We start from the raw sequence: 72,089 nt of genomic DNA, 5'->3' as shown, positions 1-72,089 counted from the left end.
CAATGACAGCATGGAAATCAAATGAGGAGATGGACAGGTGAGAAAGGACTATGAGAGAAAACATAGTCGGACGAAGAAAGAGCAGCTGGAGTAGCAGTGTTCTCTTGGGTGATCCATGTCTCCATCAGGGCCAAACAGTCAAGGGACTGAAGGGCAGCATAGGCTGAAATGAATTCAGCGTTCTTGACTGCAGATTGGCAGTTACAAATGCTGCCAGAGACCCTGAATTCCACATGGGTTGTGCATGCAGGGAACATTAAATTAGAAGGGTTGCAGCAAAGGGGTGAGCATCTGTAATGCCTACAGGGAGAGGTGTGAACAGGTATATAAAACACAAACATAGATGACAAAGGGGGGTGGCAGGGTAGCTTAGGGGTGAGTGTTGGACTAGTAACCGAAAGGTTGCAAGTTCAAATCCCCGAGCTGACAAGGTACAAATCTGTCGTTCTGCCCCTGAACAGGAAGTTAACCCACCATTGAAAATAAGAATTTGTTCTTAACTGACTTGCCTAGTTAAATAAAGGTTAAAAAAAGCTACAAAAGTTCAATATTAGATAATATTAGATAATCTGTGAATAACTAGGTAAAATACGTGAAGATCCTTCCTTGAATAACTCGGCAGAACCATCTTTATTTCTTAAAGCTCTTTTCTCATCTCTTCCTTGATCTCCTCGAATTTTCTCATTGTCACTATCTTCATTTCAGAAAATGCTCCTCCCATTTTCTTTCTTTCTCTCTGGAGATCTGACTTCTTCGGGTTTTCCATTATTAACATTATTCACCTAGCAGAGTTGGTCGTGAAGCTGCTCCATCTCTACGTCAATGCTGATGGAGAACTGGTCCAGGACTTGTTCTTTTAACTCTACAAGTTCCAACTCTAACGTAAGATAAACTGGTTGAGAGAAGGGAGCTACCAATGCTACCATGTTGCAGGTATGGGTATGCTAGTAAGGTTAGTTTGCCTCTCAGCAAGCTAGCATAGTTAGCCTTGCAGCGTGGGCTAACCATGTCTCAATAGCTATCCATGAAGCTAGCTAACAATGGAGACTGACAAAATAGAAAATAAATTTTTACCTTTACCTTTTACCTTTCCAGTCAAAAACCTTCTGAAGACCTACACTCGGCAGCGATGTCCTTCACGGTTCACTTGTAAGCAGTTAAGCAGGAAACAGTCAATCTGAAGAGAGCTAGAGAGTAATGCTCTTTGTGAGGAAGAGAAGCGAGAATAACCATAGGGTGGGAGAGTGGCAACCTTGAAGCAAGGTGAGGGGTTCACCTCATTCGGCACTCTACCTGTCTGTCTCCAACAAATGCTTTAGATAGTTCCTTCCGAGAGTAGGTGATCCTAGCGAATCTCCAATTGAAGGAGAACTGCTGTTAATCATGTCCATTGTTTATTTCTGTACTGCTCTGTTTGAAGGAGAGAAAGGTGTGATCACATAGTTTATAAACCCAGAGTCCCAACATCTCGATACATTCAGGAATGCTTTGCGAAGCAGACTTGGCAGATCAGACTAGGGTTTGGGGTTGAGAAGTCAATGAGAGATGTGAAAGAAAAAAAATCCTTAGTTTATAATTTTGGGGATTTTTAAAGGCACAACCTAGATTCAAACCAATGTTTTAAGTAGCTGAACATGTCATTACTTATTGCATTTTTTTGTACTTTTACCTATTTTTCTCCCCAATTGGTAGTTCACATCGCTGCATCTCCCCTACAGACTCGGGAGAGGCGAAAGTCAAGAGCCATGCGTCCTCTGAAACTTAACCAGTGTCGTGACGTGACTATCATTAAAGTGATGACATGCTATTTAACAAATAATTCGCTGTTTAGTTATTAATTCACTCATTAGTAACCTGGGGCACCACGCAAAACGTTTGTTTAACCTCTTTCAGTTAGGGGGCACTATTTTTTATAAAAATAACATTCCCAAAGTAAGTGGCCTATTTCTCAGGCCCATATGCTAGAATATGCATATAACTGACAGATTAGGATAGAAAACACTCTAAAGTTTCCAAAACGGTCAAAATATTGTCTGTGAGTATAACAGAACTGATATTGCAGATGAAAACCTGAGGGAAATCAAACCAGGAAGGGGCTTCTATTTTGAAAGCTCCATGTTCCATAGCCTGCCTTCACTCCATTTAAAGGGATATCAACCAGATTCCTTTTCCTATCGCTTCCTCTGCTTTGTCAACAGTCTTTATACATAGTTTCGGCTTTTATTTTGAAAAATAAGCGAGAAAGATAACATCACGTCGCATGAGACAGTGCCGGTTGGTATTTTGGTATTTTGGTATTTTTGGATTTAAAAATAATCTTTATGGAACAAAAGGAACATTTATTGTGTAACTGGGAGTCTCGTGATTGAAAACATCCGAAGATCATCAAAGGTAAGCGATTAATTTGATTGCTTTTCTGATTTTCATGACCAAGCTACTTTGATGCTAGGTGTTCATAATGTTTTGTCTAGTGATCGATAAACTTACACAAACGCTTGGATTGCTTTCGCTGTAAAGCATATTTTCAAAATCGGACACGACGGGTGGATTAACAAAGAGCTAAACTGTGTTTTGCTATATTGCACTTGTGATTTCATGAATATAAATATTTTTTTTAATTTTATTTGAATGTGGAGCAATTCAGCGGTTGTTGATGACAATTATCCCGGTAACGGGATGGTAGCATCAAGAAGTTAATGAGCTACCGTTTCCCAAATTAACTCAATAATATATTAGAATATCTCAATTTCATAACAGTCAATCATTTCCTCATATCAGTCTCATTCTGAACGTTGCATAATCCGTAAATCTGCACAAACTCGGGTCTCACTAATCATTCCGTACCACACAATTTGAATTGATTATTTATTGACAAACAAGCTAAATGATAACATAAGACACACACACACAAATAGCCTAGGTTATTAATTAGAACTTAATACAAGACAACAGGTCCCTAGCAGACCAACACAATATGACAGGTGTTACACAAGATGGAGATTTAAAAAGAGAGAGAGATAGAAAGAGAAACAACACTTGGATACATTTGTAAACTACTCTTAGTTTCGCCCTAATACCTTGTCCCGAACTGCCGCTCCTATAGGTAAGAAGTGTAATGCATGTATTTATGTGTTGAAGGTCTTCGTTGGTTATCTCTGTTGGGTATCTCTGTTGGGCTCAAGTTCCGCTTAGTGGGAGAGGTTTGACCAATGCCTTGTTCTTTGGATGGCCGTCTCCTTCGTTCTCAGGTGTAAGTCTCTGATTGTCCACAAGATGTCACAATGTCCTTTCTCTTAGTTGTCTGTTTCCTTGCACTCGTTCTGTGAGAGTGGTTAAAGGTTTCTAATTGCGTGATTAACTGAATCAAGCAATTATTAACTCATTAACCTGGGGCACCATGGGAAAATTAGATTTATTGAGTTTCTATTTCCCAAATTAACTCAAAGAATATCAGAATATCGATTTTACATCAGCCGCTAATTAATCAGTTACCTCTACAGTCTCGTTCTGAACGTCGCATAATCCAGGAATCTGCACGGACCCGGGTCTCACCAATGAGTTCGTACCACACCAATCTTAGTTGACTATTTATTTACTAGAAAGCTAAATTGATGATAAAAGATATACACAAAAACACATTCTAGGCTATTGATTAGAACTTAGTATAACGGGCCAACACACTATGGCGCGTGTTACCCAAAATGGGAATTTAACAGCATTGTTAAATTCTACCTTCACTGGTACCTGGTCGATTTGAGCTTGTGTTAACAGTGACCACCGGTGGTGATTAATCACCAGTAATTATTTTTAAATAATTCAGGTTATGCTGTACGATATCTAACCAGTCTCAACTTATTGGATATCATTTGCTCATTACATTTAATACATACATTAAATTGCTACACTACCTTTCCAGATTGATTATTGGAATAATATGCAAACTAATGTGTTCTAACCAATGAGACATAGTTAAACTTTTCAACGTTAACTTAGAGTTAGCAACTCTTTCAGGTGAATTAATGTTAAAATTCCCAAATAACCTTTACAGGTTAGATTTATCATTAAAATCGATTTAATCAATTAACTCTGTTTTTGCAAGTTCAGTAATAACCAACTCACATTACTGACCCAGTCTTGATGATTCATTGACATTTACAAACTGAGTTAAATTAACTGATCGTCTTTGGTCTGCAGCTTTTGGAATAGAGCATTATTGCTTTGAGTGGTTTCATTCACAACCGTTTGCAGGGCATCAAGTTGCTCGCCCCGGTTTCTAGCTAGCTCGTCAGATTCATCTAGTTTTGCGTGGACTTCATCGTATTTAGTTTTGGCTAAAACGAGTTGTCCTTTAGAATACGGACTTGGTCAAAAGTTTGTTCGCGTTCTTTGTTACAGTTCCTCGGCTAGCAGTAGCTTATCCTTTTTGGCTTTCGATGAGAGCTCCCTGGTTCTCTCCACCTGTGCCTTGAACTCCCAAACTTCCTGCTCGTGCCTCTGCTGGGCACTGAGGTACTGGTGCACTGTCCAGCTCTGCTGGTGGGCATAGTTGAGGGCTTTACCAGGCCTCCGCCTGATGGTCTATTTTGAAGAGCATCTGTCGCAATGTCTGCATCTTTCTCACTTATGGCATCAAAATCTAACATGCCAGCCCCTCGGCATAGTTAGGATTTGCATCGTTGCTGAGGTCAGCGATCAATCTTTCCGTGGGTGAAGGTCCATTGATTAGAGGGGAAATGGGTGGAAACTCATTTGATGGATTGCTCATTGTTATGATTATCAGTTATTTCAATTTACGTAATGTTTGGGTTTTTGAGTTGGAGGCTGCAAACACGATTTAACCTCTAGTGACTGCCCATCCCGCATGAGGGAGCGTAATCATCGACTGACACTAATTAGCATAACGCTACAGACATAAATATTCCTATTCATGAAAATCACAAATGAAATATATTGAGACACAGTTTAGCCTTTTGTTAATCACCCTGTCATCTCAGATTTTCAAAATATGCTTTACAGCCAAAGCTAGACAAGCATTTGTATAAGTTTATCGATAGCCTAGCATAGCATTTCGTCCAGCTAGCAGCAGGTAACTTGGTCACGGAAATCAGAAAAGCAATCAAATTAAATAGTTTACCTTTGATGAGCTTCGGATGTTTTCACTCACGAGACTCCCAGTTAGATAGCCAATGTTCCTTTTTTCCAAAAATATTATTTTTGTAGGCGAAATAGCTTCGTTTGTTCTTCACGTTTGGCTGAGAAATCGCCCGGAAACGCCAAAAAATATTCCAAATTAGCTCCATAATATCGACAGAAACATGGCAAACGTTGTTTATAATCAATCCTCAAGGTGTTTTTCAAATATCTATTCGATAATATATTCACCGGGACAATTGGTTTTTCAGTAGGACCAATTGGAATAATGGCTACCTCTGTATTTTAAGCGAGAATCACTCTGGGAGCCATCAGGTGACCAGTTGCGCAATGTAGCCGCTTACGGGTATTCTTCAACATAAATGCGTAAAACTACGTCACAATGCTGTAGACACCTTGGGGAATACGGAGAAAAAGTAATCTGGTTGATAGCCCATTCACTGCTCAATAGGGACGCATTGGAACGCAGCGCTTTCAAAACATGAGGCACTTCCGGATTGGATTTTTCTCAGGCTTTCGCCTGCAATATCAGTTCAGTTATACTCACAGACAATATTTTTACAGTTTTGGAAACTTTAGAGTGTTTTCTATCCCAAGCTGTCAATTATATGCATATTCTAGCATCTTGTCCTGACAAAATATCCCGTTTACTACGGGAACGTTATTTTTCCAAAAATGTAAATACTGCCCCCTAGTCACAAAAGGTTAAAACCTCTCTGGGATAGGGGGGACGCAAATGTCCCACTTGGCCAATTGCCAAGGAAAATGCAGAGCGCCAGATTGAAATAAAATGCTATAAAATTCAAACTTTCATTAAATCACACATGCAAGATACTCAATAAAAGCTACACTCGTTGTGAATCCAGCCAACATGTCAGATTTCAAAAAGGTTTCAAAAGCACAAGAAGCTATTATCTGATGATAGCACAGCAGTAAATAAAGAGAGAAATTATATTTCAACCCTGCAGGCGCTACACAAAACGCAGAAATAAAATATAAATCATGCCTTACCTTTGACGAGCTTCTTTTGTTGGCACTCCAATATGTCCCATAAACATCACAAATGGTCCTGTTGTTCGATTAATTCTGTCCATATATATACAAAATGTCCATTTATTTGGTGCGTTTGATCCAGAAAAAAACAGCTTCCAATTTGCGCAACGTCACTATAACATATCTCAAAAGTTACCTGTAAACTTTGCCAAAACATTTTAAACTACTTTTGTAATACAACTTTAGGTATTTTTAAACGTTAATAATCGATCAAATTGAAGACGGGTCTATCTGTTTTCAATACAGTACAACAACAAACTGACGCTACTTTTCTAGTCTTGTCCAACTCTCAACAGTGTTACACTCTTTCAAGATGGCCGTACTTCTTCATTTCACAAAGGAATAACCTCAACCATTTTCCAAAGACTGGTGACATCCAGTGGAAGCGGTAGGAACTGCAAACAAGTGCCTAAGAAATCCAGTTCCCCAATGGAAACTCATTGAATAGACAGTGACCTCAAAAAAAAAATCTGAATGGTTAGTCCTCTGGATTTTTCCTGCTACATAAGTTCTGTTATACTTCAGAGTGTTTTCTATCCAAATCTACTAATAATATGCATATCTTATATTCTTGGCATGAGTAGCAGGAAGTTGAAATTGGGCACGCTATTTATCCAAAAGTGAAAATGCTGCCCTCTATCCCAAAGAGGTTTTATTGAACACAATGACCAAGTTGGAGGACAAAACAGCAGAACTCATTGAAGTTGCTGATTTAATGAAGGATGAGAAAAACCAGGTGAGAAAGTTGGAAAATGTGAGCTCTAAACAAAAGGAGGACATCGCTTCACTGGATCTCTCACTCCACACTCAAGACCTCTCACGGCAAACCTTGACAGATAAGTATGAGGCCAATCGGAGCAAGGGCGACACATACGTGTCTAAAATAAACACCCTCAACTCCCAGGTGGACTCTGCGATGCAGCAGAACACCACCCTTAGGTATCATCTGGAGGAACACCAGAACAGTCACGCTATCGCGGGACAATCAAACCAAGCAACCTAGCTCACATCCGGAGCTCAGAGACCGAGGGAATGTAGATGACAGGAGATTTCAGCCTCTTTCTCTTGTCCATTCGGCCCACAGTGAATTGGGGCCTCCTCGCCAACACAACCACAGCTTGACTTTTCCTCTTGGCCTTTTGGCCGACAATTCCCCACGGGAGAGTGCAGATGCTCCCAGCGCATTGGGCGGGGATCGCCTTGACAAAACTGTCAAAAACTTCTGCCTCTTTGACCCCGTTCCATGAAAGCCAAACGACACAGACATTCTTAGCAGACATAGAGGATGCCTTGGATGGCTACCCAACCGCTACGAATGCAGACAGGCTCTACCTTTTGAAGCGAACGTCCAACAGACACGTGACAAGGTTCATCCGTCTACAAGAGCAACACGTGCAAAATGACTATGCTACACTTGCCACAGTTTTGAAAATAGAATTGGCTAACAATATCAGACAAGCTCGAAATGAACACCCACAAGCCTACTGTCACCGGCTTCGTTCAGCTTACTTTGGCATGCTCACTGAAACCGGAATGGAAGATCTATTACCATTTAAACAACTGTTCCTGTCAAACATGTCTCCCAACTTCATTAACTACTTGGGCCCTACTGCCCACGTTGGGTTGCAAATCTCGACCCTCCGAGAACTTGCAAGCACCGCTTTTGAAGCATCAAAAGCAAGCCAGGCTAAGAGCCCGGACACCTCGACTTTCGAGCTTAGGCGGGAACCATCACTCAAATTGGAAGGTGCTGCATCGGGGACATGTGCGGTGAAAGATGACGATCAAAGGGGGTCAACCACCGCCATAACAATAGCTACAATGAACATCCCCAATCTAACAGGTCCTGTAGAGATCAACCTAACCGATATGCCCCTGCGCATAACTCTCACAAAATCGTCAGGACCTAAGGGTAACAAGTGTAACAAGGGCAACAAAGTGTTCAACAATGATCTAAACGCTAACCAAAATTATATAGAAGCTCTGGTAAGAGATGTACTGCATCGTAAAAAATCTGAGAAAGAGGACAAGGATAAGTCATCATGACTAGGCGTAGAATCGTTGGAAACCAAGTCCGCCGAAACTCATGCAATTCGAGAGGACGCAAACATTTCCATGACCTCCGCCCCCACTTAAATCCCTGTCCAAGAACCGCTCGACCATAAGAGACTACATTTACCAGGTGCTCCGTCTGGTGTCCCCCATTGCAATTATTGCGTAATCTCCAGCTGCGTGTATTTTACCATTTGCTTCAGAGGAGAAACCAAACTGCCACAAATGACTTATCATCGAATAGATATGTGAAAAACACCTTGAGGATTGATTCTAAACAACGTTTGCCATGTTTCTGTCGATATTATGGAGTTAATTTGGAAAAAAGTTTGGCGTTGTAATGACTGAATTTTCTGGGGTTTTTCTTAGCCAAACGTGATGAACAAAACGGAGCGATTTCTCCTACACAAATAATCTTTTTGGAAAAACTGAACATTTACTATCTAACTGAGAGTCTCCTCATTGAAAACCTCCAAAGTTCTTCAAAGGTAAATTATTTTATTTGAATGCTTTTCTTGTTTTTGTGAAAATGTTGCCTGCTGAATGCTAGGCTTAATGCTATGCTAGCTATCAATACTCTTACACAAATGCTTGTGTAGCTATGGTTGAAAAGCATATTTTGAAAATCTGAGATGACAGTGTTGTTAACAAAAGGCTAAGCTTGTGAGCCAATATATTTATTTCATTTCATTTGCGATTTTCATGAATAGTTAACGCAACGTAATGATGGTAATGAGCTTGAGGCTATAATTACGCTCCCGGATACGGGATTGCTCAACGCAACAGGTTGAACTCAACTTCGAAAGCATGTCACTGATCCACCCCGTGTATGTGACTAGCATTTTCCAAATCAGCAGGGAGTGGGCCCTACTGCTTCCATGGGCAGAGTACGCCCAGAAATGGTTACGTCAATCCTCCACCAGGCTCTCCCTTCCAGTGTGTCCTGGGTTTTCAGCCAGCCCTGCCTCCGTGAACCCCGGGCTAGACCGAAGCTCCTGCGGTGGAGAACTGTGGAGCAATGCTCATGTGAGATTCCAGCGCTGTCACGTCTACTCCCGCTCCTCCCCTCCGGTGTTTGATGTCCACTGGTCCTGGCAACCATCATTATGCACACCTGCACCTACTCATGGACTCCATGACCTCCCCTTTATCTGGCACTCCCTTAGGTTAATTGCCCAGGCAGTATTATTTCTGTGTTTCATGTCAAGATGCTACTCCTATGTTGTATCGGTCCATGTTCTTTGTTGTATTAAACTTATCACCAGCTTCCCAACTCCCAGTGTCTGTTACAACTCTCAATTTTTTCAAGCATAGTGGTGGCTCAAATAAAAATGTATTGGTCACATACACATGGTTAGCAGATGTTAATGTGAGTGTAGCAAAATGCTTCTGCGTCGTGTTATGGTTTGCTTGTTATAGTTAAGGACTGGGGAGTTTAGGATAAAAATAAAAAGCGGAATGGAGCTAAGCACAGGCAAAATTCAAGAGGAAAACCTGGTTCAGTCTGCTTTCCACTAGTCACTGGGAGATGAATTCACCTTTCAAATCAAATCAGATTTTATTGGTCACATACACATGTTTAGCAGATTTTATTTTGGATGTAGTGAAATGCTTGTGTTCCTAACGCCAACTGTGCAGCAATATCTAACAATACACACATGTAAATGCATGTGTATAAATGTTAGGATGAGCAATGTCCGAAATATATACAGTTTAAGTCGGAAGTTTACATACACTTAGGTTGGAGTCATTAAATCGTTTTTCAACCTCTCCACAAATTTCTTGTTAACAAACTATAGTTTTGGCAAGTTGGTTAGGACATCTTGTGCACGACACAAGTATTTTTCCAACAATTGTTTGCAGACAGATTATTTCACTGTATCACAATTTCAGTGGGTCAGAAGTTTACATACACTAAGTTGACTGTGCCTTTAAACAGCTTGGAAAATTCCAGAAAATTATGTCATGGAGGTGTACCTGTGGATATATTTCAAAGCCTACCTTCAAACACAGTGTCTCTTTGCTTGACATCATGGGAAAATCAAAAGAAATCAGTCAAGACCTCAGGAAAGAATTTGTTGACCTCCACAAGTCTGGTTCATCCTTGGGAGGAATTTCCAAACGCCTGAAGGTACTACGTTCATCTGTACAAACAATACTACGCAAGTATGAACACTATGGGACCACGCAGTTGTCATACCGCTCAGGAAGGAGACACGTTTTGTCTCCAGGAGATTAACATACTTAGGTGCGAAAAGTGTAAATCAATCCCAGAACAACAGCAAAGGACCTTGTGAAGATGCAGGAGGAAACAGGTACAAAAGTATCTATACCCACAGCAAAACTAGTCGACATAACCCGAAAGGCCGCTCAGCAAGGAAGAAGCCACTGCTCAAAAACCGCCATTGAAAAGACAGACTACGGTTTGCAATTTCACATGGGGACAAAGAATATTGGAGAAATGTCCTCCGGTCTGATGAAACGGTCTGATGAAACAAAAATAGAACTGTTGAAGAACACCCTTCCAATCATGAAGCACGGGGGTGGCAGCATCATGTTGTGGGGGTGCTTTGCTGCAGGAGGGACTGGTGCACTTCACAAAACAGATGGCAACATGAGGACAGAACATTTGGTGGATATACGGAAGCAACATCTGAAGACATCAGTCAGGAAATTAAAGCTTGGTTGCAAATGGGTCTTCCAAATGGAAAATGATCCCAAGCACACTTCCAAAGTTGTGGCAAAATGACTTAAGGACAACAAAGTCAAGGTATTGGAGTGGCCATCACAAAGCCCTGACCTCAATCCCATAAAGAAAATGTGTGGGCAGAACTGAAAAAGTGTGTGCGATCAAGGAGGCCTACAAACCTGACTCAGTTACATCAGCTCTGTTAGGAGGGATGAGCCAAAATTCATATAACTTATTGTGTGGAAGCTTGTGGAAGGCTACCCGAAACGTTTGACCTAAGTTAAACATTTTAAAGGTAATGCTACCAAATACTAATTGAGTGTATGTAAACTTCTGACCCACTGGGAATGTGATGCAGGAAATAAAACCTGAAATATATAATTCTCTCTACTATTATTCTGACATTTCACATTCTTAAAATAAAGTGGTGATCCTAACTGACCTAAAACAGGGAATATTTACTAGGATTAAATGTCAGGAATTGTGAAAACTGAGTTTAAATGTATTTGGCTAAGGTGTATGTAAACTTCCGACCTTAACTGTATATACTCTGACATTGCTCGTCATAACATTTTATATATTTCTTAGTTACATTCTTTTACATTTAGATGTGTGTCTTGTTGTGAATTATTAGATATTACTGCACTGTTGGAGCAAGGAACACAATGCTAGAATACAGCATATGAAATGAGTAACAGCCCACCAAGAAGACAGTGAATGTTCCTGAGTGGCTGAGTTAGTTTTGACTAACTTAAAAATGTATGGACATACTTAAAGTGTTTGCAATGACGTTAGCAATGATCAACAACTAATTTGACAGAATTTAGAAAATAATAATGAGCAAATGTTGCACAATCCAGGTATGGAAAGCTCTTACCGACTTAGCAGAAAGACTCACAGCTGTAATCACTCTCAAAGGTGCTTCTACAAAGTATTGACTCAGGGGTGTGAATACGGAAGAGAGCGCTCGGTCTTCTCGTTCAAGTGAAGGGCTTGTTGAGGTAATTTGTGGTAAAACAAGCTTGTTTTCTGGCTTCTTATGGGGTACAAGTTATATTATTTGAGAATAAACAGGATCAATGGATATTTATCATTCATGTATGTCCAAAAATGGATGAAGCAACTAAGGATTCTAGCTTAAACATATTGTGACAGCCCTGAATTTTTCTGAACCATCTCAGTGCTTTTCCTTCCAATAGGGCGCTTCCCCTTTAATTTCCATTTAAATAGCCAGCATCAGCTGCGTAAAAGTGGGGTTGTGATGGAGACGGGAATGTGTTCAACCCTCAGTTCAGATGCTTCTCTCTTCCGTTTGTTTTGTTGCCTTTAAAAGTGTGCTTTGTAGCCTAATAGCAAGTGTACCCAGGATCAAATCCATTCTTTGCGTCCGTGGACTACACCTACACCTCTCAGTTGTTTTTTTGTGGCCTTTCTCAGCTGGAGATCTGTTGGTGGATTGGATTGTCTGACTGACCGACTACAACCTTTTTTTTATACGGTATTTAATTTAATTTGTTTTGGTGTGATGTATACCGTGATGATTTATGTAGTTAGTTGTGAGGACGTATTAAGATTTTGATACGCTTTATAGTTGTGTGGTAAAATAATTGTTATTTTGATACACTGGTATGAACGGACAAACATTGCGTGACTAAGGTCACTTGAGTTCCCTGAACTTCTTTACCGGGCTGGACTCTTTTTAGGCCCGAGGTACAGGACATTTCTGGAGGAACCAGAGCTCATTATTTGTTATGTGTTTGTGATTTATGTTGATAATTCAACCCCCACAAAATAATAGTTGTTTTTGAAGTTCTTTCCAATGTTTTAAGGCTTTATGAAATTGTATTTCCATCCTGACTTTTACATGAGTCCTTTGTATAGGTGTAGACTTGAGGACCAGATGGGAGTCATTCCCTCCCAAACCAAAAGGAGAGGTGCCTCTCAAAAATCCTCTTTCGCTTCTGCTCAGCTGTTTGCTGCCTGCCATTGTTGCCATTCATCATCCTTGAGCTGTTTCTTCAACTTGATTGGAGTCCACCTGTGGTAAATTTAATTGATTGTACATGATTTGGAAAGGGACACACCTGTCTATATAAGATCCCACAGTTGACCGTGCATGTCAGAGCCAAAACCAAGCCATGAGGTCGAAGGAATTGTCGAGCGCCAAGACAGGATCCTAGAGCTGGTAGCGCAACCAAGCCTGTACCCTACCTGCCCTAAGCTCTCTCCTGGCCCCTTACCCTAAGTCTGAATTTGTCCTGCTAGATGACCTAAACTGGGACATGCTTAAACCACCTGACCAAGTCCTAAAGTGATGGGACTCCCTAAATCTTTCTCTCAGCACATATCAAAGCTAGAGGCTAAAGTTAAATCTAGACTTGGTTTCCTCTATCTTAATCGCTCCTGTTTCACCCCAGCTGACAAACTAACCCTGATTCAGATGACCATCGTACCCATGCTAGATTACGGAGACAAAATTAATAGATCGGCAGGTAAGGGTGCTCTCGAGCGGCTAGATGTTCTTTACCATTTGGCATCAGATTTGCCACTAATGTCCCTTATAGGAAACATCACTGCACTCCATCCTCCTCTGTCAACTGGTCATCTCTGTATACCCGTCGCAAGACCCACTGGTTGATGCTCATTTATAAAACCCTCTTAGGCATCACTCCCCCCTATCTGAGAGATATACTGCAGCCCTCATCCTCCACATTCAAAGCCCGTTGTGCCAGTCACATTCTGTTAAATGTGTTGATGTTGGCTGATAACACCCAGCAACAGTCAACAAAGAGTTATTTGAAATTCAATGTGTAAACCCAGCAAATCAAATTGTTTGGGGACCGACTTGATGGAGACAACCGAGCACTGAAGGTGTTCCTTGGTAAAGATTGCCACTCCACCACCTTTGGAAGATCTGTCTTGCCGAAAGAAAGTTAGCACCAGAAAGTTTAACATCAGTGTTCAAAACACTCTTTCTTAACCAGGTCTCAGTAATGACCAACACATCTGGATTGGAGCTGTGAACCTACACTTTCAATATATCAATTTTAGGTAATAGGCGCCTAGTGTTAACGTGCAGAAAACCCAGGCTTTTACGAGAGCATAAAAATCAGTGAAGCACATATCAGAGCACAAATCAAAATTGAGGCTAGCAACAGTAGATGCACATTTCCAGATATAATCAGCAGTAATACAATCAGAGCACGGCAGAGGACAGGGAAAGCTCTGCAGTGTTGATTTATAACATTTTAATGTGAATTAGATGGCAACAAGATCATATTGTACAGCAATTTCATGGTCAAATTGCTGCAAAGAAATCACTACTAAAGGACACCAATAAGAAGAGACTTGCTTTGGCCAAGAAACATGACATTTGGTCTGAGTCCAAATTTGAGATTTTTGTTTCCAACCGCCGAGTCTTTGTGTGACGCAGAGTAGGTGAAAGGATGATCTCCGCACGTGTGGTTCCCACTGTGAAACATGGAGGAGATGGTGTGATAGTGTGGGGGTGCGTTGTTGGTGACACTGTCTGGTTTATTTAAAATCCAAGGCACACTTATTTACCATTTACTTATTTACCTTATTTACACTTACTTACCATCATGGCTACCACAGCACTCTGCAGTGATATGCCATCCCATCTGGTTTGTGCTTAGTGGGACTATCTTTTTTTTTCAACAGGACAATGACCCAACACACCTCCAGGCTGTGTAAGGACAATTTGACCAAGATGGGGAGTGATGGAGTGCTGCATCAGATGACCTGGCCTCCACAATCACCCAACCTCAAATGGTTTGGGATGAGTTGGACCGCCGAGTGAAGGAAAGGGAGCCAACAAGTGCTCAGCATATGTGGGAACTCCTTCAAGACTGTTGGAAAATCATTCCTCATGAAGCTGGTTGAGATAATTCCAAGAGTATACAAAACTATCATCAATGCAAAGGGTGGCTACTTTAAAGAATCTCAAATATATAATATATTTTGATTTGTTTAACACTTTTTTTGGTTACTACATGATTCCATATGTGTTATTTCATAGTTTTGATGTCTTCACTATTATTCTACTATGTAGAACATATTAAAATAAAGAAAAACTCTTGAATGAGTAGGCCTGTCCAAACTTCTGACAGGTACTGTATATATAAAGAAATCTTGCATATCTTAATTTATTTCCACAATTAATGAATAATACACATTATAATGTAGGCTGTTCATAGGAAACATTGTTACCTATTAGCTGCAATGGCATTACAAAAATACAAGCAATTATTATTTGTGCAAACAATTATTGATCCTAACATAGCAACAGATGTGGGATACACACACACAAACTCAAGAGAAGACTTGATATGCGAATGCAAATACAGTCGTAGCTGTTTGAGAAGGCATGCAACAATTTTGCATGAATGGGGAGATTTGATTAACCAATGCCAAGTCCTATCTGATGGAGCTCAGATACACCCCCCTACCCTGAAACACACATGCTGGTCCCCCGCTGTGACCATTTTCCCAAGCATCTCTGTGCAGTAAGACCTTTTAATTATTTTATGCCAGCTGTCCCCAACAACCGTCCACAGCACATTCGCTACCAGGCCGCATGGAAATGATTTTTTTCTTATTTTTCCCTGTAAAATAAAAGAATAATTATATACAATTAATGGCTATTTGTGCAGTAATAACATTGAACTTGGTGCACTCTAATATCTCTGTCACGCCCACAACAATTTACAGATTTTGAACTTGAGTAATGCGCGCTGCGAGTTCATCACGGTCTGCATGAGCTGTGTTGCCCGCCAACTTTGTACCAGCTAGCTCTGTTAGCTAACATGAATAAAAACAAACAAATGTCGCTGGAGAGCTTCTTCAGAAAGGGTAAGGGAGATAAGAGGCCCAACGACAATGTCGATAATGCAGAGACAGCAAAGCCCGAGACTGAAAAAAAAAGCCTCATTCAATAGAAAATATGTATCCCACTGATTCAGCGACATGGTGAGTTGCAATGTTGTCATTATATGATCATTAGAGAAAAATATGCACTTCATGCTTTTATAATATCATCAAGTTAGACCTACTGAAACAAAAATGTTATTACTAAGCGGCTATACTAAACTTATAGGCCTAATTGATATTCTGGTCGTACCGGTCCCGGTATGTGGTGCAAAAAAGGTTGGGAACTGCTATTTTTGCCACCAGGGCCACAATAATGTGCCCCCTCTCTGATTATCCGAGTGTGACGTAAGAGCTGAGGTAAGAGCTGCATGTAAGAGCTGAGGCCTCTGAAAAATGTAAGTGGCCATTGTGGTGTTAAAATCCTGATATTAGGGTTTAGTAGTTATACAAACGGTGAAGGTGGGGTAGATTTTCTTTTTTTAGAAGTGTTAATTTTGTGAGTTTTTCTTCAATGGACATTACCTGATTGACATATCTTGGGTAGTGGGTATTCACTGTCCTGCTTTTTTAGTCTCTGACTCCGATGAGGTCCTCTGATTATTAAGTTTCAGGAAGGTCTAAATTACAAGTGGTTTACAATGGTAGATCCAAATGCTGAATACCACTCTCCTGCTGTGACATGTAAACTAATTAGGAAGCATGTGTGCTTAACCAACAGACAGAATTGTGTACACACAAACATGTACCTCTGTGTGTGTGTGTGTGTGTGTGTGTGTGTGTGTGTGTGTGTGTGTGTGTGTGTGTGTGTGTGTGTGTGTGTGTGTGTGTGTGTGTGTGTGTGTGTGTGTTTGGTGTGGGTGTTATCGCTGATGGGACAGGAAGAAAGCTCATTATGTTTCTTGGCCCAAAACTCTGAGGAGATTTTGTCGAATCAGCACAAAGCAGGGAGGCTCTTATGGAGGCACCTGCTTGTTATCTTTCAATTAAAATTCAAAACTCCGCAAACAAAAGGAGTGACACTCTGTGGACACGATGAGTCCTCGCCGTCCTCCGGCTTAGGTTACATCACAGCAAAGAGGGACTCCCTATGCCTCATTTCTCTACTCTCCCCCTCTCTTCTCCTCCTCCCCCCGCACTCATGGTGTGATGGGTTTCCCAGCCCTAGTCTTGATCTGCGGATGCACATGTTATCATTGTGACTCCCCTGGACGTTGGGTCCAGACTAAATATTTTTGCAGAAAGCATGTGGCAGGTCTTATAGGCCTCTGACCGGCTCTCAGGATTAAGGACAGAGGTTATGGCCTGGGGTTGTGAAGTGGTTCAGCTTTGACCTTCAGGCTCACAAAGTTTGACAACGTGAGGTTTTGATGCAATTCATTGGGTGGGGGAAGAAAACATTCTAATATCATCCTAACACCCAAACCACTTGTATATTATGATTTCTATAGGCATAGACATGAGTTTATCCGTGTCTTACTCTGGTACAATTTCATAGATTATCGAATCTCTCAAATACATAATAAAAGGAGCAACAGACTTATAACCATGGCAGAAACTAAAAGGGGAGAAGAGACCTGGATAAAGAACAGGTCTGAGACTGTTAGACAAGACATCTAAGATGGGACAATATGTGCCCACACACTTTGGGGTCAAGGCTCAAATTCCTTGTCAAAGACATATAGAAAGTTACTTTTCATCGATTCCCTCAGCAAGTGTAACATCTAATCGTATAGTGGATTAAGCATATATGAGACGTGGCAATAATGTCAATAAAATAGTGTGGTTACAGAGAGCAGTGAGTTTGAAATAGACATGAGAGAGGAGAGCGGGAGCAAGCGAGAACAAGATTGACTTCTTGTAAGTAATTATTCCCACAAACATTAGTGAAAATATGTTCTTGTCTGCTGTAAAATCATATTAGTTCACTGATAAATGATGGGTCAAATTACTCCATAGTGTCCTCTACAGGTTAACAGTATGAGTGCAATGAACCGAGGGTGAAATACATTAGCACCTGTGACTTGCCGGTCAAACCATAATCATCCCATAGAAGAGTAAATAACACTTCACTTTTTGGGGGATTCTATTTAGGTGACAAGTAATATAGCCTCTTCTGACCAAATTCACATGTAGCCACCACAGACACAAGCACATACAATGACAACTCCCCTTCACAGAAAATATTAAGGAAAATCTGAGGGAAAGCAGACATGTCAAGAATATGTATATTAGAATGAATGCAATATGCTGTGGTGCCAGATACACCCTTGTTATATCGATTACATATCCTATAGGATATATCTAAACCCATGCTAGATGGGAAATCTGTGTGTGAGTGTTTGTAAATGGTATGCATGTGGAGTATTTCCAGTCGCCTCACCCTTTGCTCATTAAACATTAGTCACAAAACCTTTCTATGCTCTACAATAGTCATTTGAATGCCAGTCATACTTTGAATAACTGTACCTTTCCATGGTTGGAAATGTACTCTTAAGTCTATTTGTTCTGTCTCCACAAATCTAAATATAATATTTTGTATTTACAAATTCTAATTCTGTGTTTGACTATTCTCTAAAAGGTTACTTTTAAAACACGAATAACTTATCCATGTAGGGGAAATAAACTGTGTTGTTTTAATCAACACCTTGCTTTGTGTATGGGTATGTGAATCATAGATGGGGAGTGCTGGGCTGGACAGAGTTTTCTATACTCTCATTAAATCGATATTGAAACTCCTTTAGAAGCCTCAGTAAGCTAATCAACACAACAAGGTCCTCAGCCCTGGGGCTGTCCTCGCTATGGATCCCGACTCATGTGAGAAAGAAAGGAGAAAAGATAACAAAGAATGAGGTGAGGGAAGTTGGAGATGCCAGAAACCATGGAAACTATGTGGAGTGCCTCCACTAAAGCAGTGTTTGAGACAGAGAGCAGTGACCCATCGCTGTGATGGCGGAATTCTGGTACAATGTTATAGTGAATGGGGAACATGCATGCTTCTACTGGGGCACAAAGGGATGTAGTTGGTGCAGGGGAGATGGGATTTAGAGGAAATGGATATTCTGTCTCTGTGCGTATTTTGAGATTGAGTGTGTCTTAGAGAATGTGTGTTTTGAGGGGCAATATTAGTGAGATGTGGGACGATGTGTGTGAACTGAAGCGAGAGAGGGTGGAGGTTCTCGCTCTATCCCTCTCTCTCTTTGTGTGTGTGTGTGTGTGTGTGTGTGTGTGTGTGTGTGTGTGTGTGTGTGTGTGTGTGTGTGTGTGACTCATGCAAGACTCATGCAGTCCCACTATTAAAGTTCGACTAACTTTCTAATAAGGACAATTTCTTGCAACTTTCAGCACCTAGAAAGTGCTATGATAATGAGGCTATGGAATGAGCCCTTTTATGATTCTTGAACTCTGCATCATGTGTGTCATTTAACAAAAGCAAACACTATACAGCCCAGGCCATTACAAGTCCCTCTCCACTCTTTCATACCTGAATATTCTCACCTACTGTACTCTGTATTCTTTTAGAGATCCAGGCATCTCGAATGTCCAATATAGGATATAATCTCTGTTTAACTGATGAACTAAAAATATGTGTGCACCACCACCTCCAAGCGATGGAAGTTAACTTTAGGTGCAAAAGCGATTCCTGCACTAGTCCTGGCCTAGCCTGATTCTAATTGGGTATTTTCACATTATTTATGGTAACTGTCCCAATTGCCAATACTTATAACATACAAAAACCTTTGGTTGCAAAATAAAAAGTATGTAAATTATAATATTTCCACAAAATGGTAAAGGCTATCACAAAACTATTATTTGCAGCTTTTGAATGATTCATTGTAGCCAGAAAGGCAAAAAGAGACCATGAAAGGCACCAACAACACAACTAACTATTGGACATTTAATACTTACCTTTTTAAACGTGTCATGTATTATATTTTGCGTCAAAGTTGTGACTTAAACACTCACCAAATCGCACAATGTGAACATCACTGTTAGATATTTTATGGGAGCGCGCCCACCACCCTTTGCCTGCCAATCAGTACCGCCCACATTGGTGATCTAGCCAATGAGCGCAAGCGTCATCATACTGTAGACACGTCCGATTGCTAAAGGCAATAGCTCATGATCATAGAACAGTAAACGCGCTTACACGAGCGAGAAACGGAGGTGAATGACAAGATCTCCCTATTCTGCGCCTGGACGTCCAAACCTTGAAGAGAAACAAAGTCATAGTAAAATACATTTTAAAAATCAAGACAAGGAAAGGGAGACCGTTTCAGTGCGTTTCAAGGAGGAATGCTAACGGATCACTTTGCACCGGCAAACGCTCACACTACTCTGATCAATTTGTAATAATTCAGCCGCCGCTTTCACACGGTGAAGGCAATGCGTAAAGTTGCATTCAGAAGTTGGTGAAAGTTGTCATCCTGGTGAGCAGATAATAGGACGGAGATGTTCAGTCCATTATGGGGTTTCTAATGTGGATGTAGAATACAAATCTTGGAAGAGTCTCCGGATGACCGACGCATTTTGGATGTTACCTTTCTTTGGGGCTATTCTCTGAGATTCCTTAGAGGCGGTTGCAATACAACACAATAAAAAAGGATTCCTCTCAGGTGGCACATCTGCCATGTTTGGATGGATTAGATTTTTACTATAACCAAGATTATCAAGAAATTGTTGATTTTTTTTGTGGTTTTTCTTTATTATTGTGTCTGATCGAAACGACAACTGAAATTTTAGTACAACTGTCCAACTCACCTTCGGAATTACAATCATGAACATTGGCAGTTTTGTCCAATTATTATTCGCAGCGCTTCTTCAGCTTCATTTGTATGCAGTTAAGGTGAGAATTATATTTAAATCGGAGGGGATCAGATGCGTCCGATGAATTAGGAATATAATGCTGTTCATGTTTCATTAATGAGGTGATCGCCCTTGTCGCTCAATCTCGTCACTTGCTGCTAGATCTGTAGGTCACTTATAATGTATTCACTTTCTGTGAATCATAGGCCTAAAGAGGTTTATGTCACTGTTGAATTGTTAATGACGTTTGACATACATTTTGGTATTTTTAGGGGAAAGTGTCATAGGCCTATCCAATTAACGCTGTATTTTCTATTATTATTAGGCTATTATTTGTATTACTATTATAACTTTTGAAAATGCACAATTGGCATTAATGTCAACAAAATAGTAGGCTAGGCTAAATCGGAATTTTGAGTGACGTGAAATGAGTTGCATCATTACACTAGCATAATCCAAAATCACGACAATGTGTTGTCGTGATTTAATTCAATTGGATTCCTATTGAATAAAATCACGACAACATAATGTCACTATTCCTACTGGGCACACACTGGTTGGACCAACGTTCTTTCAATTGAACCAACGTGGAATAGAGGTTGAATTGATGTGTGTGTCCAGATTCCAATATTTGCAATGTATTTGCTCTAGTTTGTAGACTAGTCTACTGTAATGAAAAGCAAAGTCCAGACGACCTGTCTCTTGAGAGCGCAAGGATAGGGCAAACCTGTTGGCCCCTAACCGAATAGCCTAGTTGGTCGCAGAGGGTATAAAGTGTCAACATGTATTTCACTCCGTACTCAAGGCTAATAATAGCCCGTTTCTATTAAACTTAGGCCTTGTTTATTAAAACATTCGCTCAAATGTTTATGATAATCAGTACAACCAGTAAACGCTAACAATGGGCAACCCACCTCACTGTCTTTCATCTATAAAATTAAATCGGCTTCTTTCTCACGCAATATTGAAGAGCTGTTGCGACAGTCTACGTCAGGTGATAACGTGACTGAAGCGCTGCTGTGATGCCATTTTCTCTCTGCACTTGCCCATAGGCGGGAAAATATTCAATGAAGTATGCTAGCTGTCATCATAAAGGGGAATGTATTGGAGTCTTGCTGTATAATAAGCTAATGCCATACATTGATGCATGGCTTAATGATTGTGCATGCAATTACATTATGGAAATCATATATACATAATTCAGGGAGGCAAAACTGCATTGCCTTTTTAAAACGTGATGCATAGCCTACCATAGAAAAAATATGCATGACATAAGATAAAACGTTAAACTTGCTCTAATGGCTTACATGTTTGCATTTTTACAGACAGCCCACATACCCAAGAACGGGGAGAAGAATAAAAATGACGGTAAGTGCCGAATGTACAAATGTATTACAAGTGCAATATTGTAGAAGTTTATTCAGTGTTTACCTTTATTGGGGGATTTGGTGTGTGTATAGCCACCTAGTGGACATATTCTGAATCTGGATTTTCCCAGAGCAGACTTTCAAGTTTAGGCCTTCAATGAAAATTCGTTTTTGACAAATTGGCTGTTGCACATGGCTTTTGCACATGGCTATTGTCATAACAAAATCTTTACATTGTGTCAATGCTCCCTCTCTATCCGTGAGAGGATATGAGTATCATATAGGACCCCATGGTACTATATTGAAGTCTTTAGTGGTGAGTCCCTGAGTGAAAGGCTTTACTTGGGACTTTGGAATTACCATAAAAGTGTGTCTGATCCAAATAGTCTTCTATATGTTAACAGACAAGGCCACTGCATGAATTCACGTTTTATTTAGGCTTTTTCTTCCTCCTCTTGTGATTTGGGAACATGGCAAACACATGGTCAGGTTGTATCGTTTATATTGGACAAAGCATGTCTGTATGCATGGTTATGTTTGTTTATTGACAGTGACAGAGTGTTTCACTTGTTAGCTGTGTTCAAAGGCTAGCCATGTTAGTCAATAGTGGACACAGCCAGGTTACTCACTGTGATACGTCAGGGACTGGTCCTCAGCAGAGAAAACACAGGAATTGAACTGTGGTTGTTTGTTATTCGCAGCACAAGGGCAGCGACTCCATTCCTCTTCTCTGACACCTGTGAGCGTCTTTTGACCTTCATTTCACACGCACGCACACACAGAGAGAGTGCGAGATGCAGAGAACCTCCACCCTCTCTCGCTTCAGTTCTCACACACACAGTCCCGCATGTCAACAATTACTTCACCTCAAAACATACTCTCACTAAGACACACTCAATCTCAAAATACGCAGAGACAGAATGACCATATCCTCTAAATCTCATCTCCCCTGCACCAACTACATCCCTTTGTGCCCCAGTAGAAGCATGCATGTTCCCCATTCACTATAACATTGTACCAGTATTCCGCCATCACAGCGATGGGTCACTGCTCTCTGTCTCAAACACTGCTTTAGTGGAGGCACTCCACATAGTTTCCATGGTTTCTGGCATCTCCAACTTCCCTCACCTTGTTCGTTGTTGTCTTTTCTCCTTTCTTTCTCACATGAGACGGGATCCATAGCGAGGACAGACCCAGGGCTGAGGACCTTGTTGTGTTGATTAGCTTCCTGAGGCTTCTAAAGGAGTTTCAATATCAGTTTAATGAGAGTACAACAAACTTTGTCCAGCCCAGCACTCCCCATCTATGATTCACATACCCATACACAAAGCAAGGTGTTGATTAAAACAACACAGTTTATTTCCCCTACATGGATAAGTTATTAGTGTTTTAAAAGTATCTTTTTAGAGAATAGTCAAACACAGAATTAGAATTTGTAAATTCAAAATATTATATTTAGATTTGTGGAGACAGAACAAATAGACTTAATAGTATATTTCCAACTATGGAAAGGTACAGTTATTCAAAGTATGACTGGCATTCAAATGACTATTGTAGAGCATAGAACGGTTTTGTGACTAATGTTTAATGAGCAAAGGTTGAGGTGAATGGAAATACTCCACATGCATACCATTTCAAAACACTCACACACAGATTTACGCATGGGTTTAGATATATCCTATAGGATATGTAGTCGATATAACAAGGATGTATATCTGGCACCACAGCATATTGCATTCATTCTAATATACATATTCTTGACATGTCTGCTTTCCCTCAGATTTTCCTCAATATTTCCTGTGAAGGGGAGTTGTCATTGTATGTGCTTGTGTCTGTGGTGGCTACATGTGAATTTGGTTAGAAGAGGCAATATTACTTGTCACATAAATATAATGTATTGGAGTCTTGCTGTATAATAAGCTAATTCCATACATTGATGCATGGCTTAATGACATACCAAAAATGATTGTGCATGCAATTACATTATAGAAATTATATATACATAATTCAGGAAGGCAAAACTGCATTGCCTTTTCAAAACGTGATGCATAGCCTACCATAGAAAAAATGTGCATGACATAGGTAGGCTAAAACGTCAAGCTTGCTCTAATGGGCTTACAGACACACATACTCACACAATCACATTAAAACAAATGTTGCCTAGGTACTAGAACGCTGCTAGACAGAGTGTGAAGCAGCAGCTGTGCAGAGGGAGACTGTGGGGCTCCGCAGAGACAGAACAGCACAGTGAGACGTGTTGGGCTGGTGACCTTGGGCTGTAGACTATGGCAGTGAGACAGACAGACAGCCTTTCTCTCCCCACAGGCCTACAGGCTGGCCTGTGCTTCTCCTCTGAGAGCAGGTGCTGGGAGGGATAAGGGGAGGTAGTGGACACCACATCTGCTGACCAGGCAGGTCATCCAGGGGCTAGCAGCAGCGGTGCATGGTTTGAGAAGGAGTAACAGAGCCAGCTACGGCAGGCAGTGGTGTGTCAGGATGTTGTTGCAGCATTAGGCCGGAACTGACCAGGCCGACAGGTTAAGGGGTGGGCTGTCGGGGGTCACATGTCAAAGGTGAACCCTGGCACCGCACAGCCTGAGGTCATGGGCTCCTCGGATTACCTGGGGGTCAGGAGGGGGACGGGGTCGCTGGGAAACCAGTCCATAGGATGGAGGGTGGGGGATTATTCTCGGATGGAGACAGGTAGGGTTAGTCAGCATCTGAGGAATTGTGGGTTGTATGTAAATGGCATGTGAGTGAGTTCAGATCATGTAGCTTAAACGTGTGGATGTGTTGTAATTGTCCCTGTGTGTGGGTTTGAATGTGTGGTGCTTTAGGGCAGGAACCGGTTTGGGTTTTTACTTTACCTTCTATACCGGTATTTGAATGTTTGGTTTGTTAAATGTGATATGCTATGTGTAATGTCAATTTTTATAGTTTACTTGCTACTTAAGTCATCTCTCTCCGCGCCACTTTCCACACAGACCTAGCCACGCCCCCTGTCACTCAAGGAGCGCATTTGAGGTTAATCAACCACGAGACACTTGAGTTCAAGTCTGCATGGTCGATGCAACAACGTTGATGACAACAATGCTGTTTTCACTTTGCGTCTTATTATAAATCCACTAGCGTTCAATAATGATACTATTAGTTTGTGTTTCTTACATCAGCAAACAGCTAGTTTGTCTTTTCTTCACAAGTTGCCCTAAATCTTGTGAGATGCTAATTGCTAGCCGCTAATGATAATAAATGTAGAGTAAGAGCAAACGTAGCTAGCTAATACAGCCTGATAATACCAGTGATGGTGTAGACCTAAATCAGCATGTTGTTTGTGCAACAGTATCTTCTAAATCAAAGAGGAATCTACAAAGCAAGAATATATTAGCTACATGAAGTAGCCAAAGCTTATAGGGTCCCCTAGGAAATACTTATCAACACTTTAGTTCCTACCCTGTCACAATAACTCCTCCCTGGCATTTTAATTCATTGTTATCTCAAACAACACTATTCAAAGTGCCCACTATTATATTCTAACTATAGAATTAGAATAGTCATTCTATTTCCATGAGTCCAACAGTTTGAGTGCCCCTGGCTATCTGTAAATAAAAAAAACACGAACATGGTGCCATCTGTTTTGCTTAATATAAGGAGTTTGAAATTATTTATACTCTTACTTTTGATACTTAAGTACATTTTATCAATTACATTTACTTTTGATACTCAGGTATATTTAAAACCAAATACTTTTAAACATTTACTCAAGTAGTATTTTACAGGGTGACTTTCACTTTTACTTGAGTCATTTTCTATTAAGGTATCTTTACTTTTACTCAAGTATGACAATTGGGTACTTTTTCCACCACTGCAACTTAGTGCAGGAAATGCAGAAATTTGTAAAGTGCCTGAAATTTGTTTTGGTTGAAGTTGAATTGAACAGCATAAAACAATAACAAAGGAGAAAGACCAATTGAAATCACTTAGAATGTATGTGTTGCCACCCTAGAATCACTCACTACTCATAAAGCAAATGTTGAACATTTATTATTCAAAAACTAAAAATACTGTCATACTGTCCATTTTTTTTTTAATAGTGTGATATAATATTTTGGCCATATCGCCAGGCCCTAGGTGGGCTTTAGACAGCTGTGAGCACATGCGCAGGTTTGACATTATTTTGTTTTGTTTTGCTGGGGGACATTAAGATCCTTGTCAGCACAATAGTCTGCTTTGTTGCATCTGAAGCCACATATATGTGGCTTTGTTTATCTGCTTAGCTGGCTTTAGTAATGGGAACCACTCAGGAAACAAATGCCTGTACCTTTTGATGACCACAAAGGCAACACAAGTACTCTCTTCCACTGCCAAGCGGAACCAGAGCAGATGGGGGGATGACAGGGGGATTCTAGGAAATAGAGGAGGCATGGAGAGTTAGGATAAAGGAGAAAAAGGCACACAACTGGGGAATGAGGGAGGAAAGAAGGATGAAAGAGAATGCATTGGAGAGTTTTACAATGTGGAGAGGTTGGATGTGCTGTACTCTACAGTATAGCAGTTTTGTGGTTGGGTTGCCACTGATGTTGCTGTCTTCTCCTCAAGGAATCTCACTGTTACTGACAGTTCTCTATGGCACAGTGAGGATGAGAAGGAAGCAGTACTGATGTTCTCCCTCTGCTTTTCCTCCTGCAGTGGTCCCGTTCATGGACGTGTATAACAAGAGCATGTGTCGGACACGGGAGATGCTGGTGGACATCTTCCAGGAGTATCCAGATGAGATTGAGCACACCTACATCCCCTCGTGCGTGGTGCTCATGCGCTGCGCCGGATGCTGCAACGACGAGGCGCTCGAGTGTGTCCCCACGGAAACAAAAAATGTTACCATGGAGGTAAGCGCTAACTCCAATTCTCGCCAGGACCGGTGAATGGGGGATTTGTTTAACACTCTCTCTCTCCCCTCTCACTCTCATTCCATCTCTCCTGTCACTTACAACCCCCTCTCTCTTCTGTATCTCTCGGTGTCCTTTCTCTCTTCCATTCCTCTTCTCACTGGTTATCTAGGTCTCTCTCTCTCTCTCTCTTGCTTTGCTTTTCTCTCTGTCCCATGGAAAAAGTGAATCAGCAGGGGCCTAGCATGTCAGCTATTTTTGTTTACCCTTGCACACCCTGTTTACGCCCCTGTTTATGTGGTTGAAGTCTCTCTTGGCCACGGTCAGGTGTCAGGACTTACTGTTGGCATGAGCCTAGGGTGGAAAGGAATAAGCTATAGGAATGTGATACAGCACCTGCCTGGCTATGGTGTCAGCCTATCTTCACCGACTGGTTAGCTTGTGGTCAGCTAGTAGTCAGACTGTGGCCACTATGTCAATGGTCAGAGCAATCACTCTCTAAGAATCTCTGAGGTAGTAATGTTTCAGCAGAGGAATTTGTTTTGGGGGATTGACCCTTTTTCAATGTGAATTTTAATGTTTCATGTCTTATGTTTCTCTACAGGTAATACAAGTGAAACAGAGAGTATCGCAGCATAATTTTCAGTTAAGTTTCACAGAACATCGAAAGTGTGAATGCAGGTAAGAATCTTTTCTCAGGTCTATAATGATTTCAGGCTTCACTGTTTTGCTTACTGGTTAAAGGTCCAATGCAGCTGTTTTTTATCTCAATATCAAATCATATCTGGATAATAATTAAGTACCTTACTGTGATTGTTTTCAATTTAAATGTTCAAAAAGAAACAAAAATAGCTTATTATTTTGCTATTACTCTCTGAGTAGGGAGGGGGAAACTGAAAATGAGCTATTATTGGCAGAGAGATTTGGAAATCTCTTTCTTATTGGTCTATTAACTAATTATTTAGGCCAAAACTCCATCCCACCAAAACAGGCTGACATTTCAGTCGGTCTTTTCAAACAGCTCTTACACTAAAAGGGCATTAATCAGCATTTTTACAGTATTATTCCAACCTCATAGTGTGAAAATATATATAAAACATAGGAAATCATGTTTTCGACTGCACTGGGCCTTTAATAAAAAGCTAAATATAAAGCTAAAGGTTTTGTTCTCTATTTTCCTCTTAATTTCAGACCAAAGCCAGAAGTTAAGGCAAAGAAAGAAAAGTAAGTACATGTTTTGCATTGTTATTGTTATTGTTATGAGTTATTTGTGGGATGGGGGGAGGGAGCTGTCTGTGTTCAATTTGGCTTCCACTCTGATATTCAAACTGTCAAAACAACTCTATCTGCCAGCCCCAAAATATCTGAATATTTTGATTGACCAGTTTCCCAACTAATCATCATCCCGTTCCCACAGATGCTTTAACTTAACACAGAAGGCTGGGACCTAATCCTCCCGAACCAATAAGTATTAATGTATTCAGTATTCCTCATGTTGATTGGCAACATGCAGATGAGAAGAAGCCAGCTGGACACTGTGATACCAGCAACAATGTGGGGTAGCACTAATGCTAATGCTAATAGTAATGGTGAAGCTACAGTATATTTTACCCCTGCTGCACTGAGAAGTCAGCAGCTGCCATGCTCCTGCTGATAGGACTGAGTCGATCATTTTAAAGGGTGGTGAGAGGAAGTGTTAGGTTGCCTTCTACTAGTGATTGGGATTATCAGCACCTCATAGGCTCCTACACCACAGCCCTGTCTCTCTTTTTAACATAGCGAGGGAGGGGAGGTAGATGCCTAGTTCTCCATGTTCCCTTCACACCTTGTGGGAGTTAGAGGACTAGCAGCACACCTTATGGGGAAAAAAACAGCCTCTCTTCTCCATCTTTACTGGTGCTGATAAGATCTTTTTTTTTATGTACGGGGTTTGTTTCAGTTTGTCTTCCTCCCAGGGTCTATTTGTTTTATGGCGGTTGGTTTAGTGCTTTACTATGTGGCTGTAACAGTTGGGTTGAGATAGTTAGCTAGCGCCAGACCACCCGTCACTGACCGGGCTGTCCAGCAGCCTTCTTCTTAGCTCCAGTTGTTCATGCCTGACCCTCGGCCCTAGTGGCTACTTCCACACTGTAATCATTGCAACAGGTGTCATTCAGTTAACCCATTTTTATTTTTAAAGTTCTAAATAGTGGATGAGCCTGGAGACAGACGCAGTGGACGTGGTTAGTTACAGGCAGTGTGGAGGGAGGGAAACAGACTGACGGTCAGTGTTGATGCAGGGGTGTGTGTGTGAGACGTGTGTGTGTGTGTGTGTGTACATGTCTTTTGCCACCTCAGCTGCAGCTGGCACGTCAGAGGACCTCCCTTGTTTTAATTGTATAAGAACCACGCAGGGTTAAAGCCCCATGGATCAGTGGAGGAGAGATGGGATCATGTTAGCTACCTGAGAGGACTGAATCAAATCCATTTGTCATGAGGCTGAGCTGAGCCTTGTCCTCGCTTTGTGCCACACACACCTCTGCCTGCCACCCAGCACGTAGACAGACAGCTCACCCTAGCCAGGCCAGGGTGGAGTGCAGGGAAAAGACAGGCCATTCATGAGCTCAGACACACCCTCAGTCATTCACTCAAATGCATACTGTACATAATACTAAAGACCAGGGGGCACAACAAATATGTTTTTTTTTTATGATTATTATTTTATTTGTTTTATTCTTCACATTTTCAAACAGTCCATTTATATTTTCCAATGGGGCTATACATTTGGGTAATGTTTTTTTTCTCGCCTGAGTAGCCTCGTTTCACTGTCAAAAATAAAATGAAACCATCTAGTGGTCAGCGAAATAACAACACAATGTCAAATATATGTAGCCTAGTCAAATAATGAACATCTAATCACATTAACCGTTACTCTCTCATGGGAATTCCACTAACGGTCCGTATGTAGCCAAACGTAGCTGCTGCTCATTCCATTTGCTCGAAAATTGATAAATGGTTAAAAAAGGTATGGCCCTCGTCCATAGAGACACATACCAGCTCTACTGGTAGTACTGCTACTACCAGCAGTACTACACCTGTCAATGACACAAGTTGTTCTGCTTCCACGAGCACATCCAATGCTAGCATCAGTAATTCTACATTTATTGTTAGCCCAGCTAGCATGGACACTGACAGTTTTACCCATCGAAGAGGTGCAAATATGATGAGAACTACATTGATTTGGGGTTCACTTATATTGGGAGTAGTGCCTTTCCTCAGCCACAGTGTGTTATATGTGCAAAAGTACTATCTCACAACTCAATGAAATCTTCACTCTTGCGCAGACATTTAGAAGCAAAATATGCAAAAAAAATTAGCGAGAATCTAGATTACTTTCGAGTAGTAAGACATGTATAAAAACAACAGATACCATTAATAAGAAGGGAATATATGGTGAGCTACCGAGTGGCTAGGACAGGCAAGTCCCATACTATTGTGGAGGACTTAATTCTTCCTATGGCTGGGACAATGCTGGAAAAACTATACAGACAATGTCTTCATCAAACAACACTGTTTCACGACGCATCAGTGACATGGCAGGAGATGTTTTGAAACAATTACTGCTTCACATACAAGCCAGTGAATTCTATGCGTTACAGCTGGATGAGTCAACAGACCTGGCACAGCTCCTGGTATATGTCCGTTATGTTTATGGGGGTCAATTAAAGGAGACATCCTCTTCTGCAAACCACTGGAAACCAGGACAACAGGAGATTATGTTCTTAAAGTACTGGACAGCTTTGTGGCATCAAATGGACTTCAAGATGTGTTGGTATCTGTACTGATGGTGCAAAAACCATGACAGGGAGACATAGTTGAGTGGTAACGTGCGTGCAAGCAGTTGCTCCCGATGTCACTTGGGTACACTGCAGCATCCACTGAGAGGCTCTTGCTGCCAAGGGAATTCCTGACAGCTTCAAATACATTTTGGACACTACAGTTAAAATTGTTAACTTTGTTAAAGCAAGGCCCCTGAACTCTTGTGTATTTTCTGCATTATCCAATGATATGGGCAGCGAGCATGTAATGCTTTTACAATATACAGAAGTGTGCTGGTTATCGAGGGGCAAAATATTGACACGTTTTTTAAATTGAGAGACGAGCTTAAAGATTTCTTTAGTGACCATCATTTTTACTTGTCTGACCGCTTGCATGATGACGAGTTTCTCACATGACTGGCCTATCTGGGTGATGTTTTTTCTCGCCTGAATGATCTGAATCTAGGATTACAGGGACTCTCCACAACTATATTCAAAGTGCGGGACAAAATTTATGCTATGATTATGAAGTTGGAGCTCTTCTCTGTCTACATTAACAAGGACAACACACAAGTCTTTCCATCATTGTATGATTTTTGTTGTGTGCAAATTAACTCAAGTTTTCAGACAATGTCAAATGTGATATAGCGAAGCACCTGAGTGAGTTGGGTGCGCAATTACGCAGGTACTTTCCCGAAACGAATGACACAAACAACTGGATTCGTTATCCCTTTCATGTCCTGCATCCAGTCCACTTACCAATATCTGAACAAGAGAGCCTCATCGAAATTGCAACAAGTAGTTCTGTGAATATTGAATTTAATCAGAAGCCACTGCCAGATTTCTGGATTGGGCTGTGCTCAGAGTATCCTGCCTTGGAAAATCACACTGTTAAGACACTGATGCCCTTTGCAACCACGTACCTATGTGAGAGTGGATTTTCGGCCCTCACTAGCATGAAAACTAAATGCAGGCACAGACTGTGTGTGGACAAGGATTTAAGACTGAGACCCCTTCCAATACAACCCAACATTGCAGAGTTATGAGCATCCTTTCAAGCACACCCTTCTCATTAACCTGTGGTGATTTTTTTCACAATTTTATATGAACAATTAAGGTTTTATATGTAAGATGGTTAAATAAAGAGCAAAATTATTGATTAATATTATATTATTATTTGTGCCCTAATCTTATAAGAGCTCTTTGTCATTTCCCACGAGCCGGGTTGTGACGACAGCTCACACTCATTCTTATGTTTATTAAATGTATCGTATAGCGTGTGTGTGGCAGGCTTACAATGATGACAAAAAACAACATTTGAGAGTGTGCTGACCCTGGTGCTAGAGGGGGTACGCAGCTGGAGGTAGAATGTTTGAAAGGGTACGGGACTATAAAAAGTTTGGGACCACTGCTCTAGACACATACTTGGGGCTCTATTTTAACAAACCTAACGCAATGGTAAATATAAGAGCAGGCGGTAGCGCTATAGGTTAAGTGGCTTAAATAACAAAATGAAGACCTATCTTTGCTAAATATGTTAACTTTAACCCATTTGCAGTCCACATTGTTCTAAGTAATTGTATGGCTTAATAGCGTTCACATTTAGGGGCTAGGCCTACTGTAAATTGCATTATAGCTGAGCATGGACATGCCAAACATTGTCAATAAGCAATATTAAATTAATTATTGATTTGGCCTACAAAGAGAACGAATAGTTATAATCAAATAAATAAAAAAATACAAATAAAACAAGGAAGGTGAATCATTCTAATGAGATTGCTTGTTTTTCTTTTAATGTTATTACAACCAATCTGTTTTTTTTTTTAAAACAACAATAAATAATTGTAAAATGTAGTGATATCATAAAATCGTCAGGATAAAAAGAAACGCATCGCTATTGAACCAGCCTTCATTATGGTACGCTTAAGAGAGGGCTTGGGTTTTGAACATATGAAACAGAAAACGGTCAACGTGTAGGCTGAGTTTCCTCTGTCAACATTCATGCCATAACCAACTGTGTTACCGCTAAAACCAGCTTTTGGTTGGTCTTAAATATCCCTATCAGCACTGCCTGAAATTAGCACTTTGGATCATGTTTTTAAGGACACGCCTAAAATATTTCCTCCCATCTGAACGCAAACGTGCTGATATAAAAAGGGTAAATTACCAAACCTGGCGTTAGGGCCGGAAAATGCAAGTGCTCTAGTTTTTACATGACAAAATTGCAAACTAAAGCGCATTTCACAGTAGTACCACCTTAATGCCAGCCGAAAATAGAACTCTCAATATGCATAGACTGATTTACAAAGGCAACAGTGGATGTATTTACATTGACACACGCATTTACATTGAGACACACACACACGCACACACGTTCAAACGGGCATCGATCCCACTGCTAATGAGGAGACTAGATTAGAAGGGAGATGCCCTCCTTGATTGATTGTCTCCTCTTTGGCCTAACCTCTATTGATTGAACTCTGTACGATTGTCCCTGCCTCCACTTAGGTGTCTTTTCTCTTTTGCCCTGTTCTCTATTTTCTAGGGGCAATGACCAAAAGAGAAAGAGAAAGAAAGAGAGAGACACTGGCACGATGAGGTCTGAGGCCTATGCCAGCGCCTCTTCTGTGGCGTGTCTGCACATGGGCACTATGTCTCTCTTGACGGTTGGCTTGATTTTGGAGGAACTTGTTTGTATCTTGTAAAATGCAAACCTCTTTTTGTTTGGCATGAGCAGGCTCCATTTTTTTAAAGAAACCTTTTTTTGTCTGGCGTATGCACCACTTAAGTCCGTGGCGAGGGCAGTAATGTGAGTAACGTGAGTGAGAACTGTCAGGTAATGATGATGTCTGTATGAAGCATGGCTGTCTACCACCCCCTCACTAATCCATGGCAGCAGGGTCGATGCCATGTTGAGGCTACATGCTGCTAGGAGTTTGTTCTCTGTTTCTCTGTTGCCTTTTGTTTTAGCAGATAGGTGGATGAACCAACACTATTGTCTTACATTTCTACCACAATAGTGCCAATTGGTTTGGTTACTTTAAGTACAGACAAGCTTGGCTCAGTTTATGTTTGATAAGAGTTATTGTCACCTTGAGTGGTAACCCCAAAAAGGGCTGCTTTGTTCATGCTTTTAGACAGGAAGGTCTTGAACGTGACGCAGACGTGATCTGACCTCACAGAGGTGCATCACAGCACTCCCCTGTCTCTGTCATTGTTTTGTCTCACATGTTCACCTCCATAAAAGATACTGCATCTTTAAGCACCAGCGATGGCATCTACTTTGACTTTAAACTAGGCCAGTGAAAATAATACGATTAGATTGTCTTTGATCTGTATTTTATAATCCTTACATTGTGCTTGAGCCTGCGCTTACTCAGCCAAGCCATCATTCTAATGTCATCATAACATCCCATTAATTTGTGGCAATCGTGAGCATGTCTGTAGGGTAATTGTAGTGGGAAATATAGGCAGATTTAGGGAGGGATGGTTTTTAAAGATGGCTGCTCCCTTGTGAGCATGTCATTGGATGGATCGGGAAGCAAACGCTATGTGTTCTTTGTTTCTGCTGTGGACTTTCCCTTATCACATGCACCTGTTTTGTGTGTCTGTGTGTGTGGTTGTTAGTGTGTATGTATGTGTGTGTGTGTGTGTGTGTGTACATGATCATGTATAAGTGCAAATGTTCTCATTCAATGTTGCTTTTCATATACCCAATCACACATGTGCTTGTCATGCCATTAGAGAGGCTGAATGAAAGAGTGTGTGAGTGTATGCAAGCATGATGAGGCACGTGTGTAGAAAAGTCTTTACATGTGCTCTCTTTCTAACCCGATCACAATGCTCCACAACCTCAAACAACCTTCACACCACCCAGCGGCTGCAGAAGTATTGAGCTAATGTTGCTCAAATGTTCGTCCAATGTTGGTGTGTTGGGGCGGGGCTCTATAGCTGGATACGCTCTATAGCTTAGACCTCTCTCTCTCTCTCTCTCCCTTTTTGCTTCCCTTGCAGCCACTGTGAGCCTTGCTCAGAGAGAAGAAAGCGCTTGTTTGTGCAGGACCCTCTCACCTGTAAATGTTCCTGCAAATTCACACAATTAGACTGCAAGTCAAGACAACTTGAGTTAAACGAAAGAACTTGCAGGTTTGTTTACAAAATATTATGATAAACAACGTGACTTGATCTCTACTCCATTCACCCACATCTACATCCATCCACCTGTTTGTACTTCTGTCATTTGCTTGATTTTCTTCTCCTGCTGAGAAATGCATGCTTCTCACTTGCTTATAGAATATGTTTTTGTTTGTATAGAGAATTGTGTGGGACTATGTTTGCTTGTAAGTGTGTTTATATTGTTTGTTGTCGTGCGTAATATTCTGATACTCTACTTAACATCATCCTTGATGTTAGAACTGTGACTCTATTATTGTGTGTTCTATAAAGGTAGTATATTATAGCTAGCTAGTATAGTGTATTCCCTTTGCATGGTAGACACTTAAACTAGACAATACACAAAAAACAGCCCATTTCTCGCTTTAGATTCCCTTTATATTAATGCAGTATCTATATTATACAGTGGGTCAAAAAAGTATTTAGTCAGCCACCAATTGTGCAAGTTCTCCCACTTAAAAAGATGAGAGAGGCCTGTAATTTTCATCATAGGTACACTTCAACTATGACAGACAAAATGAGAAAAAAAATCCAGAAAATCACATTGTAGGATTTTTAATGGATTTATTTGCAAATTATGGTGGAAAATAAGTATTTGGTCAACAACAAAAGTTTATCTCAATACTTTGTTATATACTCTTTGTTGGCAATGACAGAGGTCAAACGTTTTCTGTAAGTCTTCACAAGGTTTTCTCACACTGTTGCTGGTATTTTGGCCCATTCTTCCATGCAGATCTCTTCTAGAGCAGTGATGTTTTGGGGCTGTTGCTGGGCAACACGGACTTTCAACTTCCTCCAAAGATTTTCTATGGGGTTGAGATCTGGAGACTGGCTAGGCCACTCCAGGACCTTGAAATGCTTCTTACTAAGCCACTCCTTCGTTGCCCAGGCGGTGTGTATTGGATCATTGTCATGCTGAAAGACCCAGCCATGTTTAATCTTCAATGTCCTTGCTGATGGAAGGAGGTTTTCACTCAAAATCTCATGATACATGGCCCCATTCATTCTTTCCTTTACACGGATCAGTCGTCCTGGTCCCTTTGCAGAAAAACAGCCCCAAAGGGGCCATGCTTCACAGTAGGTATGGTGTTCTTTGGATGCAACTCCGCATCCTTTGTCCTCCAAACACGACGAGTTGAGTTTTTACCAAAAAGTTATATTTTGGTTTCATCTGACCACATGACATTCTCCCAATCTTCTTCTGGATCATCCAAATGCTCTCTAGCAAACTTCAGACGGGCCTGGACATGTACTGGCTTAAGCAGGGGGACACGTCTGGCACTGCAGGATTTGAGTCCCTGGCGGCGTAGTGTGTTACTGATGGTAGGCTTTGTTATTTTGGTCCCAGCTCTCTGCAGGTCATTCACTAGGTCCCCCCGTGTGGTTCTGGGATTTTTGCTCACAGTTCTTGTGATAATTTTGACCCCATGGGGTGAGATCTTGCGTGGAGCCCCAGATCGAGGGAGATTATCAGTGGTCTTGTATGTCTTCCATTTCCTAATAATTGCTCCCACAGTTGATTTCTTCAAACCAAGCTGCTTACCTATTGCAGATTCAGTCTTCCCAGCCTGGTGCAGGTCTACAATTTTGTTTCTGGTGTCCTTTGACAGCTCTTTGGTCTTGGCCATAGTGGAGTTTGGAGTGTGACTGTTTGAGGTTGTGGACAGGTGTCTTTTATACTGATAACAAGTTCAAACAGGTGCCATTAAAACAGGTAACGAGTGGAGGACAGAGGAGTCTCTTAAAGAAGTTACAGGTCTGTGAGAGCCAGAAATCTTGCTTGTTTGTAGGTGACCAAATACTTATTTTCCACCAAAATTTGCAAATCAATTCCTTAAAAATCCTACAATGTGATTTTCTGGATTTTTTTTCTAATTTTGTCTGTCATAGTTGAAGTGTACCTATGAGGAAAATTACAGGCCTCTCTCATCTTTTTAAGTGGGAGAACTTGCACAATTGGTGGCTGACTAAATACTTTTTTGCCCCACTGTATATACTAAATTCTAGCACCAAGCAAGATGTGTGTAGGGAGTTGGGTTTTATGTGTGTGAGACAGTCCGCACTATATTGGGTCAGTCTGTAGTAATGCCAATTTATTCTGACCCACACTTACCATCCTACTTATCATCTCCCAACATAGTCTCCTTATCTCTTTCCCATCACTACATGGATATATATATATATATATGTATATATAACCACCTGCGTAGGAGGGGAATTTTAGCATCCATTGTTGTTTTTAACTTCGACCAGTCTTGATCACACAAATTGGACAGACATGTTTATAAGTCAGCACAGTACAGGACTCAAGACAGAACTAACTCATGCATGACACTAACACTCAAAGGGAAAGTGTTTCCCTTGGTTCGTAACTGTGAACGAACAGGCTCTTAATTGAGTGAATGTAGAGCTGGTGTCCATGCTGCTCGTTTCTAATGGTCCTACTCATAACTCCTACGAGGCGAAGCCCTAAACGCAATTACTAATCGGGGATTAAAACTCCATCTCCATTGGTTGCAAATAACGTCTGTATTCAGTCAGTGGTCCAATGGAGATCTGACTGCTTCCGGGGAAACTCCCACAAGGCCCTGTGTTGATGACCTCCCTTGACACTACTATATACATCCTGACCTTTGAACCTTAGGGCCCCCCCACACAGTGTGCTGCATTTAGAGAGCCACACATGAGTGGGGTGACCAGAGACATGATTCCAATTGGTCATGGGTCAGGGGAGGAAGAGGGAGGGGCTGCAGGAGTTTTCCACATTTGCAGTGATGTGATTTGCTCAAGGCTACACCCCTGCTGGGAGGAGGATTTGTTGCCCATCTTTTAACCTACTGTCTGTCATGTCTTGTCATCCACAGATGTGACAAACCAAGGAGATGAGATGAGGAGAGGGAGAGGGGGACAATGAAATGAAGGAATATTTTCTTGGCACAGCACTTTGAAACCTGAGGACGCATTCCCTGGATGGACAGAAAATTACAACGCAAGAAAGAACGAGCAAGAGAGAACGATGAAGAGAGACTGAGATAACAACATGCTGTTGTATATTTCTAAGATATATATATATATATATTCTAAAAGGACAATGACAATGTGTATTGCTGCTATGAAAAATGAAACATTATAAAGTGAACGAATGCGCCACTGTCTGGCGTGTGAATGGGACAAATGTTTAGTTGCCAGGGTGTTTGGGCCTGAACGTGGATAGGACTGAGAGTTTGTCAGAATACATTTTATTTGATTTAACACTTCACTGGATCTTGGTCTGCTGTGGATATGAGTATCTTAAATATATCTATATAAAAACTAAGCGAAATTGTGACCATAACTTCACTGAGAGGTGCAACGGGAACATGTTTCTCCTCGGACCTCTGAAGGTCTAGAGAACTGTCAGAAAGCAGAACTACTTCCTCTACGGGGTGAAGTTTTTTTCACCACTGTATCGACTAACACCAGATAGGACTCGGTGTGAGAATACTTCTAAAGGGATATTAAATGTAGGTATATATGGAGACAAGACATAAATTAGATCTTCCGCCAAGGAACAGTGGCATTTAACTCACCACTGTCAAAATCAATGATCTCTATTTGCTTTGTTTAATGTCTTCATTTGTTTTCCAAAGATATAATTGCACACACACATTAAAGAATAGTCCATTATAGAAAAAATAACGATCTGTATATACTTACCTAATATCCCTTTGTCTAGTACACTACATCTAATTTATAATGCTAGAATATTTTCAGTATTCTGTGCATTTAATTTATATATTTATATACAGTGTTATGGTTGATATTGATTTTACTTCTTCACCAGGCAATGTTATCACCAATCTGTTTGGCCATGGAAAACATTGAAAACTGTAGACATATTTCTTTCTTTTTTTAAAGAAGGAAAAAAAGAACAGAAAGATAAAACTTCAACATTCCTGAAAATGAGATATTGTATGTTTTGTTGGGCTAGAGGGGCTGGGAGCATGTGTCTTGATTTTGTTACAAACAAACCCCGCCACAAACATGTTTGTGAAAAGACGCACAGCCAACGTTGCAGTTTAAAGCTCGAGTCGGGACATGTGTTTTTGTACTTGAGTGACCGAAGACACGTCATGAGGAGGACTGAGGGCGTCTCACTGACCTTGGTCATCTTGGGCAAACTCCACAGTGAGAGACAGACTCTGGCCAGCCCAGTTTAGCCAGAACCGGACTTGGCATAGTGGGGAACCAGGAGCAGTAGAAGGAGATGATGCTCTCTACCCTTTTATGGAAAAAAGAAACATTCTATTTGTATTTCAGTGTCAGAAATACTTTTTTGTTTGTTGTATCATGTACAGACACATTTTTAGTATATTTTCACATTAATATATTTATTGGTGCTTTAAAATTATCCATTTTACAATAGTAACATCGTTTTTTGTTTTTAGTGTAACTATTAACTATATTTATTTAGAAAATATATTGTTTTTTATTAAACAGAAAATGCAGATCTCTTTGGAAGCCTATCTTCAACTGTTTTGAAATGACCTCTGACATTTTGATCAATCTAAAATAATTTGATCAAGTAACAATACAACACAATCCTACTTTATTAATCATTCCTAAGCCAATTGATAAGGCATCATAAGAGTACAAGACTACATTAAAATACATGCAATGCAACATACAAGGTATCTGACAAAATAAAGGAAACACCAACATAAAGTGTCTTAATAGGGCGTTGGGCCACCACAAGCCAGAACAGCTTCAATGCACCATGGCATAGATGCTACAGTTGTCTGGAACTCTATTGGAGGGATGCAACACCATTCTTACATGCAAAATTCCATAATTTGGTGTTTGGTTGATGGTGGTGGAAAACGCTGTCTCAGGTGCCGCTCCAGAATCTCCCATAAGTATTCAATTGAGTTGAGACCTGGTGACTAAGACAACCATTACATCGTTTTCATGCTCATCAAACCATTCAGTGACCTGTGGATGGGGGCATTGTCATCCTATGGGGAGATAGCCATGGTTTCCAAAATAATGGCTGAAATGATGGTCTGCCCAGCATGACCCTAAGCATAACGCGATGCTAATTGCTTAATTAACTCAGAAACCACACCTGTGTGAAAGCACCTGCTTTCAATATACTTAGTATTCCTCATTTACTGTACTCAAGTGTTTCCATTATTTTGGCAGTTACCTGTATGTAGGCCTACATTCATAAAGATTCAGAAATCACATTACATTAAGCACTGATGCAATACAAAGTGCAGTACAAAGTGCAATACAGTTCCTGGAAGTTGACATTTTTCCCACAATGCCCCAAATGGAACCATAGGTCTCATGGTCCTTTGCATGATCAAAGTAGGTCCAACTGGTGCTTAAACCATAAAATTAACATTTAAACAAAAGAAGCCGCAAAAGGTTTTGATCTATTCATACTTAACAGTATGTACATAAAAAAGTGATAGATTCACTTGGGGTTCAATTCAATCCGTATCGCAGAAGTTCCGTGCTATAGCGTGATTGAAATGTAAAGGTAATTTCCGATTGAGCCAACATATGCAGTGTTTACCGTGAATGCAGTTCTTGTAAACATTACCTTCACATTTCAATCACGCTGTAGCACTTATAGCCCTTGGTTAAGTGGTCAACACCTCAACCCAACTTACAATGAACAACAGAGGAGAAGAAAATAAACTCCCTATTAATGTCAGAACCAAGCATTGACTTTGTGCCATATTTCAAATAATTTACCCAAATTGTTCACAAAGAATCTCTGAAACAGTGGAGTTTTTTTTTGTCATGAGTGGTTTGTGATTTTTAAACCGAACCTCTCTAATTAGAATCCAAAAGTACAAATTGCTATGTGGTTATGTAATTTCATGCATTCTACCTCCACTAAGAAAAGATTAGCAGTGGCTCTCTCTTAAAATAAACCTCAGAGAGAGCAGGAGGAAGGAGGAAGGAGGGAGCCTATTGTATTATATTTTATTTGACATCTTCCTCTTATTCATCCTCCTCCCTCCATCTCTTCCTTCTTCCTCTTGAGTTGGTCAGCGTCAGCATGCCTGTGTACTACTGTAGGTCATTAATCACGTTTAGTAAAGTAAACTGCACACTGGCACTAAGAAATTGCTTAGCCCTGGAACAACATGGAAACACTGACCCAACCACTCCAGGAAATGCCTAATGAGGCCAGTATTTGAATAACGTTCAAATAACATTCAGGTAATGACAAACCACAAGGTTCTGGATCATTTTCACTTTGTATACTTAAAAGGAAGTTTCAACTTGATTCTATAGAAAGTGTGGTTTCATCTATTGTTTCACAAGTGCCTCACTCGCCCTAGTATTGCATCATGGCCTACATGAAGGAAGTTTCTGTTGTTTGTGGCTGTTGTCTGCCAGGAACAAAAATATTCCCTTTTCCAGTGAAATGGACTTAACTGAAAAGAATATGGAGGAAGTACATGATACAGTGTAGGGGCATGTTTAATAAAGGTCCTGTACAGTCAGCGGTCAATAATGTTTCAGCTTTGCAGATTATCGATAAAGCCATGAGTGATTATTTGATCACATTTCTGTGGACTGTTCAGTGTTATCAATTTCATACAGGTTTGAATGTAATGGGTTGGGTCTTTTTATATGGATTCAGCCAGCTGGCTGTTTACCACTGATATATAGTCATTTTGTATGATCTGTTTTAGGAGGGTTGATTTGGATCAGGGATTTCATTATTTTAACACAACACTGGATTGGTTTGTTGTCTTTTCACAAATGTAATTCAGGTTCACTTGACATAGCTCAAATGATTTAGGGTCTAGTGAACCTTACTCCGGTTGTTGAATGAACAGGTGATTACAGGAGCGTGTTATCGCGCTGTAGTCCCAGTAACATTGACTTGAATTGCTGCCCTTATGAGGCAGAGATCATAATTTTTTTCAAAATTGTACCTTTATTTAACTAGGCAAGTCAGTTAAGAACAAATTCTTATTTTCAATGACAGCCTAGGAATAGTGGGTTAACTGCCTTGCTCAGGGGCAGAACGACAGATTTGTACCTTGTCAGCTCGGGGATTACGAACTTGCAACCTTTCGGGTTACTAGTCCAACGTTCTAACCACTTGGCTACCCTTCCGCGCAGTGCCAATCTAGCTGTTTGACTGACATCCAGATCACAGTTACAAATTATAGTAACACCTAACAAAGAATAACCGAGATTAATGCCATAAAACAGGGCTGAAACACTTCTAAATATCAGATTTAGTACCATTAATGAGACAGAACACTTCCTCCAAAACCAGGGACGTTGTTGGGCTAAATTCTCAGAAGAATGTTGTAAATTATTTAATTTGTGATTAGAGAGGAATTAACTTCAAGGGCTAGTGTTGCGCTGGACTTAAAGTGCAGCTTTAGCAACTATGAGCTGCTGTTGCTAACATTAAACCTCTACCTCTCTCTTAATTTTTTAAAATGTGTGTGAGTGCATGTATGGCTGTTTGTGTGTGCGTGTGTGTGCATGTGTGTGTGCATGTGCGTGCATGAGTGTTTGTACGTGTGTGTGTTTGTGCCTGTGCGTGCATGTGTGATTGTGCTTGTATGCTTGTGTGTGTGTTCATCTCATGGAGTCCTCCTGAAATAATGTGAGGGAGGAACCCAAATGACCAAGCCTGTCAGACTGACCTGTGTGCACAGAAAGATTTTGAAAGGTTTTGGCAGTCTAATTAGGGAAATACCACTGGGAATTTGCTATTCAAAATACACATACAGGACAACATGAAGAAATTAGGTGGAATAAAAGTGTACCTTCTATAATGCAACACCAGCAACCTGCTCAAAAAGTTTGTGTTGAATTAATAGAGAAGAAGTATAGCTCGGGCTACCTTTCTAAATTCCCTTCTGTATTGTGAATGACTGTAGTGAGGACTATTGAAATGAATAGAAAATGAAGGGCAGAGGAGCTGTGCGTGCATGTGTGCCAGGTTTGGTGGCTTGGTAAGAACTGGCTGTTATGAAAGCCAGATTTACTCAAAAATAAACCTTGATGAAGCCCAAATTCACCATACAACAGATAGCGCCAACAACCAATGTAAACACCAATGTAGCCAATAAACACATTTGACATATTTCATGTCATCTGACACACTGCTCAACTCAGCTCAGCCATAGACCAATGTAGTATCCACAGTTACAACTGATAGGTGGCACTAAAATACCAATATATGGACACATTTAATCCGAATCATACATTTTCATTGTAGTTGGCGTTCCACTCTTTGCGCCCTCCAAAGTTCCAAACGGCGCATTACATTATTCTAACTAGGAAAATTGTTTGAGGTGCAGTATGCTATACTGTCAGGTTGTTTTTGCTAGCTAGCTAGCTTCAAGTTTGTTCAGTTCAAGGGATGCGAGCGCCAAATTAGGCAGACACGCCCAGATTTTGCACAACTTCCCCAGGCAATACCCACATAACACGGTTAGGCAATATGCATGTGCAAAATATGGAATTCACTCAATGCAACAAATGTCAGCTCGGCAAAGCAGAGGCCTATGCTGACCCTGTCCATTAACAGTCATTGGAGTCCGGATCGGCCGCGCGCTTCAACAATTTTAATGGATGAATGGACATTGGGAAGGCATGCATATCTTGGCATATCATATCATATCATGCATATCCTGATGATGCAGTTTCAGAATTTTTTTTTTTATTTTGAGCATAGAAACTATCAGAATCATTTAGAAAAAAACATTAGATAACAAAAAAGGATGACAATTGTGTATATATTTTTAAATGATTTGGGCTTTTCATAACAGTTTTTTAAAGTAGATTTTCACAGGCTAAGCACTCCCTCCTCTGAATACTTGTCACTGTGTACTGTAGCTTTAAGAGTCCCACTGTGCTGTATTCAGCTAACATGCTGTCACTAGGACTAGGACGATGTGCTTCTGATCAGGTAACCTTGGTCTTCTGCTACAGGCAGTGGATACTGCCCACACCACCAGATCCACACTACGTCACCAGTCTCACCTGCTACTACACTCAGATGTTGTGTGTGTGTGTGTGTGTGTGTGTGTGTGTGTGTGTGTGTGTGTGTGTGTGTGTGTGTGTGTGTGTGTGTGTGTGTGTGTGTGTGTGTGTGTGTGTGTGTGTGTGTGTGTGTGTGTTAGTGAGAACGAGAAACAGAAAGAGAGGTTATTGTGTGATAATGAGAGGCTTATAGCTATAAATGAGAGTGACTTTGAAGGATTGGAGTGAGAGATGATGCAATCAACAGCTGATTGCTGTTGTCAGTTAGTTAAAGCATAGGGTAGTTCAAGTTTCACGTTTGAATGTCACGTGCACAAGTACAGTCAAATCCTTTTCTTGTTACCTCTAAACCCAACAATTCAGAAATCAATAACAATGTCTTACTAAAAATAACATAAGGTAAAAATACACAATAAATAAAAAAATAAGAAGATCACGAGAAGAAAGTTACAGTGCCTTTAGAAAATGTTCATACCCCTTGACATTTTTAACATTTTGTTGTGTTACAGCCTGAATTATATTTTTTTCACACATATTTAACCCCTTTCTTTGGTTAGGCACAAAAGTACCTTCAAATCAAATCCAATGTTATTTGTCACGTATGCCGAATACAACAGGTGTAGGTAGACCTTACCGTGAAATGGTAACTTACAAGCCCTTAACCAACAATGCAGGTTAGTCAAGGTAATTTGTACATGTAGGTAGGGGTAAAGTAACAATGCATAGATAATAAAGTAATTCAATACTTTGCCAAGTTAAACAGCTCTGAGTCTTCTCCTGTAATGCGTAATGAGGTTGGAGAACACATGGCAAGGGATCTGAGACCATTCCTCCATACAGAATCTCTCCAGATCCATCAGATTCCAGGGTCCACACATGTGGACTCTCCTCTTCAGTGAACCATTTTTTGTGTTGATTTTTGAGGTGTGCTTTGGATCATTGTCCTGCTGGAAGATCCAACCACGGCCCAGTCTATGATACCATGTAACAAGTTGTCCAGGGACTTTGGTAGAAAAACAGCCCCACAACATCCAAGATCAAACACCATACTTCACAGTGGAGATTAGGTACTTTTCTGCATGGCTATCTTTCTGTCTATGCCAAACCCACCTTGTTTCCAAAAAGCTCTCTTTTGGTCTCATCTGACCATAGAACCCATTGAAAGTTCCAGTAACGTTTGGCGCTTGAGTTTGTTGTTTGATGACAGCAAAGGCTTTTGTATTGCAACCCTCCCAGACAACTTGTGGTTGTGTAGGTGGTGTCTGATCATAGTTTTGAAGACTTTATGATCCCAGGTCTGCAAATCTCTAGCTGTGATCATTGGAGATTTTTTTGCCACTCGAACCATCCTCCTCACTGTGCGTGGGGTTGATATAAACACACATCCTGTTCCAGGGCCGATTGTTAACATCTCCAGATGCTTTAAACTTCTTAATTAATGCCCTGATAGTCGAAATTGGCATTTTCGAACGTTATTTCAAACGCTATTTTCCTATAACCATTTCCTGACTTGTGCAGCTCAACAACCTTTGTCGCACATCATAATTGCATTCTCGGGTCTTTCCCATTGTGATGGATGACTACGGGAACTTGGCATGTGTGTCACCTCATATTTATACCCCAGTGAAACAGGAAGTCATGGCTTACCACTTGAGTATTCGTAATCACTCAGGTGACCTTAAAAATGTAAAAGAAAATATGAATGGGAATATACTTCAGTTAGATTTGACCCATAATCATTTCTAGGGGTGACAATAACTGTGCCACACTTGTTTCGGGGAATAATATTTATTTAATTTCTCCCACATTTATTTTTTTTCAATCATTTTACTTCAATTAAAGTTTTGACTTTTAGGAATATTTTGAATGAAAGACCAAGAGGATAAATAGCAAAGACACTTTTTTCACAGCCGTTTTGCTCATATTTACCAAGGGTGCCAATATTAGCGGAGGGCACTGTAGGTCTTGGATGGCAAGAAGCTTGTTCCCAGTGATGTACTGGGCCATACGCATTACCATCTGTAGCACCTTACAGTCATGTGTCGAGCAGTTGCAATACCAGGCGGTGATTCAACTGGTCAGGATGCGCTAGCTGGTGCAGCTGTAGAACTTTTTGAGGATCTGGGGACCCATGCCAAATCTTTTCAGTCTCCTGAGGGGGTAAAGGCTTTGTCGTTCCCTCTTCATGGCTGTCTTGTTGTGTTTGGACCATGATAGTTTGTTGGTGATGTTGACACCAAGGAACTTTCTCGACCTGCTCCACTACAGCCCTGTCGATGTGAATGGGGACGTGCTCGGCCCTCCTTTTCCTGTAGTCCACGATCAGCTCCTTTGTCTTGCTCACATTGAGGGAAAGGTTCTTGTGCTGGCACCACACTGCCAGGTCTCTGACCTCCTCCCTATAAGCTGTCTCATCTTTGTCGGTGATCAGGCCCACCACCGTTGTGTCTTCAGGACACTTAAGGATGGTGTTGGAGTCATGCTTGGCCACGCAGTCGTGGGTGAAATGGGAGTACAGGAGGGGACTAAGCACGCACCACCTGGTAGCGGCCCGTAAGGAAGTCCAGGATCCAGTTACAAAGGGAGGTGTTTAGTCCCAGGGTCCTTAGCTTAGTTATGAGCTTTGTGGGCACTATGGTGTTGAATCCTGCACTAGTCAAGCAACAACATTCTCACATAGGTGTTCCTTTTGTTCAGGTGGGAAAGGGCAGTGTGGAGTGCGATTGAGATTGCGTCATCTGTGGATCTGTTTGGGTGGTATATGCGAATTGGATTCGGTCTAGGGTTTCTGCGATGATGGTATTGATGTGAGCCATGATAATAATTATCTGTAGGTTCCTCAGTCAAGCAGTGAAATTCATTCACAGATTCAACTACAAAGACCAGGAAGGTTTTCCAATGCATCGCAAAGAAGGGAACCTATTGTTAAATTAGTTTTTTTTAAACGAAATTACACATTGAATATCCCTTTGAGGATGGTGAAGTTATTAATTACACTTTGGATGGTGTATCAATACACCCAATTGCTACAAAGATACAGGCAACCTTCCTAACTCAGTGCTGGAGAGGAAGGAAAGCTCAGAGATTTCACCATGAGCCCAATGGTGACTTTAAAACAGTTGCAGAGTGTTTTGTCTGTGATAGGAGAAAACTGAAGATGGATCAACAACATTGTAGTTACTCCACAATACTCAGTGAAAAGAAGGAAACCTGTATAGAATACAAATATTACAAAACATACATCCCTGTTTACAACAAGGCAGGAAAGTAATACTGCAAAAACTGTGGCAAAGAAATTCACTTTTTGTCCTGAATGCAAAGTGTTATGTTTGGGGCAAATCCATTTCAACACATTACTGAGTACCACTATCCATATTTTCAAGCAAAATCCTAGAGCAAAACCTGGAAAAACTGACTTGCCTAGTTAAATAAATGTTAAGACCCTGCCAAAATTGTTGACTCAGGGGTATGAACACTTTCATAAATTCAATATTTCTGTGTTTCATTTTCAATACATTTGCTAAAATAACAAAAAACATGTTTTCACTTTGTTGTTATGGAATATTTTGTGTAGGTGAGATTTTTTTTAAATTTCATAAATTTTAAAAACAGGTTGTAACACAACAAAATGTGGAATAAATCAAGGGTCATGAATACTTTCTGAAGGTACTGTATATACAGGGTCAGTTCCAATACCATATTTTGAGGGCATCCTGGTAAACATGTCTGGGAGGACGGTCACACATGTTCAACTTTTACCCTTCATATGTCAGGCTGGCGCTGTCTCGCTATGAGGTTAATGTCTACCAGCTTCAAGGGTGCGCACACACCCTCACACACACACACACACACACACACACACACACACACACACACACACACACACACACACACACACACACACACACACACACACACACACACACACACACACACACACACACACCTCCCAGGGAGAGAGCAAGAGTGTGAAAGAGATTACAGACGGCATTTTCCATTCCGTCCTGCCTGTGTGGTGTAACTCTGCCCCTGATTTGCCTGAGTAATTATTTAAGTGGAAAGTCACTGGTTGGGAAATTGCTGAGGTTTGGTATTGCAGTGTTGCTTCTTTCAGTCTGGATGCAGATGTCTGCCCTCTTTCAAATATCAAATGACATCTCCCAAATAGTTTATAATAGCTTATTCTATCTCACATGATGATTGTACAAGGGCCACTGTGGCAATGGTTTTCAAGTGTCACCCAGACCAGACAGTATACTGTATCTTGTTAACTACTTCCAAGTGTCTGGACAGTAAAGCACCTCTATTGACCACTGATCAGTTGTGCCCTTACTGACCCTAATTAGCTAAACCAATACTAGTATCCAAGAGTGCTAATGAAATCTGTTAACAGTTTCTCTTTAAAAACTTTGCCCTTTGTGTCTGAGTATCTGTATATGTGTTTGTGCCATTGACTAAAAAGATAAAGTGATGTATATTGGTTGTGAAGAATAAAATAATAGAATAGAAAGAATAATTGTGACAGATGAGGAGGCAGCCAGACAGCCAGACAGGGTACTATAGGTCCAGGGTGCACACGCACATTGTCCATCCTTTTCAATTTACCCACTCCAAAAAAAGAGGGCTCAGAAGTTTTACAAATGTTAAATCTGTATAATATAAGACAGTTAAAGAGTATAACCAACATTACGACCAGGAATATGACTTTCCCGAAACGGATCCTCTGTTTGGTCCATTACCCAGGACAATGGATCGGATCCCAGCCAGCGACCCAAAACAATGGCGCCGCAGAAGGGGCAGACAGAGCGGTCTTCTGGTCAGGCTCCGTAGACGGGCACATTGCGCACCGCTCCCGAGCATACTACTCGCCAATGTCCAGTCTCTTGACGAAATCCGAGCAAGGGTTGCCTTCCAGAGAGACATCAGAGACTGTAACGTTCTTTGTTTCACGGAAACATGGCTCACTCGAGACACGCTATCAGAGTCTGTACAGTCACCTGGTTTCTTCACGCATCGCTCCGACAGAAGCAAGCATCTCTCTGGTAAGAAGAAGGGCGGGGGTGTATGCCTTATGATTAACGAGACGTGGTGTGATCATAACAACATACAGGAACTCAAGTCTTTTGTTTACCTGACTTAGAATTCCTTAAAATCAGATGCCGACCGCAGTGTCTACCAAGATAATTATTTTTCATCATAATCACAGTCGTATATATTTCCCCCCATGCAGACACATCAACGGCCCTGTGTCACGCCCTGACCTTAGAGATCCTTATTTATTCTCTATGTTTGGTTAGGTCAGGGTGTGACTCGGGTGGGAAAATCTATGTTTTCTATTTCTTTGTTGTTTTGCCGAGTGTGGTTCCCAATCAGAGGCAGCTGTCTATCGTTGTCTCTGATTGGGGATCATTTATAAGGTGTGATTTTCCGTTTGGGTTTTGTGGGGTGTTATTTTCTGTTTAGTGTCTGTGCCTGAAGGAACTGTTCGCTTTTGTTTTTCTTGAAAATGAATATCATGAACACTTTCCAAGCTGCGCTTTGGTCCAGTCTTCCTTCCACCGACGACGAGTGTTACACTCTGAAAGAACTTAATTTGACTATGTAAACTGGAAACAACGTATCCTGAGGCAACATTTATTGTAGCTGGGGATTTTAACAAGACTAATCTGAAAACAAGTCTCCCTGCATATCGATTGCGCGACTTGAATTGGCAAAACCCTGGATCATTGTTATTCTAACTTCTGCGATGCGTATAGAGCCCTCCCCCGCCCTCCTTTCGGAAAAGCTGACCACGACTCCATTTTGTTGCTCCCAGCCTATAGCCAGAAACTACAACAGGAAGCACCTGTGCTCAGGTCTGTTCAACGCTGGTCAGGCCAATTGGATTCCACGCTTCAACATTGCTTCGATCACATGGACTGGGATATGTTCCGCATAGCGTCGAACAACAACATTGATGAATACACTGATTCGGTGAGCGAGTTTATTAGCAAGTGCATCGGTGATGTTGTACCCACAGAGTCTATTAAAACATTCCCCAACCAGAAACTGTGGATTGATGGCAGCATTCGCGTAAAACTGAAAGTGCAAATCAAAGCAAGGTGACCGGAAAACATGACCGAATACAAACAGTGTAGCGATTCCCTCCGCAAGGCAATGAAAACAAGCTAGGTGTCAGTATAGAGACAAAGTAGAGTCACAATTCAACGGCTCAGACACGAGAGGTATGTGGCAAGGTCTACATTCGATCATGGACTACAAAAGAAAAACCAGAACCGTCGCGGACCACGATGTCTTGCTACCAGACAAACTAAACAACTTCTTTGCTCGCTTTGAGGACAATACAGTGCTACTGACACGGCCCGCTACCAAAACCTGCGGGCTCTCCTTCACTGCAGCCAACGTGAGTAAAACATGTTAACCCTCGCAAGGCTAAAGGCCCAGACGGCATCCCCGGGCCGCGTCCTCAGAGCATGCGCAGACCAGCTGGCTGGTGTGTTTACGGACATATTCAATCAATCCTTATCCCAGTCTGCTGTTCCCACATGCTTAAAGAGGACCACCATTGTTCCTGTTCCCAAGAAAGCTAAGGTAACTGAGCTACATGACTACCGCCCCGTAGCACTCACTTCCGTCATCATGAAGTGCTTTGAGAGACTAGTCAAGGACCATATCACCTCCACCCTACCTGACACCTTAGACCCACTCCAATTTGCTTACCGCCCCAATAGGTCCACAGACGACGCAATCACAATCACACTGCACACTGCCCTAACCCATCTGGACAAGAGGAAAACCTATGTAAGAATGTTGTTCATCGACTACAGCTCAGCATTTAACACCATAGTAACCTCCAAACTCGTAATTAAGCTCGAGACCCTGGGTCTCGACCCGTCCTTGTGCAACTGGGTCCTGGACTTCCTGACAGGCCGCCCCCAGGTGGTGAGGGTAGGTAACAACATCTCCACCCCGCTGATCCTCAAGACTGGGGCCCCACAGGGGTGCGTTCTCAGCCCTCTCCTGTACTCCTTGTTCACCCATGACTGCGTGGCCATGCACGGCTCCAACTCAATCATCAAGTTTGCAGACGACACTACAGTGGTAGGCTTGATTACCAACAATGACGAGACGGTCTACAGGGAGGAGGTGAGGGCCCTCTGAGTGTGGTGTCAGGAAAATAACCTCACACTCAATGTCAACAAAACAAAGGAGATGATCGTGGACTTCGGGAAACAGCAGAGGGAGCAGCCCCCTATCCACATCGACGGGACAGTAGTGGAGAAGGTGGAAAGTTTTAAGTTCCTCGGCATACACATCACGGACAAACTGAAATGGTCCTCCCACACAGACTGCGTGGTGTAGTAGGCGCAGCAGTGCTTCTTCAACCTCAGGAGGCTGAAGAAATTTGGCTTGTCACCAAAAACACTCACAAACTTTTACAGATGCACAATTGAAAGCATCCTGTTGGGCTGTATCACCGCCTGCTCCGCCCACAACCGTAAGGCTCTCCAGGGGGTAGTGAGGTCTGCACAACGCATCACCGGGGGAAAACTACCTGCCCTCCAGGACACCTACACCACTTTATGTCACAGGAAGGCCAAAAAGATCATCAAGGACAACAACCACCCGAGCCACTGCCTGTTCACCCTGCTATCATCCAGAAGGCGAGGTCATTACAGGTGCATCAAAGTTGGGACCAAGAGACTGAAAAACAGCTTCTATCTCAAGGCCATCAGACTGTTAAACAGCCACCACTAACATTGAGTGGCTGCTGCCAACATACTGACTCACCTCTAGCTACTTTAATAATGGAAAAATTGATGTAATAAATGTATCACTAGCCACTTAAACAATGCCACTTTATATAATGTTTACATACCCTACATTACTAATCTCATATGTATATACTGTACTCTATACCATCTTTTGCATCTTGCCTATGCCGTTCGGCCATCACTCATTCATATATTTTTCTGTACATATTCTTATTCATTCCTTTACACTTGTGTGTATAATGTAGTTGTTGTGAAATTGTTAGGTTAGATTACTTGTTAGATATTACTGCATGGTTGGAACTAGAAGCTCAAGCATTTTGCTACACTCACATTAACATCTGCTATCCATGTGTATGTGACAAATAAAATTTGATTTGACCTAGTAGTCTATCTTTTTAATCTTTCTTACACTAATTTATCTTCCTTGCTCTGTTTCACCCAAGTATATCATGTTTAAGGTAAGACCCAAATGCAGACTGTCGAAGTAATAATGTTTATTACAACAGGGGCAGGCAAACGACAGGTCAAGGCAGGCGGGGGTCTATAATCCAGAGAGGGTGTAAGACACAGGAACAGCAGGCGGGCTCAGGGTCAGGTCAGGCAGAGGTCGGTAATCCAGAGTAGTGGGGCAAAGGTACAAGACGACAGGCAGGCTCAGGGACAGGGCAGGCAGAGAGGTCAACACCGGGAAAACTAGGAAACAGGAACAAAATGAGAGACAGGAGCAGAGGGAAAACCGCTGGTAGGCCTGACGAAACAAAACGAACTGGCCACAGACAAACAGAGAACACAGATATAAATAGACGGGATAATGGGGAAGATGGGTGACACCTGGAGGAGGGTGGAGACAAGCACAAAGAGACTGATCAGGGAGTGAAAAAAAAATATTTGGCTCTCTCTCGCTCTCTCTCTCTCTCCTCTTGAATCTCTTTCTGGAACGGCTGAAATGCAGTAGACCCCTTGTTGAGTCAGGATGCCTGAGAATTATGGGCAGCTCAGCTACTTCATTTCTATTCCCAGCATGCCCCAGGGGCTCTGAGGGAAACATCCAGTGGGAAGAACAATACAAAGCAGGGTGCATTACGGCAAAGTGACCTCATCCCACAGTAAAGCATATTGTGATATATGGAGCATGGTAAGATTAGGGGTAGGCCACTGTGGGGGGTTAGGGTGACGTGACCGGTTTCTTTCTTAACTGGTGTCTCTTTGCTGCTCTCTGTCTGTGGCTTAGTTCCCCTAGAACATCAACACATCTGATGTATTTATGATCATGAGAAGTATGAGGCTGGGCCCTGAACAGTGTTGCTGTAAAAAATGTTTGAACATTAATGGCTACCTGTGTATTCCCACTGGAACTGTTGTTTAAATACATGTGGGATGAGAGGTGTTTAGGGGGTTAGCGTGGCGGGGAGGTGGGCGTCTTGTATCTGTTCATGTGAACACACTCATCTTATGTCAAGCTCTCTGCTGGAGTTGTTTATACATTTGACCCAGTTCTATTTTTTTGTGTGGGCAATTTTACACGATGCGTTTGCAATTTCACACGCACAGACAGATAAAGTCGCAGACAAAGAGGAATATGCAAATGTGCAATTTACCAAATAGAAATATGAAAGTAAACACATGGATGTATGTAGATCCTCTGTGTGTGTGTGTGTGTGTGTGTGTATGTGTATTCCTACACATGCATTTGTGTCCACCTGTTTTCAAGTGTGTGTATATGTGTGTGTACATGTACATGCATGCTTGTGTCTGCGTGTGCATATAAATGGGAGTAGGTGTACATTCCAATGGGAGCCCAGACTTGTTTGCTGCATTCCAGACTCCTGCTTCAGGAAACAATCTCCTTTGAGAATCCCTTGGGGATTTCCACCGAAAAGAGTCTCTTTCTGTTGGGACAGGACACAACGTAGCGAGTGAATGGAAAAAGTGTAGTATAAATACTGTAGTATGGGGAAAAAAACTGTAGTATCTATATACTATAGTAATTACTGTAGTGTTTTTGCAGACTGTAGTATATTGTAGTATTTACTGTAGTGTTTATTATCTTTGACATAGCAGTGAGAACTTTGTCCTTGAGGAGACCTACTGGGTAAAATATTCAAAGAGCATTTAGGATATGTAGGACTGTGGTCTGAATGGACACGTCAGAGCTTCTGCTCTTTTAATATCCTGTAGGGAGCACAATATATGGTCTATACTTGGCATGTAGGTTTCTCACTTATGGGTGGCACAAATTGTAATATAGAGAGGGGAATGGGCAGGGTATATCCACATTAAATACTGTAGTATTTTTTGCAGACTAGTGATCTTGCAAACATTACTGTAGTATTTACTGTAGTGTTTTTTTGCAATGCAGTATACTGTATCATTTACTATAGTGTTATACAGTATACTACAACATTCTATAGTAAGTACTACACATGATTGAGGTATACTACAGCGTATACTATAGTATTCTTCAGTATACTACAGTTTGCTACAGAATTCTACAGTAAGTACAATAGTATTCTATAGTAAACTGTAGTATTTGTTCATGTGGGCTGTTTACATACAGTATTGACAAATGTCTTGGTCTGCTCACTATAGTTATTGGAACTGCCTGGCTGTAAGGGACTGTACTACGAATACACAGGGGAGAAAATAGCCATTAGCTCAAAGTTTCTTCACAAAGACCCTTTGCACTGGACCTCCGAAACAGACCTTGAGACTTAGGACATTCTCATTTGGCTAAGCCCAAGGAAAGTCACCATCTAAGTTAGGGCATAATAGCACTGTAACAAAGTAAATGTTTGCGCAAATGTGAATCTTAATGATGACTAGTTTTGCCAGTATGTTAGTCATTCATTTATTTACCGCTTCCCATTTTGATCACGTTTACATTGGCTTAGGGCTGGATTCAATCTGTATCACGCAAGTATCGTGGAAGATATGCAGCATTTACCGTGAATGCAGTCTCTGCGAATGCTGGAACATTGCCTTTAAATTTAAATGTAGCTATAACATAGATCTTCTGCGATACTTCCACAATACAGATTGAATCCAGCCCTAGTATAGCAATAAACTATTTCTAGGCTTGCCTAACACACCTATCCACTTAGAAAACAGATGAATGGACAGACAGACAGAGACAGACAAACAGACAGACTCACATGCATGCAGGCATGGTGGTTTAGAAATAGAAAGTAAGAATGCATGACTCTCCAACAACATCCTGTGCCAGAAATGAGACGGATTCTCACGTCTGTGTGTCTGTCTCCCTGTCATTCCACTACCAACTAGCCTACAGCAGTTAAATCCAGGTTCTAAAATGTAATCAGCCAATAATAATGACAGTAACTCTAGAGCCACGCCTCATCTGAAAGTGACTAAATAGCTAAATAGCTCTGTAAATGATGTCATGATGATCGCGCCACCGATAAAAACATAGAAATCGAAACCAGTTTACAGTAATGACTCTGGAATCATACCCATGTCAATGACCTCAGTGATCAACCCATTCAAGGTGTCATTGACACCACACACCAACGTTTACTGGAAACACCATAACCCTCAAAAAACACCCCTAATTGCGGTCTGCAGTTACACCATATTGCTTATAGCAAGCACCTAAACTATTTCACCACATGGGTTTATAGCTTTTCCGGGTTATATACTGTACATCAACATCTGCCCTGTAATTTCAAAAGGTTAAGTGATACTACAGTATCATGCAGGTCCAATCAGATAGGTTTGTAATTTGTTTATCACCAACCAATTAAATTGTATGAGTAAATAGTTAGTTATAATCCCAGCGTCACAGAAAGGCTTTATCTGTTCTTGGTTTCTGGTTGCTTTTCTCTGAAGATAACATACTGTCCTCTTTACACAGATATACTGAACTCCATCGCTAGGCATTCCTCTATCCTCCCTCCTTCGGATACGTTTTAAATTAGCAGTATTATTTTTTTGCAGAAAACATTCAGTGACCTTGTGGTTAAACAGTCTGCCCTGAAATTGGAAGGTTAGGGGTTCGATCCCAGGTCATGTCATTGCAAACCACCACACAAGTCATATAAAGGTCAAAACATTGACACATTAGACTGGTCTCCTGACTCATGGTATCCTTGTGGGCGTGTCTGGCCTGGCGCTTATTCACAGGACTTGGGCATGGCCAGTGCCTGTCAGTGCTCATCTCTGCCCACCCTTCAAACGGTAGCATTGTTTCAACCAAGTCAGTCCTTTGGCTCTCTCCCCCCCCCCCCCCCCCCCCTTTAGGAAAAACAATAAAATCTTCCCATGTGTCACACTTGTGTATTGGATCAAACAGCCGGCTATGCAAACAAGTGGTGTGTGGAGATACACAAGCAGAACCTCCGTAATGAAGGACAGCCATTGAGTAATAGGGTAAAAGTCAGTGAAAATGGTTAAGCACAGCTGTCGTGGTTTATGTAAGCAGGAGCAGGTGATGATGACAGAGCAGAGGGGGAGTTACAAGGCTAGATGTGGACTGATAACACAGCATAAATGTTGGCAATGACTCCATGAATCAGGCCCAAAGACATAAGATAGACATCTGTCCCATTATGGCGTCTGTGAGAGCATGAGCAGCGCCATTAAGGCCATCTCCATTTTGAAATAGTCAATTTTCTTCTTCTTCTACTACATTTATGAGTTGGCAAACAAACTGAAAGGGTGCACACTGCCACCTAGATTGTGTTGTTTGAACAGGTATAATGCCCAAGTTGGCGATGTACTGCCACCTGCAGTTATGGAATGTTTCCTCGCAAGTTTAATTAATTGGCTGATACCTCCTGGTGACCTGGATGGAATTATGTGATCTTTCCTTAATCCATAGGAAGTCCCATCTAGTTGACTACTTCAAAATGGTGAAAGTCCTCAATGGCGCTGCCCATGCTAAAACAGGCTTTTGGTCACTAGAGTCCTCTATCTATCTATGATCAGTTCCCACTCCCAAATGACCAAACAAATTATGTGCCCATTACCATGCTTCATATTCATGACTCCCATGCTACTCGAAACACCCAAAAAGTTATGTCATACTACACTCTCAAAAAAAAGTGTTCCAAAAGGTTTTTTTGGCTTGCCCCTTAGGACAGGGGTCCGCAACTAGCGGCCCGCTTTCGAATTTGGCCCCCTAAGTTTTCTGATCCCCAAAATGTATATTTTTTTGGGAGTTAAAAGATTGTCAAAATCAGCTCCAAGTAATTTTAATTTTGTAAATCTGTTCCCAAGTATTCCCAGGCGTAAAAGAGAGATATATGTGATCGTACACAAATAATAATAATTAATAATAATTGATTGGATTTATATAGCGCTTTTCTACTAAACGAGGTACTCGGTGCTTTACATCATATGGGGAAACTCACCTCATCCACCGTCAATGTGTAGCACCCACCTCAGTGATGCACAGAGACCATTTTTGGGCCAGAACGCTCACCACACATCAGCTATCAGGTGGAGAGGTGAGGAATGATATACAGTACCAGTCAAAAGTTTGGACACACCTACTCATTCAAGGGTTTTTATTTGTTTTACAATTTTCTACATTGTACTAACCAACAAAGTGTCAAACAAATCAAAATATATTTTAGATTCTTCAAAGTAGTTTTGAAGATTGAGTTGGAGTTCTAAAAGTTGACAGGTAGTGTATGTAGGATCTTAATTTGACTCGGTTCGTCGCAGAAAAATAATCCTGCAGCAGAAGGATTTGATGTTTAGTCCATAATGTTGCTTGATCAGTGGTCAGGCTATTAGCTGGCTACATGAAAAGTGTAATATTGTTAATATAACCATGTGTTAATGCAGGTTTTCAGTGAACTTATGTAATCACGACACTCACCTGCATTTCCTGTGGCTCAGGAAGATTCTCAGCAACAACAGAGTGATCAATTTAAGATCCCACATCTGTATTACTATGAAGCTGCTGCTGCATCTTTTACAGGGCAATGAAAGCATTGCACGTGAGTGCTGTGACGGTGAGCCAGTGTTTCAAGGAGCGATCAGCTACCCCTGTCTGCTCAGCTGCTGCCCTGTAGCCTAGACAGCTCTGCCAATCTGTCCCCCCATGGATGCCGTGGATCAGCCTGATAACAAACAGCCAGACGGTTAGTCACAGAGAGAAAGAGAGAGAGAGAGAGAGAGAGAGAGAGAGAGAGAGAAGAGAGAGAGAGAGAGAGAGAGAGAGAGAGAGAGAGAGAGAGAGAGAGAGAGAGAGAGAGAGAAGGAGAGAGAGAAGGAGAGAGAGAAGGAGAGGAGAGGAGAGGAGGAAAGACCAGTGGTGGGAAAAGTACTAAATTATCATTCTTCAGTAAAAGTAAAGATACTGTAGCTTGTGGTTTTAAATATATTAAAGCATTAAAAGTAAATGTAATTGCTAAAATATACTTAAGTATCAAAAGTAAAAAGTTTAAATAATTTCTTATTCCTTAGATCAAACCAACCAGATGGCACAATTTTCTTGTTTTTTACATTTATGGATAGCCAAGGGTACACTCCAATGCTCAGACATAATTTACAAATAAAGCATTTGTCTTTAGAGAGTCCGCCAGATCAGAGGCAGTGGGGATGACCAGGGATGTTCTCTTGAAAAGTGTATGATTTGGACCATTTCCCTGTTCTGCTAAACATTCAAAATGTAACGAGTGCTTCTGGGTGTCAGAGAAAATGTATGGAGTAAAAAGTACATTATTTTCTTTAGGAATGTAGTGAAGTAAAAGTAAAAATGGTCAAAAACATAGACAGTAAAGTACAGATACTCAAAAAAATTACTTAAGTAGTACTTTACACAACTGTACATTTGAGACACAGTGAGGAGGGGAAAAATATAATCAGAATTTTTGACTCTACTACTGAAAGGGTGTGGGGAACGTGGATAGAGAGAGAGAGATAGATAGAAAGATAGAGAAAGTGAATACCTAGTTAATTGCACATCTGAATGCATTCAACCAAAATATGTCTTCTAGATTAAACCCAATCCATGTGAACAGAGACGTGGGAAGTAGTTTGGGGGTGCTGTGATTTTTTTGGCAAGAGGGAGGGGGGTGCACAAAAAAATATAATTTGCCCGCGCTGAAGACTTCTATATCGGTCCGCTAATACAGGACTAGTAGAGGTCAATTGCACTACTTTTGTGAACTAAATGTGTTGACCAGCATTTGTAACTTGAATCTGATAATTATCTGTACAAAACAATTAGTCTGATTATACTTGGGAATATAAAACACTTGCTTGATGTATGTTTTCCAGTTTCTTTAAATACTTTGCAAATGCAACTTATTTCTATGTAAAAACTGAAATGGTCTATTCATTGATTTTCCATTTTAGTAGACGCACTTATCCAAAGCAACGTACAGTGGTATACATTTTTTTTCTCATACGGGTCCCCAGTGGGAATCAAACCCACAACCGTAGCATTGCAACACCATGCTCTACCTAATGAACCACATCATCAAAAACCACTTGACATCTCAATGTACTCAATTACTGTATTGTGCATTGTTTTTCTTTATGGTGATGGAAAGTCTACAGGTACAAACCTAGATGACCAGTAATGTACATTTATATTAAATGGTTTGTAAGGATGGTATATTAATACAACAATGTTATTTGATCAAGAAACATATTTGATGTGGATGTTTTGTGTCTGCCCATAACTTTGCACCAATTTATTTTAATATTTGAGGACAAGGTTTTGTTCTTTCTGGACTCCATTAGAATGACAATCACAGAAAAGGGGACAGGGCAACAACTCTTACAATTCCAATTATTGAATCTTGCAAGATACTGTTCTTAATTATACTTTACTAATTATACTTTTCTTAACTACCTTTTATACCAAAACTGGGATGCTGAAAAAAAAGGTTGCTGGCATTACAGACATCTATATTGGTCTGCTAATGCTAGTAAAGGCCCAGTGCACTACTTTTGTGAAAAAAAGTTTGTTTGATTGATTTGATTATTAATATATTTTTAATCAGATTTTTCAGCACCCCTACTTCCCACAGCTACAGTAACTTGTGAAAGTATTCACCCCCGTGGCATTTTTTCTATTGTGTTGCCTTACAACCTGGAATTAAAATATATTTTTTTGGGGGGTTGTATCATTTGATTTACATAGCATGCTACCACTTTGAAGATGTAAAATATTTTTTTATTGGGAACAAACAAGATATAAGACAAAAGTCAATACTTTGTAGAGCCACCTTCTGTAGCAATTACAGCTGCAAGTCTCTTGGTATGTCTCTATAAGCTTGGCACATCTAGCTACTGGGATTTTTGCCCATTCTCCAAGGATAAACTGTTCCAGCTCCTTCAAGTTGGATGGGTTCTGCAAGTATACAGCAATATTTAAGTCATACCACAGATTCTCAATTGGATTGAGGTCTGAGCTTTGACTAGGCCATTCCAAGACATTTATATGTTTCCCCTTAAACCACTCAAGTGTTGCATTAGCAGTATGCTTAGGGTCATTATCCTGCTGGAAGGTGAACCTCCGTCCCCGTCTCAAATCTCTGGAAGACTGAAACAGGTTTCCCTCAAGGATTTCCCTGTATTTAGCCCCATCCATCATTCCTTCAATTCTAACCAGTTTCCCAGTCCCTGCCGATGAACAACATCCCCACAGCATGCTGCCACCACCATGCTTCACTGTGGGGATGGGGTGTTTTCGGGGGGTGATGAGAGGTGTTGGGTTTGTGCCAGACCTAGCGTTTTCCCAAAAGCTCAATTTTAGTCTCATCTGACCAGAGTACCTTCTTCCATATGTTTGGGGAGTCTCCCACATGCATTTTGGCAAACACCAAACATGCTTGTTTATTTTTTTCTTTAAGCAATGTCTTTTTTCTGGACACTCTTCTGTAAAGCCCAGCTCTGTAGAGTGTACAGCTTAAAATTGTCCTATGGACAGATATTCCAATCCCCGCTGTGGAGCTTTGCAGCTCCTTCAGCGTTGTCTTTGGTCTCTTTGTTGCCTCTCTGATTAATGCCCTCCTTGCCTGGTCCGTGAGTTTTGGTGGGCAGCCCTCTCTCGGCAGGTTTGTTGTGGTGCCATATTCTTTCCATTTTTTAATAACGGATTTAATGGTGCACTGTGGGATGTTCAAAGTTTCAGATATTTTTTTGTAATCTGATCTGTACTTCTCCATGACTTTGTCCCTGACCTGTTTGGAGAGCTCCTTGGTCTTCATAGTGCTGCTTCCTTGGCGGTGCCGCTTCCTTGGTGATGTTGCAGACTCTGGGGCCTTTCAGAACAGGTGCATATATACTGAGATCATGTGACAGATCATGTGACACTTAGATCTCACAAAGGTGGACTTTATTTAACTATTTATGTGAATTCGGAAGGTAATTGGTTGCACCAGATCAGGCAGGCAGGAATGGAGTCCAGAAAAACATGCAAAGGTAGAAACTGGGAGGACTAGTAAAAGAGAATAGAACAGCAGGCGCATGGGAAAAACACACTGGTTGACTTGAACATACAAGACAAACTGGCACAGAGAGACAGGAAACACAGGGATAAATACACTGGGGAAAATAAACGACACCTGGGGGGGTGAAGACAATCACAAGAACAGGAAAAACAGATCAGGGCGTGACAATTAGAAACATGTTTGGACATTTTCACAGTTGTCTATTTCCTTACAATCGGTCAAACTGATATAATTTCAATATTTTGCACAGAAAATCTTAGCCGTTTCTGGGGGGGGGGGGGGTGGGGGGGGGTTAATGCATTTTCTCCCTGGTACCTGAACGTCTTTTCTCCACGAAAAGAACTTTGCAGATGTCAACTGCCTTACATTGAAGCATTCATTCTATCGAATTAGGCCATTCTTCTGGTGAGCAACGCTTTACTTAGTCTTCCAGAGCAGTGGTTCTCAATCCTGGTCCTGGGGACCCAAAGGGCTGCACATTTTTATTTTTACTCTAGCACTACACACCTGATTCAAATCATCAAAGCCTCATTATGAGTTGATCATATGAATCAGCTGTGTGGTGCTAGGGCAAAAACCAAAAATGTGCAGCCCTTTGGGTCCCCAGGACCAGGATTGAGAACTAGTGTTTTAGAGCAACATATAATGACTGAAGAGAAGCTTCATGTATCTAATTATAGACAAGTTGACTGACAAATAGCCCTACTAAAATGACAGAAATTATAAGCAGAAACCTATCTAAATCAGGGAAAAAAATCCTGCATCCCCTGTCAAAAAGTAATTCCGCCGTCGCTGACTGTAGCCTATAGCACATATTATATTAGCTGGTTAAAGCCAATTTATGCTTGATCTGGTCATTCAAAGGCTCCGTACTGTGTGTGACTCAATTGCTTAGCCTCCAGAGGCTTGCGGAGGCACAATCGAGCTCCTTACAGCTAAGCTGTGCGCCTCCCAAATTTTGTAAAATACTCTGTGTTGTCACTCTGCAGTAGCGGTACAGTATTTACTGCAATGCGGCCTCCACAAAAGACAGAGCATTCATTCTTGCGCTTTGGGTAACTGTAATAGGCATCCAATAAATTGGTCTGCACCACTGGTAATGATTTAGGGCTAATGTCTATAGCCATCCAGCTAATTACACTGAACAAAAATATAAACGCAACATACGACAATTTCACAGATTATACTGAGTTACAGTTCATGTAAGGAAATCAGTCAATTGAAATAAATTAATTAGGCCCTAAACTATGAATTTCACATGATTGGGAATACAGATATGGATCTGTTCACAGATACCTTAAAAATGTAGGTGGGGTGGATCAGAAAACCAGTCAGTTTCTGGTGTGACCACCATTTGCCTCATGTAGCACGACACATCTCCTTCACATAAAGTTGATCAGGCAGTTGATTGTGACCTGTGGAATGTTGTCCCACTCCTCTGCAATGGCTGTGCGAAGTTGCTGGACATTGGCGGGAACTGGAACACGCTGCCATACATGTCAATCCAGAGCATCCCAAAAATGCTAAATGGGTGACGTCTGGTTAGTATGCAGGCCATGAAATAACTGGGACATTTTCAGCTTCCAATAACTGTGTACAGACCCGTGTGACATGAGACCATAAACTATCATGCTGAACCATGAAGAGACGACGGCAGATGAATGGCACGACAATGGGCCTCAGGATCTCGTCACGGTATCTCTGTGCATTCAAATTGCAATAGAGAGAATGCAATTGTGTTCGTTGTTCATAGCTTATGCCTGCCCATACCATAACCCCATTGCCAAATACAAATCAAAACTGGATGGTGTTCAGAGATCGATGGGATGGGCTGAGTGGAGCTGAAGGGTGGGATTAAAAATAACAAGATAACTAATGTAAAATATACTGTTTTGTAAAATATATATAGGTTCAGAACTTTTGTGAAACAGCACATTTGAAAAATATATGGTAATACAGTAATTAACCCTTAATTAGGGTAGGTGTTGCAGGGGAACTCATATGACAGGCACTAATTTGCATTATAAACTGGGTGGTTCGAGACCCTGAATGCTGATTGGCTGTAAGCTGTGCTATATCAGACCGTTTACCACAGGTATGGCAAAATATGTATTTTAACTGCTCTAATTACATTGGTAAACAGTTTATAATAGCAGTAAGGCACTTCAGGGGTTTGTGTTACATTGCGAATATTCCACGGCTAAGGGTTGTATCTGTCACGCCCTGATCTGTTTCACCTGTCCTTGTGCTTGTCTTCACCCACCTCCAGGTGTCACCCATCTTCACAATTATCCCCTGTGTATTTATATCTGTGTTCTCTGTCAGTTTGTTGCCAGTTCGTCTTGTTTGTTCTAGCTTACCAGCGTTTGACCTGTCAGCACCTTTCCCAGCCCAAGCATCGTTTCCCAGCCCTTCTTTGCTCTTTGTTTTAACCTTTGCCTGTCACTACCCCGTTACCCGCCCACCTGACCTCTCTCCCTGAGCCTGCCTGCCATGCTCCACCTCTTGATTACTGAACCCTGCTTGTCCCTGACCCTGAGTCCGCCTGCCCTCCTGTACCTTTGCCTTGAATTTTCGACCCATGCCTGCCTTGACCTGTCTTTGCCTGCCCCTGTTGCTACAATAAACCATGTTAATTTGACAGTCTGCGCCTGGGAAGGCGGACTCATTTAACTGAGTTTAGTTGTCAATTAAGCCCCATTTCCACTAGCACTTAAAATAAGGGCCAGTTTCACAACTGGTGCCAGCTCGATTAGAATGGTGACGCCGTTATTATGCAAATACCAGCTGATCACGTTTAGCTAGCTTGTCTGGGCTTGTTGCTGTTAGCTAGCACATTGACAAGCAATACTGCTGTAGTCAGATTTACATGAATTACCACTGTCGTGTCTTTACTATCATTAACTGAAGACTTAGTTTTTATCAAAGATGCTCTGTAATTATTATTACGCGATTAAACTGATTAATCATGTAACTCTAATTAACTAGGAAGTCGGGGCACCAAGGAAAATATTCAGATTACAAAGTTATAATTTCCTAATATAACTTCTCAGATATTTTATATCTGATCAATTAGTCTTTGAATTAATTAATTATTTATTTTACCACACATCAGTCTAATTCCAAACGTTGTAAATTGTTGGTTATCTTCACAAACCCAGTCTTCACTATGAGTCATCCACATCAATTGTCTTAAATCATTTATTTATTAACTAACTAAACAATCACAGAAATGCACAAATAAACAAACAAAGTAAATATGGTTACAAGAAATGATCGGGGAATGTGCCCTAGTGGGCTAAACCGGCATGGCGGCTTGTTGTACAACAGGGAAGTGGGGGTCGACTGAGAAGTCACTACAGAGTTGATAATTATAACAATTGAAATGCTAATCCTTTGCACATGAACGCTCACTCATTCGGGAACAATTGCAATCAATATATATATTTTCTTTCAGTGTGTTGTCTTGATCGCTGTTGAAATGTTAGTTTCTGTTGGAGAGTTTCCGTCCTCTCTCTCTCTCTGTCGTGGGTAGTTCAGAGTGACATTCATTCATGTTGTTGTAGAATGGATGTTTCGGCGGTTGTCGTTCTTCGCGTTCAATGATACCGAATTCCTATCTGCAAACTAGTAATTAATATCAAAGACTTGTTCTTATTCTGTCGGTATCGATAGTCTAAGAGTTTAACAACGTGGTATGGTTAAAAGATTTAGCAATGGTCTGCAACCTTTGTCCTCTCATAATGGAGAAAAACCTGGTCTAGTGAGAATTTCTCAAAGTTGGGGTTTTATTCAGGAGTTGCAGAAAAGGGCCTGTCCCAGGATGCCCAACCCTAACTGGGCTCATGGGCGGTCCTCTGATTTAGTTAAACTCAAAAGGGAATTGGAGTTTGCATCATTAAAACAGTCCAAAATCATATTACACAATTTTACAAACAGTATCTTCCTCACTCATTCATCTTATACAACAATTAGATGTAAACCTCATATCTGAGGCTATTATATAAACAGCGTTATGGTAATGTGGCCGCACCATCTCCCATGAGCTTCACCAAAATGTAACAAACGGACCAGTTCATAGCTGGATTCTTCACCGATCTTTTATACCTTCTCCGGAACATAAATGTTGTTCGGATCTCAAGTTCTGTGAGGTGGAAGAAATTATTTTGTTCTATGAAACTTCACTCTGTCTCTGTACTGTGTGGCCATGAGGCAGGGTCTTCCCTGGGAATTTACGACCTCTCTGACCACAGCAGCCTGGTTGTAGGAGCAGAGAGGGGGGGATGGTGCTCGCTGTACCCAAAGAGGGCAACGTCATGACACCACCATAGCTGGATCCTTAATTTATTTTTGCACTACACAAACTTTTATGAGAACAGTCAGCCCTTGAATTGCTAAGTAGCTATCTAAACTTAGTTTGCAAATCAGAGATGAAACAAACCCTTATAGAATCATACACAGCATTGGAGTGAAGTATGCATGTTTCCACTTGTGAAAGTAATTCATATATATGTATCCCCACAAGTCTCGATATCACATGAAAGTAGAGAGAGTGAAAAGCTCTTATGAGTCAGATCAAACTTAATGAGATTTTTTGGTTCCCATACTCAACTTTCTGCATTTGCAGCTATTCATGCTGTCAAGGATCCAGCTGATGATATGCCAACAACTCAGGGTGGATAGGATTAACTCTTCATGCATTTAATAGGGAGATATCGCCCCTAGGGTCCGACTTGCATGAACAGCCCTGGACTCAATGTGTGCACAGTGTCTTGGCTGTGTGTTCAGTACAGTACGTCACAGTCTCTGGATCATTTTGAAACTGTTCCATGTGTCCGATTTTCTTCAGTGTGGAATTTGACACTATAGAATATAACACAATAAAATGTGGTTTAATGCACAATAACAAAATACATTACTGAAAGAACTGAACAGATTATTTGTTCCCTATCCATCTGCCTTGTGCATAAACAACTGAAGGCAACACAAATGGAAAGAGACCCCACGCACACTTTCGACATAAGAATTCTCATATCCCAGTTACAAAATGACAAATTGAGAAAAAAATCCACCTTGATTTCATGATGCCAAGTACTAGTAAAGGCCATAGAGAAAGTATTATTCTACACACTGTAACTAATGCTTTTTGGAAAAATACACTGTTTTAATGATTTATTCTAAATGGAGGTAGTATAAAGTAGACACCCTTCACACAAAGTCTCCTCCCCTTATCTGTAGACTTGACGCCTGTAGACTTGACAGGCGTCAACATTCTAATGGTTTCAGGCTGAGACAGGACATTCAAATGATTGGTGATTGAGTTCTTATGACACGAGAAAGTAACCTACATCACACGAGTATAGCACTGTGGGCTTTGAGACATCCTGTGTGAAAAGCAGCTTTGTTCATCCAGCTATCTGAACTTAACCCAGTGACCGGAAGTGCCACCCGCCTTTTAGGATCCAAGTCCAAGTCAATGCGTCTGGCTACAGAAGGAGAGAACGACAACAGACTGTACAGCCTATTTGTTAATGTGTTGTTTAGCCTGCTCTGCCTAGGTGTGTGAAATGAGCTATGTGGTTCTGTCATGTTTTCCATTAATAGTTTTCCCTTAAATATTCACAACATAGAAGCAGAAAATCACATGGATATTTATGTTCTTCGGAGCAAGGGCAGATAGGCACATTACACATTGGCCCATTGTGCATGGAAACACATTGTCATTGAACACATTGGCATTTGTAGTCTGTGTCAATCATGGTAAAATAAAATATATTTTGCAGTGCCAACCTATGATTGCTCCAGATAAGGTAACATTAAGGGCTCTATTCAATCTTTAGAAATGTAAAGGTAATTTCCAATTGAGCCAACATATGCATCGTTTACCATGAATGCTGTCTCTGCTAAAGCAAGAACATTGCCTTTAAATCACACTAAATTCTGCGATGCAAATTGAATATAGCCGCAACTTAATGTTAATGTTATGGTGAGTGAATGAGGACCCAAAAGCGAACTAACTTAAACAGAGCTTCTTTAATAACCAAACATAGGTAGGCTCAGATAGACCGGCAGATTCCGACAGGACAGGACAAGGTTACAGCAAACATGACGATAGTCTGGCTCAGGCATGAAACACAACAAACAAGAATCCGACAAGGACAGGAACAGAAACAGAGAGAGATATAGGGACCTAATCAGAGGGAAAAAGGGAACAGGTGGGAAACGGGGTGAATGGGTAGTTAGAGGAGACAAGGAACAGCTGGGGGAAAGCGGGGGAGAAAAGGTAACCTAACAACGACCAGCAGAGGGAGACAGGGTGAAGGGAAAGGACAGAGACAAGACACAACATGACAGTACATGACAGTACCCCCCCACTCACCGAGCGCCTCCTGGCGCACTCGAGGAGGAAACCTGGCGGCAACGGAGGAAATCCTCGATCAGCGCACGGTCCAGCACGTCCCGAGAGGGAACCCAACTCCTCTCCTCAGGACCGTACCCCTCCCAATCTACGAGGTACTGGTGACCACGGCCCCGAGGACGCATGTCCAAAATTCTACGGACCCTGTAGATGGGTGCGCCCTCGACAAGGATGGGGGGGGGGGGGGGGAGACGAGCGGGGGCGCGAAGGACGGGCTTGATGCAGGAGACATGGAAGACCGGGTGGACGCGACGAAGGTATCGCGGAAGAAGAAGTCGAACTGCGACAGGATTAATGACCCGAGAAATACGGAACGGACCAATGAACCGCGGGGTCAACTTGCGAGAAGCCGTCTTAAGGGGAAGGTTCTGAGTGGAGAGCCAAACTCTCTGACCGCGACAATATCTAGGACTCTTAGTTCTACGCTTATTAGCAGCCCTCACAGTCTGCGTCCTATAACGGCAAAGTGCAGACCTGACCCTCTTCCAGGTGCGCTCGCAACGTTGGACAAAAGCCTGAGCGGAGGGGACGCTGGACTCGGCGAACTGAGATGAGAACAGCGGAGGCTGGTACCCGAGGCTACTCTGAAAAGGAGATAGCCCGGTCGCAGACGAAGGAAGCGAGTTGTGGGCATATTCTGCCCAGGGGAGCTGTTCTGACCAAGACGCAGGGTTACGAAAAGAAAGACTGCGTAAGATGCGACCAATAGTCTGATTGGCCCGTTCTGCTTGACCGTTAGACTGGGGGTGAAAGCCGGAAGAGAGACTGACGGAAGCCCCAATCAAACGGCAAAACTCCCTCCAAAATTGAGACGTGAATTGCGGACCTCTGTCCGAAACGACGTCTGACGGAAGGCCATGAATTCTGAAAACATTCTCGATGATGATTTGTGCCGTCTCTTTAGCAGAAGGAAGCTTAGCAAGGGGAATGAAATGAGCCGCCTTAGAGAACCTATCGACAACCGTAAGAATAACAGTCTTCCCCGCTGACGAAGGCAGTCCGGTGACCAAATCTAAGGCGATGTGAGACCACGGTCGAGAGGGAATAGGAAGCGGCCTGAGACGGCCGGCAGGAGGAGAGTTACAGGACTTAGTCTGCGCGCAGACCGAACAAGCAGCCACGAAACGACGCGTGTCATGCTCCCGGGTGGGCCACCAAAAATGCTGGCGAATGGAAGCAAGCGTACCCCGAACGCCAGGGTGGCCGGCTAACTTGGCAGAGTGAGCCCACTGAAGAACGGCCAGACGAGTAGGAACGGGAACGAAAAGAAGGTTCCTAGGACAAGCGCGCGGCGACGGAGTGTGAGTGAGCGCTTGTTTTACCTGCCTCTCAATTCCCCAGACAGTCAACCCGACAACACGCCCCTCAGGGAGAATCCCCTCGGGGTCAGTGGAGGCTACTGAAGAACTGAAGAGACGAGACAAAGCATCAGGCTTGGTGTTCTTAGAGCCCGGACGATAAGAAATCACGAACTCGAAACGAGCGAAAAACAGCGCCCAACGCGCCTGACGCGCATTAAGTCGTTTGGCAGAACGGATGTACTCAAGGTTCCTATGGTCAGTCCAAACGACAAAAGGAACGGTCGCCCCCTCCAACCACTGTCGCCATTCGCCTAGGGCTAACCGGATGGCGAGCAGTTCGCGGTTACCCACATCATAGTTACGTTCCGACGGCGACAGGCGATGAGAAAAATACGCGCATGGGTGGACCTTGTCGTCAGAGAGGGAGCGCTGAGAAAGGATGGCTCCCACGCCCACCTCTGACGCGTCAACCTCGACAACGAACTGTCTAGAGACGTCAGGTGTAACAAGGATAGGAGCGGATGTAAAACGATTCTTGAGGAGATCAAAAGCTCCCTGGGCGGAAACGGACCACTTAAAGCACGTCTTGACAGAAGTAAGGGCTGTGAGAGGAGCTGCCACCTGACCGAAATTACGGATGAAACGACGATAGAAGTTCGCGAAGCCGAGAAAGCGCTGCAGCTCGACGCGTGACTTAGGGACGGGCCAATCAATGACAGCTTGGACCTTAGCGGGATCCATCTTAATGCCTTCAGCGGAAATAACAGAACCGAGAAATGTGACGGAGGAGGCATGAAAAGTGCACTTCTCAGCCTTCACAAAAAGACAATTCTCTAAAAGGCGCTGGAGGACACGTCGAACGTGCTGAACATGAATCTGGAGTGACGGTGAAAAAATCAGGATATCGTCAAGGTAAACGAAAACAAAGATGTTCAGCATGTCTCTCAGGACATCATTGACTAATGCCTGAAAGACAGCTGGAGCGTTAGCGAGGCCGAAAGGAAGAACCCGGTATTCAAAGTGCCCTAACGGAGTGTTAAACGCCGTCTTCCACTCGTCCCCCTCCCTGATGCGCACGAGATGGTAAGCGTTACGAAGGTCCAACTTAGTGAAAAACCTGGCTCCCTGCAGGATCTCGAAGGCTGAAGACATAAGAGGAAGCGGATAACGATTCTTCACTGTTATGTCATTCAGCCCTCGATAATCTATGCAGGGGCGCAGAGACCCGTCCTTCTTCTTGACAAAAAAAAACCCCGCTCCGGCGGGAGAGGAGGAGGGGACTATGGTACCGGCGTCAAGAGCTACAGACAAATAATCTTCGAGAGCCTTACGTTCGGGAGCCGACAGAGAGTATAGTCTACCCCGGGGGGGGGGGTGGTTCCCGGAAGGAGATCAATACTACAATCATACGACCGGTGTGGAGGAAGAGAGGTGGCCCTGGACCGACTGAACACCGTGCGCAGATCGTGATATTCCTCCGGCACCCCTGTCAAATCACCAGGCTCCTCCTGTGAAGAAGAGACAGAGGAAACAGGAGGGATAGCAGACATTAAACATTTCACATGACAAGAGACGTTCCAGGAGAGGATAGAATTACTAGACCAATTAATGGAAGGATTATGACAAACTAGCCAGGGATGGCCCAAAACAACAGGTGTAAAAGGTGAACGAAAAATTAAAAAAGAAATGGTTTCACTATGATTACCAGAAACAGTTAGGGTTAAAGGTAGCGTCTCACGCTGAATCCTGGGGAGAGGACTACCATCCAGGGCGAACAAGGCCGTGGGCTCCTTTAACTGTCTGAGAGGAATGTCATGTTCCCGAGCCCAGGTCTCGTCCATAAAACAGCCCTCCGCCCCAGAGTCTATTAAGGCACTGCAGGAAGCTGACGAACCGGTCCAGCGTAGATGGACCGACAAGGTAGTGCAGGATCTTGAAGGAGAGACAGGAGTAGTAGCGCTCACCAGTAGCCCTCCGCTTACTGACGAGCTCTGGCCTTTTACTGGACATGAAGTGACAAAATGACCAGCGGAACCGCAATAGAGACAGAGGCGGTTGGTGATTCTCCGTTCCCTCTCCTTAGTCGAGATGCGGATACCTCCCAGCTGCATGGGCTCAGCACCCGAGCCGGCAGAGGAAGATGGTAGTGATGCGGAGAGGGAGGCGACGGAGAGCGCGAGCTCCTTTCCACGAACTCGGTGACGAAGATCAACCCGTCGCTCAATGCGAATAGCGAGTTCAATCAAGGAATCCACGCTGGAAGGAACCTCCCGGGAGAGAATCTCATCCTTTACCTCTGCGCGGAAACCCTCCAGAAGACGAGCGAGCAAGGCCGGCTCGTTCCAGCCACTGGAGACAGCAAGAGTGCGAAACTCAATAGAGTAGTCTGTTATGGATCGATTGCCTTGACATAGGGAAGACAGGGCCCTGGAAGCCTCCTCCCCAAAAACAGATCGATCAAAAACCCGTATCATCTCCTCCTTAAAGTCCTGATACTGGTTAGTACACTCAGCCCTTGCCTCCCAGATTGCCGTGCCCCACTCACGAGCCCGTCCAATAAGGAGAGATATGACGTAGGCGACACGAGCAGTGCTCCTGGAGTAAGTGTTGGGCTGGAGAGAAAACACAATATCACACTGGGTGAGGAACGAGCGGCATTCAGTGGGCTCCCCAGAGTAACACGGCGGGTTATTGATTCTGGGCTCCGGAGATTCGAAAGCCCTGGAAGTGGCCGGTGGATCGAGGCGGAGATGGTGAACCTGTTCTGTGAGGTTGGAGACTTGGGTGGCCAGGGTCTCAACGGCATGTCGAGCAGCAGACACTTCCTGCTCGTGTCTGCCTAGCATCGCTCCCTGGATCCCGACGGCTGAGTGGAGAGGATCCGAAGTCGCTGGGTCCATTCTTGGTCGGATTCTTCTGTTATGGTGAGTGAATGAGGACCCAAAAGCGAACTAACTTAAACAGAGCTTCTTTAATAACCAAACATAGGTAGGCTCAGATAGACCGGCAGATTCCGACAGGACAGGACAAGGTTACAGCAAACATGACGATAGTCTGGCTCAGGCATGAAACACAACAAACAAGAATCCGACAAGGACAGGAACAGAAACAGAGAGAGATATAGGGACCTAATCAGAGGGAAAAAGGGAACAGGTGGGAAACGGGGTGAATGGGTAGTTAGAGGAGACAAGGAACAGCTGGGGGAAAGCGGGGGAGAAAAGGTAACCTAACAACGACCAGCAGAGGGAGACAGGGTGAAGGGAAAGGACAGAGACAAGACACAACATGACA

At 42.0% G+C, this 72,089-nt stretch overlaps 1 protein-coding gene and 1 long non-coding RNA gene across 4 annotated transcripts; one reads left to right on the top strand and one right to left on the bottom strand.

The window, feature by feature from the left end:
- The first annotated feature begins 19,918 nt into the window (after positions 1–19,918).
- Positions 19,919–39,351, top strand: LOC110490183 (vascular endothelial growth factor A-A). 3 transcript variants are annotated; one of them, XR_016486708.1, is made up of 8 exons: positions 19,919–20,678; positions 21,964–22,006; positions 26,692–26,888; positions 27,493–27,569; positions 28,080–28,112; positions 33,231–33,494; positions 34,700–34,831; positions 37,723–39,351. XR_016486708.1 is itself a non-coding variant. In XM_021563428.3 (7 exons), exons 1-7 carry the CDS (start codon positions 20,610–20,612, stop codon positions 37,742–37,744), a joined length of 573 nt encoding a protein of 190 aa, XP_021419103.1. In that variant the 5' UTR covers positions 19,919–20,609; the 3' UTR covers positions 37,745–39,351. The 3 variants fall into 3 exon arrangements, 2 of the variants coding, with proteins under 2 accessions (XP_021419103.1, XP_021419113.1); XM_021563428.3 differs by lacking the exon at positions 33,231–33,494; XM_021563438.3 differs by lacking the exons at positions 33,231–33,494; positions 34,700–34,831.
- Positions 39,352–52,125: 12,774 nt separating this feature from the next.
- Positions 52,126–54,914, bottom strand: LOC110490176 (uncharacterized). Its single transcript, XR_002468674.3, has 3 exons — positions 54,801–54,914; positions 53,433–53,537; positions 52,126–52,341 (listed from the first exon to the last, which is right to left on the bottom strand). It is a non-coding gene; the product is annotated as an uncharacterized LOC110490176 (long non-coding RNA).
- Positions 54,915–72,089: the final 17,175 nt, after the last annotated feature.

This window comes from Oncorhynchus mykiss, chromosome 2 (genome assembly GCF_057628025.1).
Source record: "Oncorhynchus mykiss isolate SJ-2025 chromosome 2, ASM5762802v1, whole genome shotgun sequence".
NCBI lineage: Eukaryota > Metazoa > Chordata > Actinopteri > Salmoniformes > Salmonidae > Oncorhynchus > Oncorhynchus mykiss.
This window is presented reverse-complemented; position numbering and strand designations above follow the sequence as displayed.

Excerpts from the sequence above, each read along its gene's own strand:
- LOC110490183 (XM_021563428.3), top strand. The coding sequence starts at position 20,610 with ATGAACATTGGCAGTTTTGTCCAATTATTATTCGCAGCGCTTCTTCAG. Across the intron at positions 26,889-27,492 it reads CAAAAAATGTTACCATGGAG|GTAATACAAGTGAAACAGAG; the intron begins GTAAGCGCTAAC and ends GTTTCTCTACAG. Across the intron at positions 28,113-34,699 it reads GTTAAGGCAAAGAAAGAAAA|CCACTGTGAGCCTTGCTCAG; the intron begins GTAAGTACATGT and ends CTTCCCTTGCAG.